Source organism: Mya arenaria, chromosome 17 (genome assembly GCF_026914265.1).
Source record: "Mya arenaria isolate MELC-2E11 chromosome 17, ASM2691426v1".
Taxonomy (NCBI): domain Eukaryota; kingdom Metazoa; phylum Mollusca; class Bivalvia; order Myida; family Myidae; genus Mya; species Mya arenaria.
This window is the reverse complement of record NC_069138.1, coordinates 15738651-15810739: the sequence shown is the minus strand read 5'-3', so window position 1 is coordinate 15810739 and position 72089 is coordinate 15738651. Positions and strand designations below refer to the sequence as shown.

The following is a 72089-nucleotide window of genomic DNA, read 5'->3' as shown; positions in this document are numbered from 1 at the left end:
ACTGTGTGTGGAGTGTACTACGCGATATCATGCACAACGGTGTGTGGAGTGTACTACGCGATATCATGTCGAGTAATACGCGATATCATGCACAACTGTGTGTTGAGTGTACTACGCGATATCATGCACAACTGTGTGTTGAGTGTACTACGCGATATCATGCACAACTGTGTGTTGAGTGTACTACGCGATATCATGCACAACTGTGTGTGGAGTGTACTACGCGATATCATGCACAACTGTGTGTTGAGTGTACTACGCGATATCATGCACAACTGTATATGGAGTGTACTACGCGATATCATGCACAACTGTGTGTGGAGTGTACTACGCGACACCATGCACAACTGTGTGTGGAGTGTACTACGCAACATCATGCACAACTGTGTGGAGTGTACCATGCGACACAACTGTGTGTGGAGTGTACCATGCAACATCATGCACAACTGTGTAGAGTGTACCATGCGACACAACTGTGTGTTGAGTGTACTACGCGACATCATGCACAACTGTGTGTGGAGTGTACTACGCGATATCATGCACAACTGTGTGCGGGGTGTACTACGCGATATCATGCACAACTGTGTCTGGAGTGTACTACGCGATATCATGCTCAACTGTGTGTGGAGTGTAATACACGACACCATGCATAACTGTGTGGAGTGTACTATGCGACAAAAAGCACAACTGTGTGTTGAGTGTACTACGCGATATCATGCACAACTGTGTGTGGAGTGTACTACGCGATATCATGCACAACTGTGTGTTGAGTGTACTACGCGATATCATGCACAACTGTGTGTGGAGTGTACTACGCGATATCATGCACAACTGTGTGTGGAGTGTACTACGCGACACCATGCACAACTGTGTGTGGAGTGTACTACGCAACATCATGCACAACTGTGTGGAGTGTACCATGCGACACAACTGTGTGCGGAGTGTACCATGCAACATCATGCACAACTGTGTGGAGTGTACCATGCGACACAACTGTGTGTTGAGTGTACTACGCAACATCATGCACAACTGTGTGTTGAGTGTACTACGCGATATCATGCACAACTGTGTGTGGAGTGTACTACGCGATATCATGCACAACTGTGTGTGGAGTGTACTACGCGATATCATGTCGTATAATACGCGATATCATGCACAACTGTGTGTGGAGTGTACTACGCGATATCATGCACAACTGTGTGTGGGGTGTACTACGCGATATCATGCACAACTGTGTGTGGAGTATACTAAGCGATATCATGCACAACTGTGTGTGGGGTGTACTACGCGATATCATGCACAACTGTGTGTGGAGTGTACTACGCGATATCATGCACAACTGTGTGTGGGGTGTACTACGCGATATCATGCACAACTGTTTGTGGAGTGTACTACGCGATTTCATGCTCAACTGTGTGTGGAGTGTAATACACGACACCATGCATAACTGTGTGGAGTGTACTATGCGACACAAAGCACAACTGTGTGGAGTGTAGTACGCGATATCATGCACAACTGTGTGTGGAGAGTAATACGCGACACGATGCACAACTGTGTGTGGAGTGTACTAGGTGACACCATGCACAACTGTGTGTGGAGTGTAATACGCGATATCATGCTCAACTGTGTGTGGAGTGTACTATGCGACACCATGCACAACTGTGTGTGGAGTGTACTACGCGACACAATGCACAACAGTATGTGGAGTGTACTAAGCGACACAATGCACAACTGTGTGTGGAGTGTACAACGCGACACAATGCACAACTGTGTGTGGAGTGTACTTCGCGACCCCATGCACAATTGTGCGGAGTGTACTACGCGATAACATGCACAACTGTGTGTGGAGTGTACTATGCGACACAATGCACAACTGTGTGTGGAGTGTACTATGCGACACAATGCACAACTGTGTGTGGAGTGTACAACGCGACACAATGCACAACTGTGTGTGGAGTGTACTTCGCGACACCATGCACAACTGTGCAGAGTGTACTACGCGATAACATGCACAACTGTGTGTGGAGTGTACTACGCGAAACAATGACAACCGTGTGTGGAGTGTACCATGCGACACAACTGTGTGTGGAGTGTACTATGCGACACAACTGTGTATTGAGTGTACTATGCGACACCGTGCACAACTGTGTGTGGAGTGTATTATGCGACACCATGCACAACTGTGTGTGGAGTGTACTTCGCGACACCATGCACAACTGTGCGGAGTGTACTACGCGATAACATGCACAACTGTGTGTGGAGTGTACTACGCGACACAATGACAACTGTGTGTGGAGTGTACCATGCGACATAACTGTGTGTGGAGTGTACTATGCGACACAACTGTGTATGGAGTGTACTATGCGACACCGTGCACAACTGTGTGTGGAGTGTATTATGCGACACCATGCACAACTGTGTGTGGAGTGTACTACGCGATAACATGCACAACTGTGTGTGGAGTGTACTACGCGACACCATGCACAACTGTGTGTGGAGTGTACTACGCGATAACATGCACAACTGTGTGTGGCGTGTAGTACGCGATATCATGCACAACTGTGTGTGGAGTGTACTATGCGACACCATGCACAACTGTGTGTGGAGTGTACTACGCGACACAATGCACAACAGTGTGTGGAGTGTACTACGCGACACAATGCACAACTGTGTGTGGAGTGTACAACGCGACACAATGCACAACTGTGTGTGGAGTGTACTTCGCGACACCATGCACAATTGTGCGGAGTGTACTACGCGACAACATGCACAACTGTGTGTGGAGTGTACTATGCGACACAATGCACAACTGTGTTTGGAGTGTACTATGCGACACAATGCACAACTGTGTGTGGAGTGTACAACGCGACACAATGCACAACTGTGTGTGGAGTGTACTTCGCGACACCATGCACAACTGTGCGGAGTGTACTACGCGATAACATGCACAACTGTGTGTGGAGTGTACTACGCGACACAATGACAACCGTGTGTGGAGTGTACCATGCGACACAACTGTGTGTGGAGTGTACTATGCGACACAACTGTGTATGGAGTGTACTATGCGACACCGTGCACAACTGTGTGTGGAGTGTATTATGCGACACCATGCACAACTGTGTGTGGAGTGTACTTCGCGACACCATGCACAACTGTGAGGAGTGTACTACGCGATAACATGCACAACTGTGTGTGGAGTGTACTACGCGACACAATGACAACTGTGTGTGGAATGTACCATGCGACACAACTGTGTGTGGAGTGTACTATGCGACACAACTGTGTATGGAGTGTACTATGCGACACCGTGCACAACTGTGTGTGGAGTGTATTATGCGACACCATGCACAACTGTGTGTGGAGTGTACTACGCGATAACATGCACAACTGTGTGTGGAGTGTACTACGCGATATCATGCACAACTGTGTGTGGAGTGTACTACGCGACACCATGCACAACTGTGTGTGGAGTGTACTACGCGATAACATGCACAACTGTGTGTGGCGTGTAGTACGCGATATCATGCACAACTGTGTGTGAAGTGTACAACGCGACACAATGCACAACTGTGTGTGAGTGTACCATGCGACACAACTGTGTGTGGAGTGTACTATGCGACACAACTGTGTGTGGAGTGTACTATGCGACACCATGCAGAACTGCGTGTGGAGTGTACTATGCGACACAACTGTGTGTGGAGTGTACTATGCGACACCGTGCAGAACTGTGTGTGGAGTGTACTATGAGACACCATACACAACTGTGTGCGGAGTGTACTATGCGATACAATGCAAAACTGTGTGTGAAGTGTACAACGCGACACAATACACAACTGTGTGTGGAGTGTATTACGCGACACAATACACAACTGTGTGTGAAGTGTACAACGCGATACAATACACAACTCTGTGTTGAGTGTACTACACAACATCATGCACAACTGTGTGTTGAGTGTACTACGCGATATCATGCACAACTGAGTGTGGAGTGTACTACGCGATATCATGCACAACTGTGTCTGGAGTGTACTATGCGATATCATGCACAACTGTGTGTTGAGTGTACTACGCAACATCATACACAACTGTGCGGAGTGTACCATGCGACACAACTGTGTGTGGAGTGTACCATGCAACATCATGCACAACTGTGTGGAGTGTACCATGCGATACAACTGTGTGTTGAGTGTACTACGCAACATCATGCACAACTGTGTGTGGAATGTACTACGCGATATCATGCACAACTGTGTGTGGAGTATACTACGCGACACCATGCACAACTGTGTGTGGAGTGCTTTACGCGATATCATGCACAACTGTGTGTGGAGTGTACTACGCGACACCATGCACAACTGTGTGTGGATTGTTTTACGCGACACCATGCATAACTGTGTGGAGTGTACTATGCGACACAAGGTACAAAAGTGTGTGGAGTGTACTACGCGATATCATGCACAACTGTGTGTGGAGTGTAATACGCGACAGCGTGCATAACTGTGTTTGGAGTGTAACCATGCACAACTGTGTGTGGAGTGTACTATGCGACACCATGTATAACTGTGTGTGGAGTGTTTTACACGATATCATGCACAACTATGTGTGGAGTGTAATACGCGACACAGTGTATAACTGTGTGTGGAGTGTAACCATGCACGACTGTGTGTGGAGTGTACTATGCGACACATGCACAACTGTGTGTGGAGTGTACTATGCGAAACCCTGCACAACTGTGTGTGGAGTGTACTGCTCGACACCATGCACATATGTTTGTGGAGTGTACTGCGCGTTACCGTGCACAACTGTGTGTGGAGTGTACTGCGTGACACCGTGCACAACTGTGTGTGGAGTGTACTACGCGACACAATGCACAACTGTGTGTGGAGTATACTACGCGACATCATGCACAACTGTGTGTGGAGTGTAGCACGCGACATCGTGCACAAGTGTATGTGGAGTGTTTTACGCGACACCATGCACAACTGTGTGTGGAGTGTACTATGCGACACCATGCACAACTGTGTGTGGAATGTTTTACGCGATACCATGCACAACTGTGTGTGGAGTGTACTACGCGATATCATGCACAACTGTGTGTGGAGTGTACTACGCGACACCATGCACAACTGTGTGTGGAGTGTAACCATGCACAACTGTGTGTTGAGTGTACTACGCGATATCATGCACAACTGTGTGTGGAGTGTTTCACGCGATATCATGCACAACTGTGTGTGGAGTGTACTACGCGACACCATGCACAACTGTGTGTGGCGTGTTACTACGCGACACCATGCACAACTGTGTGTGGAGTGTACTACGCGACACCATGCACAACTGTGTGTGGAGTGTACTACGCGACACCATGCACAACTGTGTGTGGAGTGTTTTATGCGATATCATGCACAACTGTGTGTGGAGTGTACTAGGTGACACCGTGCACAACTGTGTATGGAGTGTACTATGCGACACCATGCACAACTGTGTGTGGAGTGTTTTACGCGACACCATGCACAACTGTGTGTGGAGTGTTTTACGCGACACCGTGCACAACTGTGTGTGGAGTGTTTTACGCGACACCATGCACAACTGTGTGTGGAGTGTTTTACGCGACACCATGCACAACTGTGTGTGGAGTGTTTTACGCGACACCATGGACAACTGTGTGTTGAGTGTTTTACGCGACACCATGCACAACTGTGTGTGGATTGTTTTACGCGACACCATGCACAACTGGGTGTGGAGTGTTTTACGCGACACCATGCACAACTGTGTGTGGAGTGTACTATGCGAAACCCTGCACAACTGTGTGTGGAGTGTACTGCGCGACACCATGCACATATGTTTGTGGAGTGTACTGCGCGACACCGTGCACAACTGTGTGTGGAGTGTACTGCGTGACACCGTGCACAACTGTGTGTGGAGTGTACTACGCGACACAATGCACAACTGTGTGTGGAGTATTCTACGCGACATCATGCACAACTATGTGTGGAGTGTAGCACGCGACATCGTGCACAAGTGTATGTGGAGTTTTTTACGCGACACCATGCAAAACTGTGTGTGGAGTGTACTATGCGACACCATGCACAACTGTGTGTGGAGTGTTTTACGCGATACCATGCACAACTGTGTGTGGAGTGACCTACGCGATATCATGCACAACTGTGTGTGGAGTGTACTACGCGACACCATGCACAACTGTGTGTGGAGTGTAACCATGCACAACTGTGTGTGGAGTGTACTACGCGATATCATGCACAACTGTGTGTGGAGTGTTTCACGCGATATCATGCACAACTGTGTGTGGAGTGTACTACGCGACACCATGCACAACTGTGTGTGGAGTGTTACTACGCGACACCATGCACAACTGTGTGTGGAGTGTACTACGCGACACCATGCACAACTGTGTGTGGAGTGTACTACGCGACACCATGCACAACTGTGTGTGGAGTGTTTTACGCGATATCATGCACAACTGTGTGTAGAGTGTACTAGGTGACACCGTGCACAACAGTGTATAGAGTGTACTATGCGACACCATGCACAACTGTGTGTGGAGTGTTTTACGCGACACCATGCATAACTGTGTGTGGAGTGTTTTACGCGACACCGTGCACAACTGTGTGTGGAGTGTTTTACGCGACACCATGCACAACTTTGTGTGGAGTGTTTTACGCGACACCATGCACAACTGTGTGTGGAGTGTACTACGCGATAACATGCACAACTGTGTGTGGCGTGTAGTACGCGATATCATGGACAACTGTGTGTGAAGTGTACAACGCGACACAATGCACAACTGTGTGTGGAGTGTACCATGCGACACAACTGTGTGTGGAGTGTACTATGCGACTCAACTGTGTGTGGAGTGTACTATGCGACACCGTGCAGAACTGCGTGTGGAGTGTACTATGCGACACAACTGTGTGTGGAGTGTACTATGCGACACCGTGCAGAACTGTGTGTGGAGTGTACTATGAGACACCATACACAACTGTGTGCGGAGTGTACTATGCGATACAATGCAAAACTGTGTGTGAAGTGTACAACGCGACACAATACACAACTGTGTGTGGAGTGTATTACACGACACAATACACAACTGTGTGTGAAGTGTACAACGCGACACAATACACAACTCTGTGTTGAGTGTACTACACAACATCATGCACAACTGTGTGTTGAGTGTACTACGCGATATCATGCACAACTGTGTCTGGAGTGTACTACGCGATATCATGCACAACTGTGTCTGGAGTGTACTATGCGATATCATGCACAACTGTGTGTTGAGTGTACTACGCAACATCATACACAACTGTGCAGGGTGTAGCATGCGACACAACTGTGTGTGGAGTGTACCATGCAACATCATGCACAACTGTGTGGAGTGTACCATGCGATACAACTGTGTGTTGAGTGTACTACGCAACATCATGCACAACTGTGTGTGGAGTGTACTACGCGATATCATGCACAACTGTGTGTGGAGTATACTACGCGACACCATGCACAACTGTGTGTGGAGTGCTTTACGCGATATCATGCACAACTGTGTGTGTAGTGTACTACGCGACACCATGCACAACTGTGTGTGGATTGTTTTACGCGACACCATGCATAACTGTGTGGAGTGTACTATGCGACACAAGGTACAAAAGTGTGTGGAGTGTACTACGCGATATCATGCACAACTGTGTGTGGAGTGTAATACGCGACAGCGTGCATAACTGTGTGTGGAGTGTAACCATGCACAACTGTGTGTGGAGTGTACTATGCGACACCATGTATAACTGTGTGTGGAGTGTACTACGCGATATCATGCACAACTATGTGTGGAGTGTAATACGCGACACAGTGTATAACTGTGTGTGGAGTGTAACCATGCACGACTGTGTGTGGAGTGTACTATGCGACACATGCACAACTGTGTGTGGAGTGTACTATGCGAAACCCTGCACAACTGTGTGTGGAGTGTACTGCGCGACACCATGCACATATGTTTGTGGAGTGTACTGCGCGACACCGTGCACAACTGTGTGTGGAGTGTACTGCGTGACACCGTGCACAACTGTGTGTGGAGTGTACTACGCGACACAATGCACAACTGTGTGTGGAGTATACTACGCGACATCATGCACAACTGTGTGTGGAGTGTAGCACGCGACATCGTGCACAAGTGTATGTGGAGTGTTTTACGCGACACCATGCACAACTGTGTGTGGAGTGTACTATGCGACACCATGCACAACTGTGTGTGGAGTGTTTTACGCGATACCATGCACAACTGTGTGTGGAGTGTACTACGCGATATCATGCACAACTGTGTGTGGAGTGTACTACGCGACACCATGCACAACTGTGTGTGGAGTGTAACCATGCACAACTGTGTGTTGAGTGTACTACGCGATATCATGCACAACTGTGTGTGGAGTGTTTCACGCGATATCATGCACAACTGTGTGTGGAGTGTACTACGCGACACCATGCACAACTGTGTGTGGAGTGTTACTACGCGACACCATGCACAACTGTGTGTGGAGTGTACTACGCGACACCATGCACAACTGTGTGTGGAGTGTACTACGCGACACCATGCACAACTGTGTGTGGAGTGTTTTACGCGATATCATGCACAACTGTGTGTGGAGTGTACTAGGTGACACCGTGCACAACTGTGTGTGGAGTGTACTATGCGACACCATGCACAACTGTGTGTGGAGTGTTTTACGCGACACCATGCACAACTGTGTGTGGAGTGTTTTACGCGACACCGTGCACAACTGTGTGTGGAGTGTTTTACGCGACACCATGCACAACTGTGTGTGGAGTGTTTTACGCGACACCATGCACAACTGTGTGTGGAGTGTTTTACGCGACACCATGCACAACTGTGTGTTGAGTGTTTTACGCGACACCATGCACAACTGTGTGTGGAGTGTTTTACGCGACACCATGCACAACTGTGTGTGGAGTGTTTTACGCGACACCATGCACAACTGTGTGTGGAGTGTTTTACGCGACATCATGCATATCGCGACACCACACACACCGGTGTGAGGAGTTTGTAATCAATTCATGTATGTTTATCCAGTTTCTGTTATCAATGTTTGCCGTTTTGCATCTTTGCTGTACAGTTATGTATTTAACTACACTCGACTGAAAACAAGACTGAAATGTTTTAAAAGATTATTTATGCTTTCGAGTTGTCTTAATCAAATAAATGAACAGATAAATAATATCACAGAATGCAGGTTTGCAAATAAAAAGCACCGTAAAAAATGTGGACCGTAACAGCACGCTACCATAGTAACTATATGAATGTATGTGGGTGATAAATTCTGAACACCAGTTACATAATCTATGTCTTATACATATACAGCAGTACCATTCTACATCATTGTTTATATTTTATAGCGTTGATAAGTTCTTGCACTTATACAAGCAAATCGAAAGAACTTGGAAAATATTGCACGGGTTCTTGAAAAACGGCTATACCGAGCATCGAGTTCTTTATTTATAATATTTATACGATGTTCCGCCATGGCAACAGCGGCGATGTCGTCGTTTGCAATGTTAGTTTCACATTTGGTAAGGTTTATCCCACTTGAACCTTCTACGTAAATAGACTCGGTGTTCCCGATTTTACCATTTTCCGAGTTTTCGAAACTTTCCGAGGCATTGATTTCGCTACATTCAGACTGTGTGTTTCCTTGCTGGTCGTGATTCGCTTCAAATTTGACAGTCCCTTTTTCTACATAAGTGTTAATAATATTATCAAAATGTTCTTGAAATGTATTGCATGCTAATACCGTTTCGCCATCTATACACATTACTGTAAATTCAACTTCACCCTCTTCTTCGTCTTTTTCATTTTCGTTTGTATCGCAATTTTTGAACTCGCCACTAGTTTCTCTATCCACCGAGTCAGAGTTATTAGACTGCTGTGTTTGATTTCCATTGTCATTTGACTCTGATTTAGTGTGATTGTCTACAGTGTTCGTTATTTCACGATTGTTTTCATCGGTTACATCGCTATCAGTTTCATGTGAATCCTCATCTTCTGGAGAAGTTGTCAAAATGGTGATACCTTGCGCAACAAAAAAATTCTTTCCAAATGGGATTCCATCGACGTCATCGCCTTTCATATAAGCTTTGACGTTTTCTTCAAATGTTTCCGCATCGTCCACACCACTTTCAAAATATGGTGACAACGGGTCTTCTATATTAGGGTTTTTCAGCAGAAATATCAATCCGTGCACAATGCCCTCAAAGCCGCAAGACACTTCGGCAAGATCAAAGAAATTCAGACAGACATTGGTGCAGGTAGGGTCGTTACAGTCTGATGTGTCGATATTTGGATGGTAGATATTAGTTAAGCAATACACAACCGGGGACTCATTTGGGTACCCGTCCGGTACGCTGACCTGAAAACAGAATTACACAACATCTAACTTGAAATAAAATGTTCTAGTTGCAAAATAAAAATATTTAATCTTGTCTCATGAAAACACGTTTATTTAACGATCAGATAATAACATGAAATTTAAAAATTATAAAGAGCAAATACGGACGACAATACCGACCAGAAATCGTATTTCCGTAATAACTTAGTAAATATCTTCACGAAATACAAATGTAGCAGTCTGAAAGCTGAATATTTAGCAATCGAACCCATTTAAACTGATAAACAAAGAGTTTCAGTTGCTGAAGCTGCACTAATGCTATTTTAACAAATGAGCATGTATATACTAAAATACAATGAACTATACAACAATTGCAGGTACCTGAAAGTCGAAGAATCCACCTTTATAGTACCCTGAACTCGGCTGAATGGTGATTATGAACACGCTTGTATCTTCGTCCCAATTGACTTTACCAAGTTTTGCCTGCCCAATCGATATTCTTTCGATCCTTTTCATCAAGCGATGAAAGTCCTTCATTAACCTAGTACCCATATTCACTGTTGGTTCATTCTTTCTCTAAATGAAGTAATCAAACTAGTATTTATTTTGCAAACCAATGTCAGTAATAGTTGTGCAATGTGTTCTCTGTGTTTATATACAGTACATAGTCAAGCGCTTTGACTGGATCTACCTGTAAGTACGAAAGGTGATTCATATAACCATAGCCTTGTAACGCAGTCTGAATTACGCTCGTCTATTTATAAGTTTCCAATAATAGCTTTTGTGGAAAGACGAAATATCTAAACATAGATATTGCGAATATGTTTCATCATGACGATATCTCGCAAAATCTAGTCTGACCATTGTATTATATTCTAATGTATTGATACGTTTAATATTTGTTATAAATCATTAATGAAATCCGTTAGTTTTGTTATGCACTTTGAGGCTTGCAGTTTAAGAACAATGTGTACATGTACACACCGGTCTCAAAAATAGATCAGTAAGACCGGTGTGTACACAACGGTTTAAGAAGGGGGCTGTCATCTGCACGTTCGCCGGTCCCCGCTTAGAACTGCCCACAGAGGTCAATAGATTAGATTGTTCCAAATTGTCGGATATGGGCAACGTAGGGTGGGTGCGGTAGGGGTATCCCCTCCCGACGTCGAAAATTTGCGAATAACTTGGCTAAATGGTCCAACTGCAAGGGTATCTGAATACATTAAATGCACAGTCGAACCTCATTATGTCGACTTTTTCGGGACCTATTGAAAAAAGTCGAGATAACGAAAAGTCGACTCATCCGAATTACAAAAAAAATATCACAAATCCCAACACGTTTGATTGGATTGTCCGATGTTTACATCCACAATTGAACGGTCTTGTTAAATATATTCGTAGTGATATAGTGTATAATTATATAATTACATGTATGTCGTAGGAATAGTGCAAGATACGTCGACCTGTACAGTAGATAGTGAACTTTTTTATACTGTATAGATTTATTTCAGTAAGGAATGCACATACATGGACATTTAAAATAAACAACATGTATAGTAAATAACATTATACATACATGATATTTTCAATCCATGACAGGCACACCGAACCAAGGATGACACAAAAAAAAGAGAAAACTCTTATTTCCATTGTGGTCCTTTGTTTTGGTGGCTTGGCATAGGGAGGCATTGCATATTTAAGTAATAATATAGCTGTAATCGAAATTGCACAAATATATTAAAAGTTAGTCTTTATGCATTAAAATAAATATTGCCTTAGTTGTATCACAGTGACTTTACATAATTTAGTAACATAAAGTTATAAGTTGAGAAAGTTAAATATAATTATCACAATATAGTACGAATATGACAGTACGTAGTACTTATAAAATTCGAGGTTAAGTTAAAATAGTTCCTTTACTGAAAATCTTTGAATAAATAAATGAAAACAAACAACAACAAAACCTTTTAATAGCATAACTAATTATGCCTAATTATCTAAAAAAAAAAGATTCTTTATAAAGGGTTATAGGTGGGTGCTGCCCACTGCCCGTTTTTGGTAGTACCCCTATGCCCATATGGAGACACGCATGTGTACTATTCCGCCTTCTTAAAATTGAATGCTTTAGATAATCAAATAATGTCTTTGTTTTAATATTAATATAAATACATATACGCTTAATACATCTGACAGTTGGATGCTTAATCTACTTTAATTAAACTCATTCCAACATTTGTTTTTAATTCTATAAAATATTAGTTCTTCACGAAATATGCCCTTTCACCTTTAAGCATATTGTCACCTTTTCTGCATCACCCTACCCCTCTTTAAACCTGGCTAAAACCCTATGTATCTATAGTACATATAATTAAGAAAAGCAACACTCATTCAGTTTATAGTATATATATATATATATACACACACACACATATAAACATGTATGTACATGTATCCTTAAAGGTGGTACTAGTCATTAGGAAAGTATTTATATACAATATCGTGGACATTTAAACCAGGTCCGTGAAAATATACAAGATAGAAGAAAACTTGCATTTAAAGGAAACTGTTGTCTGCTTCTTCAAGCATTCGGAACTCCTCGGCCATTTTTATCGAAAACAACCTCGGATGTATGCCGGTACATCAGTTGAAGTAGTTCGTAAATTTTTGAATTATCTCATTAATAAAATGTAGTGTTTTGGAGTTGTATTCATTGATCTAAGTTTAAATTGATTGCCAGTGAAGTGTTTAATTGCAAACATAATTAAGATTCCCAAGAGTTAAGTCATAAAGTTTAACTACTAAATAAAATTATTACGCGATCTACTTGCAGCGGACTTAAACGTACCACTTTTTGAACAGGGTTGTTTTCAACCCTGTTCAGTGTAGCCACAAACTCGACACTCACAACAGAAAATTCCTATTAATAGTAACAAATGTCGCCATCCGATTTACCACCAAAAATATAGTTTGAAAAAGTGCAGACTATATAAATTGCAAGCTAGGTTTCCAATAACCGAGGTAGATTTGACAAAGCAAGAAGCAATCATAACGCAATATCTATTTAAATAATTTAATCTGTTGAACTTAGATAAAGATTACATTAAAATAGTATCCCTGCGCCAAAAATGAATGAACATCGAAACGTAAACAAAGAATTACTATCCACACAAAGCGCATCATTCAATCACGTGACACAATGATGAAGCCAAGCGAATTTACACTCGAAGAGAGATAATCATGTAATGAGATAATGCAGTTAGTCAATCAGATTTCTCTCCCTTACCTTTGTAAAGAAGAAGCGGGAAATCCCAAGCTTGATTGATTGTCGTGCACAGTTGAAGAGATGTTTGTTTTACTTTGTTTTAGAAAACTTGATTGTTTTACTTGGAATCTGATGTTCTGCTGGTTAGTATTGATATGCATTTGTAGTTTTTTGTGTTTGTCTTTGGTTAGCAATGGATTGGAATGATCATTATTTCATTTAGCTGCATTTATTTAGTTTTATCATGTATTTTTACGCCATCAGCAGATTTTGTATTTAAAACGAGAATGGCAGTTCCGTGATATTCTTTTAGCCTCTTTCCCTATACTACAAATGTATTCTCATCTTAAAACCTGGAATTACCTAGAAAGCAACAATGGTCTCATTGATCTTAATGATCGCACAGTTTCCCTGCTTAAAACATCATGCGATAGGCCACTTGGGAATATATACATTAGAAATATAAATTCATATAGTGGGCGAAAAGTCCTGTTCTCACAACACTTTCTTGTCAATGAACTGATCGCGAGTCTTGCCCATCCTCGAAAAAATACCATTCTTACACGTAAATGTGTTTTAAGATACAACGCAATATCTAAATTACAACTGTAGTTAAGACTAGAGAAATGAAACCATATCCAATATTCAGAGCTGTGGGGCCACTCTAGATGTCATTCATCGCAGGTTTCGCGGCATTTTGGGTTCAAAATTTCTCCTTTGGCGAATATCCCATCAATCGATGGGGGTAAAACTCCCCCTTTGGATTCAAAATTCTGTTTAAGTCACACTTGGGGATGTGACGGGGTCAAGCCATAATGCAGCCATTATAGGGCGCGGGCAGACCTTTATAAACTCAACAACAACAACAACTTGGGAATAACAAACGTGCTGAAGTGCTGACGAGTTACTTGACGATATTGAAAAAGTGGGTAATACACACATTATCGTGAATCATAATGGTGAAAACCCGTATAAAACCCTGTTCATGCAGCGCTATCAGCGCTTTGATTGAGTATGTAAACCGTCCAAATACATCCGAGGTTGTTTTCGATAAAAATGGCCGAGGTGTTCCGAATGCTTCTTCAAGGTAACTATTCGGAGCACCTCGGATATTTTCCATCGAAACAGGCAAACTTAGACTGGTACCCTTCGTTACTTTTTGATAAAAATCTAAATTTTTGTAGAAAAGAGAATAAGGGTACCAGTCTAGGCAAACTACCATTCGGAACTCCTCGGCCATTTTTTTTATCGAAAACAACCTCGGATGTATGCAGGTACATCAGTCTGGAGTTCCTTCCCCTAACACTATCGTTATCGGGTCAGGCAACGACTAACAATGGCGGCGCCCAGTGGACGCTATAAGGTTACCATTTATTTTACTTTTGTTGATCAAGTTAATATAACAACGGCATTTGAACACTATTTATATGTAGAATATAATGGTACACTCGAGTTTCGGTGATCACTTGTCTGGAAAGAAAAATTTTGACTTGAGTGAGTGTACGTAATTCGGACGTTGTGTATTTTCGGATGATTGTCAAGTGGAAATGAATGTCTTATATGACTTCACCTTCTCTTATTATAACTGATGGTTAAAATGGGAAATTCAAATGAATAGTTGAACAAGTAAATAGGACTATTACACTGTATTTATTGCATGATTTGATTGTTTGCTTAAAAATAAATGGGGTCTTTATGTTTTAGATTTTCCAAGTTTCTAGTTCTGATGTCGGAAGACGTTTGCTGCTCACCGACAAACATCAGGCCTAAAATGGCTATGCCCAACGGCCATTAAAGTTGCCATTTATTTTATTTTTGTTGATTCCATTAATGAAACAACGGTATTTGAACACTTGATCTGTAGAAAATAATTACACAATTGATATCAGTTATTTCTTGACTAGACAGAAACTTGAGGCATAAAGGTACAATTCCTATTATTTAGGACAAGTAACAATTCCCCAATCTTAATATATCAGCCTTGGAATAATTCTAACTTTTTGGTAATTGTGAAGGAGGACCATAGGGGTATGGCATTATGATTACAACACACCCTGCCCCTGTGATCAGTTTTTACTACTATTATTTCATTGACCTGGTTTGGGTTTATGTCTTGTCTGAAGCAATGTCACTGCAAAACATTTATTTGTTAAGTGTATTGGTTGCAATGGCCGAGAGGTCAGCTTATCAGACGCCGATTCAGAGGGTCCGGAATTTGATCTCTACCTGAAGTTTTGATGAAAATAGTTCTGGTTATAATCAATAAATGGTTCTTTATTACATACTTAAATCAGATTTTAAAACTACACATCAGTTCATTGCTAAAAACCTAGTATACCTAGTATACAGTTTTGGCCATTTAAGCTATCTAAACAATCTGATTTGAGCAATTGCAATCATAAGGATTGAATGAAATATAAAAAAAAAAATGTAATGCATAGGAATAAAATACTTGTTTATTTTGTGCATCATTAAAATCTTAACACATGTCTTTTATAATTATCAGACCAAGAGATCACCCTAGGGACCAAATCGCTGGAATTGGATAGTTGGGATAGCTCGTCTGGCCAAATCCAGATATGAGGTAACTATGCTTCAAAGGCTCTTACATAGCTTACCGGTAATGCTGTTACACATTTCTGACCATCGTGACATACATAAATCTGTATGTCTTGTGTGAGAGTTCATCTAGATACAGAAGAAATCATTAATATAGAACTATCTAATGTCATAATGCACCTTTTACTGATTTCAGAGACTAGATACCACAGGATGATTTAGTGTACTTTTCTTGTTTTATTTTTAGGATAATTAAAAAAATTCTGCTACATTTAGTGAATTTAACCTCCTTATGAACCAGATCTTCAAAGAATTGAAAGCATTACAGATAATACAATTACTTTCCTTTCTCGATGTTTTAACAAGTTTGGTGTTTGCGGAAATATTTTCACTTGAGGAGAAAACTTTTATGTCACACCCACCTGCTCAGCAAATCGTATTATGATGAGTTGTCAGTAAAGGTAATTATGTGAAAAACTATGTTTTTACAGTTCAGATTGTTATGAGGATGAATTAATATTAAATATATGTTTAAGATTTGAAGCTATTTTGGTTTCAGTTTACTCTTGTCAAGTTCTGAGAGCTCAGTCAGTTAGGTTAGACAACCTTCACATCCCATCCAGAAGAACCAAGGGGCAACTGATGCGGCCGAGCTTGCACAAAGACACAGATTTAATCTATTTATCTTACAATGTAAAAATTGTTGTCAATTACAAGCCTTAATCCTTGTTAAGTCTTGTTGTTTGGTGAAGGTAGTCATATCTTCAGTCATCCTTACGTCTGTATGGCCTAGTGGTAAACAATCCGCCTGCGGAGCGGGGGATAGTGGGTTCGATCCCTGGCCGCATCATACCAAAACTTTAAAATTTGATACAAGTAGCTTTCTTGCCTGGCGCTCGGCATTTAAGCGTAGTGCTTGGTAAAGTGGTGTACTCAATACTGGTTTAACCCAGGAAAGTTGTACCCCCTGTATCTGTGCTTTACACGTAAAAGAACCAAGGGGTCTCTTTGAAAAAGAATCTCTTCAGCATGCTGTCCCTTCAGCAAAAACAAAGGACCCTGTTGGAAATAAGTGCTTGCACTTTCACGGATTATCCTTGACCGAAAGGTCAAAAGAAAATTTTAATACATACATACATCCTTACAATATAGTAAGCCAAAGCATTCTGTTGTTTGTCAAGCTCTGTGTTCAACTTACCTTACTCTTCCTTTGACCTCAAGATCTCAAATAAGGAGTCATCTTGTGTCCTTCACCAATCTCTATACCAAGTGTTAGGACCAATCTAGTCTTGAGCATTTCTAGTTTGAAGCATTGGTCTACTGACAGAATTACCAGCATATATATGCAAAGTAATGCACACCCACTTGTTCAAAGTGGGACAGAACTATCACAATAAATAGATGCTAACTGTCACTGTCACAAAACACTCCTGTCCTAATTTTATGACATCAGGTTTGGTGATAAGTGGTTGTATGTTAAGCAAAATTTAGAGACCGGACACTGTGAAGAAATAGTTTGCCACTTAAATGGTCATATCTCTTAAGAGTGATAGTCTGATACAATAAATGGATATGGATGGTTAAATGAACTTTTCCAAGATATAATGACAAAACACATTTTGACCTAACCTGTAGATAAGACCTAAATAAATTTGTTTGGTTAGGGCTACATCCTTTTCTGAAATAGATAGGGTAGGTTTTCTTTTTATTAGGCTTTATTTTTGTCATTTTTATCATAAGATAATGGTGTTAAAAGTTATCTTCCCTGTATAAGCATTAAGGTTTTAACTACAAAGTCAAAAGCGATTAAACTTTTTTGGTTTTTCATTTTATTTTTTTTCAAACTGACTATTAAGCAGTAGTGTTGGCGCCTATTCCTTAGGTAGGGTCGGGTAACCAAAGCATATGTATTTTTATAGGCCTTAAAATTGGAAAATGGGCTTCTAATTTAATTGAGCTGAGAACTTATGCACCAGTCAATTGTAACCACGGGGATTTTACCATCAGTTTGTCCCCCCCCCAGGGCAGGCATTTTACCTGGGATTGGCTGGACCGAAAGTCAAAGTCCCCGCTATTCCCGACCGGGGGGGGGGGGCATAATTAGTCACAATTTCATCTTTTTAATACTTTCTGTACTGTGACATTCATATTCCACTTTATGTAGGTTGAAAGTTCAAACATGTTTGGCGAGCTTTATATTCTGTATCTATGGTGAAAGCTTACACACCCAGAAAGAAAACTCTTACGACAAATGGAAATAAACTGACACACTTGTCAATAAGAATGTTTAAATCAGGTGATGTAAGTCATTGAACAGCAAACTCAACTTCTTCCAACACCAGAACCGGGACATCTGAAACATAAACCATTTAATCTTTATGCAACCAAACAAATCATGCACAAATCATGCAATAAAATAAAATACAGTGTTTAAATTATATTTTCTTGTTCCACTATTCATTTAAATTTCTCATTTTAATCATCAGTCATAATAACAAAAGGTGAAGTCATATAAGGCATTCATTTCCACTTGACAATCATCCGAAAATACACAACGTCCGAATTAAGTAAACTTCACTCAAGTCAAAATATTTCTTTCCAGACAAGTGATCACCGAAACTCGAGTGTGCCATTATAATCTACATATAAATAGTGTTCAAATGCCGTTGTTATATTAACTTGATCAACAAAAGTAAAATAAATGGTAACCTTATAGCGTCCACTGGGCGCCACCATTGTTAGTCGTTGCCTGACCCGATAACGATAGTGTTAGGGGAAGGAACTCCAGACTGATGTACCTGCATAAAGACTTTCGATAAAAAATGGCCGAGGAGTTCCGAATGGTAGTTTGCCTAGACTGGTACCCTTATTCTCTTTTCTACAAAAATTTATATTTTATCAAAAAGTAACGAAGGGTACCAGTCTAAGTTTGCCTGTTTCGATGGAAAATATCCGAGCCGCTCCGTTGCCTGACGTACTGTATGAAATATCAGTAAGCAGGGAACCAGACTAGTACATCAGTTGAAGTAGTTCGTAAAATTTTTAATTATATCATTAATTAAATGTAGTGTTTTTGAGTTGTATATATTGATCTAAGTTTAAATTGATTGCCATTGAATTGTATTATTGCAAACATAATAAAGAATCCCAAGAGTTAAGTCACAAATTTCAACTGCTAAATAAAATTACTACGCGATCTACTTGCAGCGGACTTAAACGTACCACTTTTTGAGTATGTAAACCGTCCAAATACATCCGAGGTTGTTTTCGATAAAATGGCCGAGGAGCTCCGAATGGCATACTACAGGAAATGGCCGAGATGTTCCGATTGAATGGACAGGTGCGCTGTCAGTGTCATAAAGTTTGTTGACATGTTGCGAAGAATGGCGGAGACGAACAGGGATTTTATGATGTTTTTAGGTAAAAGAGTGTTTTAATTGGATTGTTGCACTGGCCCCAATTTCTCGAAACTTCTTAAGCTTAACAGGCTTAAGTTGCTTATTTCAATTAGCCAAAATATATATTTATAGTGAATTTGTATAAATGAAAAATGATTTATTGTTATAATCGTAACGATAAGTCCTATATTAAGTATTAAACCAGTTAAAGGAGTATACAAAACGCAAAATATTGAAAGACAAAAATAATTGGTTTAGCTTAATCCTGTTATAAGAGACTTAAGAAGTTTCGAGAAATTGGGGCCTGGTTAGATGAACTGTTTGTTTAGTTACGTCGCTTTTATCTAAATCTGATGACACAGTGATTTAAATTGTTTATGAACAGAACAGACTTGTACAAAGTACGTATCATCTTCTTAATACATGTTTGTATTTATACATATTAACACATGTTAAAAACACAGGTATCATACAATAGTAAGTCAATTAGAATACATAATATTTATAGTCTAAAATATTGGAAATAAGTTAAATAACTTTAATGGGTTATCCTGTGTTATATATTTGTCACATTGAATTAAATCTTTGTTAACGCACGTATGTATCCAAAGCATTCTAATGATGTTGTGCTTTAGTATAGATATCATCACTAGTACTTTGTTAATCAGTCTGTGTTATAACTTTATGAGATATTTGGTTTGTTACTATGACATATATATGCACAGACTATCTATCTAATAGACGTGTGTATAAATACGGGATTTTACCATAAAGCATTTGTCATATCAAAAATCGTATAAAAGAGCTGTCAACGTACAATTATTTGGACTAATAATATTTACAGACATATTCAAATTGGGTGACAATAAACAAAAAACAAATCACAATTAAAATAATTCAATGTTTAGAGTTGTTCCTCTTGTATGGGGCCGATAATACATTATTTTACTTGCTACAACAATGAGCCATCAGGGATACTTTTTTATTATTTTGATATTTCTTTTGTATCCCTGTAATGCTACAACTCTCTACTATTTAACACTGGGCGAAAGAATATATAGTAATATTATGCATCGATGTTGAATAATAATGACAAAAATTGTTCAATATATACCCGACATAGTCCAAATAATTGTACGTTGACGGATTTTTTTTAGATTTTTGATATGGCAAATCCTTCACGTAGTTAGGGATTGGAAGAATCCCGTATAACACGTCTATTATTTTAGAGTAATACCCGACAGTGATCCCGACAGTGATCTAAACTGAATTGAACTTGTCAATAGAGTCGTTATATTCACATAAATATATTCTTGCCATGGTCACAAAAACAGTTCAATACATGTACACAACCTGTCAGATTTGTAAGATTTGTCCCAAATTTACAGATATCGGGAAACTTGATCAACAATCACATATTACTGTTTTATGATACCTGAACGTGTTTTTTTTGGCATAATGACATCAATAAACATGTGTTTAATAGTAGCCAACAATATTTTCATAGAATTTTGAATTTATAACAGAGATAATTTCAAAATTGTGGCCGCGAGGATTCTCTGCTCAAGGACCGTTCGCTACTTTTTGCTGGAATGGTGGACTTCTCAATTCTGCCAGACTTAGAAAAAAATGCAAAAGACTCGTTGATGGCCATTTAGGTGGACTAATTATATTACATGATTTAAAGAAAAAACGTGACAATTTTGTCAGCCATTAGGCATTACACAGTATCAGCTTAGTTTCCCTGTTTAGAAATAGGGATGAATGGTTTCCCAATTTAAAAAAGCACGGAAAGCTTTTTCCGAACACCTTGCAAGTCACATGATCATTTCAAACATTAAACCGTCAATCATTGATGTTTAAGCAAATTCGCTGTCCTTTTTATCTCTTTCGATCAATAGTTTCAATCAATCAATTTCATCACTGCATAGTGTGTACATGTATGTCCTTTGGGAAGCTTTGAAGTGTGTTTATTTAGCATGTGAAAGTCATGTTTCATGATAAATATTCAGACTTTATTTCTAAACTTACTGGGATTTACGGGTTAGACATACCTAGTAGATTTTGATTGACAAAATGTGCATAAACTGCGAAAAATACATGTGTCATAAGTGATGTGGTACACCAGTAAGTAGGATTCAATGCGTTGTCAATAAACACAACAATATCAATTTATGTAAGTTTTGACATTTTTTTTTTCTTGCAATTGTATCATCTGGTGTCTACTCCCTTTAAAGTAATAAGTAGAGTAATTTTTGGTTGATATTGAGGATTTTGTGGATAATGATCATGTTCATATCATTTTGGTCTTGAAAATACTAATTTTATTTTTTTTAAAGGGAAGGGGGTCAAAAAGAGTGGTTTCTATCAATGTATTTCACTTTTTTTTCAACTGCCTATATTTTGAACCATGTTGTATTATAAGTGAATTAATGTTGTAATTTATCCGCTCCGAAGTCATAGAATGGTAGCACACCTACATGTGTATATGATCTCATATTCTTGTTTGTCAGCCAAATATTGCACAGTAGTTGTGATGTTATACTGTTAACCACTTGTGCTGACAGTGAACTTACTGAAAACAATTGTGCCAAAGTAGGGATGGAACTAAGTGTGAAATGTCAACACAGTTCATGGATTGTTATTATTTTCAATCAGAACCTACTAACTCCATTTTTTGTCAGTTTAATCGGAAACAAATTACTTTTGGTCTTACAAATGTTGTAAATCTGCATTTCTGTTAATAAATGTTTCAATAAATGTTAAGTTTATATTACATCTGTTGAGAAAAATGGACAAGCATTAAAATACGTTCAATACCGGTTTCTTCATGTATCATAGTTATTTCGTGTTTTTTATTTCAGATGATCCATAACCATCTTCGACAATGAGTGCGTCTCGTGTAAAAAAGACACCAGATATGCGTGTAGCAGACTTAAGACGTGAATTAACATTCCGGGAAAAGAAAGTGGCAGAAATAAAACGTGAAAAAATAAGGTCCCTCGCTGATACTAAACCAGTTCCGAAATTAATGATAACTGTGGATTTGTCACATGCAAGAGGAAACCTTGATGCACTCAAAATGTGTCTAAAGGAGTTAGAATGGAAAGAAGTAAGATGATAATTAAACACTCCCTAAATCAACCCTTTTGACCAAAGTATTATAAAATTTGTCAAGGAAATACAACTGTACTTACTTAAGTAATACCTATATGAGTAATAGGTCATGTATACCAAATTAGACTTATTCATTTAAAAGGGATCGACAGCAACCGTAGAAATAAGTTTGTTTAGTTTGTAATACGTGAACTCGAACGAACTTATAAGTTATCAATGAAACTTGGGTAAGTCATCATTTTAAAGTATGATGTCACTGCCAAATATGAATTGTCTCATGCAGTACACCAATATTGAAATGAGCTCCAGACTTTCATGGGCCATCCTAGTTTATTACACACTTAAATTAAATAAACCCCTATTTTTGACTAGCTTGTTGTGATATTATATTTTCATTTGATTGAATGTGTTTTCAACCTTAATTATTATCAACAATTAAACAATCAATCATCAATCAATTAACCGAAATAGATTGCACAACATACTTGGATAAAAGTGTTGGCCTGTTTGAAGCAATGATCTATATTATAATGTTTAGTGAGAATTAAACCAAATTTATTAAACAAACTCCAGTTTTCACTTTGATGCCAGTTTTATGAATTTCTATGTAGTTGAATGTTGAGTGTTATTGAGTGTTAATCTTCCACCACTTAGCTATTGACATGATCGTTACACAATCAATATGATCAATGAAGTCTGGCATTAACTTACCCACTTTTGAATATCTCGGCATTAATTTGTTTTAACATTCCTTCTTGCAGATATATTAAGTTTCAATGTTTTGTTTAACTAAGGTTACATGTTTCAATGCCATGAGCTTTCTCTTGACTTCATTGACACAGTCTTCAAATTTCAGTTAAATATTCACTTTTTATTGCTTTTATTTACTTGTACAAAGTTGAATATCAGTGTGTGTTTTACATTTTCATTTAAACGTCTCATTTTGAAATGAAATTGGTTTATAAGTACATGTAATTAATAAACAGTTAATAAAAAACATTATGAATATATTTTATTCTTAAAGTCATTGTAAAAATGAATGAATCTTTCAATAACTATGCCTTTATTATTTGATTTAAAAAAATATGTGAATGGTATCATTTATTCTATTCACAGATTTTTTTAAAAAATCATCAAATTTCAAATGTTTGAAATATGGCTTAGATAATTATTGATTTAGTTTAAACATTTATTTTACAAGGATTGTAAAGGAAGTTGTGCCTCTCGTTGTCATGATGTTGTGAAAGAGTGTGGTCTTGTAGTGTGGGGGTACCGGAACAAACCTACTTGTCCGGCTTGGTGACCACCAACCAAACTCACATGTTCCCAGGCTGGGAATTGAACCCGAGTCGCCTTAATGAGAAGCAAGTGTGCTAACTGGACAGCCAAAATATAAATTTATTAAATGTGCTTCTTGAAACTTACTGTCTCCTCATCAAGGCTAACTGTTTTCAGACTTAATGTCAACCTAATAAGGCTGACTGTTTTCAGACTTAATGTCAACCTAATAAGACTAACTGTTTTCAGACTTAATGTCAACCTAATAAGGCTAACTGTTTTCAGACATAATGTCAACCTAATAAGGCTAATTGTTTTCAGACTTAATGTCAACCTAATAAGGCTAATTGTTTTCAGACTTAATGTCAACCTAATAAGGCTAATTGTTTTCAGACTTAATGTCAACCTAATAAGGCTAACTGTTTTCAGACTTATAATGTCAACCTAATAAGGCTAACTGTTTTCAGACTTAATGTCAACCTAATAAGGCTGACTATTTTCAGACTTAATGTCAACCTAATAAGGCTGACTGTTTTCAGACTTAATGTCAACCTAATAAGGCTGACTGTTTTCAGACTTAATGTCAACCTAATAAGGCTAATTGTTTTCAGACTTAATGTCAACCTAATAAGGCTAATTGTTTTCAGACTTAATGTCAACCTAATAAGGCTAATTGTTTTCAGACTTAATGTCAAACTAATAAGGCTAATTGTTTTCAGACTTAATGTCAAACTAATAAGGCTAATTGTTTTCAGACATAATGTCAACCTAATAAGGCTAATTGTTTTCAGACTTAATGTCAACCTAATAAGGCCAGTTGTAGTAGTGTATTTAAAAGTGCATTTTAAATTATTAATAAAAAAAATTCATTCCTGAGCTCCCTACCAAATAGGGCACCCAACTAATATAGTAGTACCATTTTATATGTTTGGTGAGTTTGGGTGTTTTAAATGTCAGCCTGCATCACCTACTGCTTGTTGAAGTGAATGAATATGGTGGTTTTAAAATCTCCATGTAAGTGAGTGTTTCGTAGATGACATTCCTCTTTTCATATGACAAACTATAAAAATCTTCGAAACTGCACTTGTCTTAATGTTTCAGATGGCATGGTTACTGTTATCTGGTGTGTGAATCAATGTACTAGAGGAGTTTGTGGACTGTTCTCAATGTTCTCCTGAAGCTCTATATATATAACGAAAATAATAATTTATTATACTCGTACAAAATTTAATATCTCTTTGCTTTTTTTCTTGAAAACTATCAAATACAAAACAAGATTTTTTTTACATTGATTGAAACAAACGCACTGTTGACGACCTCAGGTGCCCATTTAGACTTTATTTAATCTTGCATAATTTTTTTCCATACAATCAACCGGCAAGTTTTACACAATTTTTGTGGCACGAGATCCACTTACTTTAAGTGCAGTGTGCGAATTTAATGGTCGCCCAATGCCAATGGCGATGAAAAAATTAAATCCAATAACCCGATTGGCTATGAAAATCTGACCTTTGTAAATATTAAGTAGTCATTTCAATCATATCCCCAAAGAATGCTATGTTCAGTAAATCATTAGGTAAGGAGCATGAAACTCGTTTGAGTAAGTATTTACACTAACACCGTCTAGAAAATGTGTAATACGGCTCCTTACCCAGGTCTTTCAATCGAGCTCTCGGGTTTAAATGACAGTGTGTGAGAGTCTGTATCATCTGAAAGGAGCCTCAATGCATGATCTGAATGTTTGTTTAGCAATTAACACCCGTATACAAGTGATTATCAATCTGGAATCTGATCACTAGTAGCGCTCAAACTCAATGACGTAATATTAACTCCGCCCATTATGCAAATTAACGGATACCTTCCGCTTTTTCACTAAGTACGATGGTTTTGAAAAACAACAATGCTAAGATATGTTTTATTCATTTATTTTAAGTTGTTTTGTTATATTTCGGGTTAGTTTAAAATATTTCTTATAAGTTGTTAATTTGTAAGAGTAAAAAAAACATTTTTCGTAGCATGTCTCTGATCTTTCACACCATCATTGATCTCACGTTTGGGTAATGTCCACAACGTTCATCGTCTGTGATAGACTGACACCCGTCCACTAAAATGCCACTATGCCACTTAAACACCAGAGATCTGCGACAATTCTTGCCCGACTAAGACTCTTTCATCATATTAAACGTTTTTATAGGCGTTTTCCTGTTTCACTGCCCTTAGTTCCATGTCATTACTTGCATGGTGTCATGATTGTTTCAAGTCTCTCTCTCAAGGTAGGAGGTTGTTGTTTTTATGATATTTCTGTACATGAAATTGTTACAAACATTAAAATAACAGGAAATGATATTGTGACATTGCATTAAAGGCAGACCAAATAATACGTAAAACTCATGGCAAGAAATTGTTATTTTGTGTATTTAGGAGCAGACATTGCTTAGTATTTAAGTAACGTTAAACTAGTGTATGCTGGGTGGACTTGTCTAGGCCTAAAAAAAAAATTGTTTGGTTAGGGTTACATCCTTAAAAAAAATAGGTAGGGTAGGTAGGCTTTTTTTATTTTTTTATTTTTTTTTTATTAGGTTTTATATAAGAAAATAATTTTCATCATTGGAGAATGGTGTTAAAGCTATCTTCTGTATAAGCATTTAAGGTTTAAACTTAATATTAAAAAGCAATTTAAAAAATTTTTTTTTTTTTTTTTTAATTTTTCAATTTTTTTTTCAAACTGACTATAAAAACGGTAGGGTCGGCGCCTATTCCGTAGGTAGGGTCGGGTAACCCGAACCAAATGTATTTTTTTTTAGGCCCTAGGGTTCCATAGAAACGTATTGTAGGTATAGTATATGAATGCCTCCCCTGCGAAAACTTCCAGAACAGTTCAAGAATAATTCTTGAACTGTTCGGGAATTTAAGTTCAAGAACGTTCTTAATTAGTTCAAGAACATATCAAGAACAGTTCTTGAACGTTATATGGCCCATAAGATCTTAACATGATTATTTCAAGAACTGTTCTTAAACACAGTCAGTTCTTGAACTAACATTTGTCAAGAACAGTTCTTGAATTATGCTGTTTAAGAACAATTCTTGAACTGTTCTTGACAAACATTAGTTCAAGAACAGTTCTTGAAATCATAATGTCAAGAACTTATGGGCCATTTAACGTTCAAGAATTGTTCTGGAACAGTTCTTGACATGTTTAAGAACAATTCTGGAACATTTCTTAAAATAATATTCCATTAGTTCAAGAACAATTCTTGAACTGTTATCGACCATGGTAGTTCAAGAACTGTTCTTGAAATAATTATGTCAAGAACTTGTTGGCATTTTATTGTTCAAGAACTGTTCTTGAACTAATGAAATATTATTTTAAGAACTGTTCCAGAATTGTTCTTGAACACAAACGCACGCACGGACAGACACACTCGACAGACATTAGGACGGGTATTTCTCGCTACCCTCGCAGAGGACTCGACAAAAAAACATCAAGAATAAATATTAACTGGTATTTTTTTTAAATTGCAAGTCCATCTTAAAATACAGCTTCAAAAGGGTTAAAATACATCACGTTTGACAAAAAACTCAAAATTATCTTATTACAGGATCTTCATATTATTCTTTCTGACAAGTGGCCAATCTAGATAACAAGATTCGAAATGATTAGTTGAAAAGTGCAATGGTCTTAATCCTTTACCCCATGTGCTATTTTTAGACTATAATTCACAAGGAAAGAATCTCATGAAAAAGATGAATACCTATAAGAGCAAGGACACATAATTTTGAAAATATTGTGAACAATTAAGCATACATGCTTATAAGACTAGTTATTACATGTTAAGATGTTTGGTCTAAAATATGTTTTCGGGTATAAGCTTTGTTTAAAAACACCGAATACCTTCTGGGAATCTTACTAAACCAGCATACTCCGGAGAAATGTTCCTCGTAAAACAACTAATGGTTGCCAAATAAACAACAAATCACTTAAAGCAAACCGCTTAACCATAAGCTAGACCAACAGATCAAAATAAGTCTTCCACATTACTATTCACTAAATGTATATAAAAACTAGTTACATTGTAATTAGAATGTAAATCTTAACTTAAATTGCAAAAATGTAACAACCTTAAAATAACCAAGAGTACGAGTACGAAGCTATTGGTTACGAATAACATAATCGCGAAAATATATGACATTCGTTAAAATACTACTTAAAGTTTGTAAACAAGACAAAAACTAGAAGATATCAATCTATACAAGTACCATGCTTATGGCAATATAAGAAACTTACACTATGAGGGGCTCAAGGACTAGATATTTTAGGTTCAGATGTGCGGAGCGCACACAGCATACGTTGGAACAACGACACAATCCCGTCAAAACGTGAAAAAATACCAAATTCAAATTAACAACTAAACACATAAAAAATACATAACAATTTCAAAAACCATGGAACTATATCAAAGTTCCAAAGCACTCCCCGTCTGGTATGCCTATGCCACTTTAATTACATTTAAAAACAAGAGGCACATCAGTGCCTGTGCTCCACTGGCCAAAAGGTTCAAGCAAAGACCACCTAACGAACATTTTCGTCAAGTTTCATAGAAATACAATCATCAATTTTTGAGGAGAAGTTATTTAAAAAAAATTTTTACTTTAATAGCTCTGGCTGCCATGTTGTGCAGTGGACCGAAATGATTTGGGCAATTTGAGTAAAGGAGCACCAAACAAACATTTCTGTCAAGTTTTATCGAAAAAAAGGTCATCGGTTTCGACGACAAGTCGTATAAAGTTTTTTTTATTTTTTAGCTCTGGCAGCCATGGTGTGCAGTGGACTGGAACCATTTAACAAATTTTGGTTAATGACCACCCAAGGAACATTTCTGTCAAGTTTCATCAAAATCTGATCATCGGTTAACATTTAATCTGAATAGATTATGAAGCAAATATCTAACCTGAACAAGAACTGACGAGATAGAATCGACTTGGTGTTTCACTTACACTTTTCGGCCATTTAAGTTACTAAAAATAGCTGTTTCATAAACTTTCAGAATGTCACTTAAACGAAAATTAATGTTCAGTCTATATATATACTTTCCTATGTATAAATGTAAGGTTTTTAAATTGATCTTTTTGTGAGAACTTTATGCTTATATGTTTACTCATAAATTATTATTGTTTAAAAATTATTTAAAGATGCTATACATGAAAAATTAAGACATTATTTTTTTTTCTACTAAAGGGAGGTAATTCAGTAGTAAAATGTAATCAAAGCTATTAAAGCATGGCATTTCTTTTCTAACCAGGTTGATATTATTACAGTCTATTCAAGCAAGATGCCTTTTGTTTTTACATAGTACCCATAGGTTCTGAAAAACAAGGAGCACTATTCCCAACAGAAGGATGTCACTCCCTATCACTGCATGAGCATCATAATAAAGAAATGTTTACTCAAACTGCAAGCTGCTCAATTGAAATAGGTATTTACCTCAAGCATACAGTTTTATAATGTGGCAAAATAGTCGGACTACTAGATTGTCATTCAGACTAGTAAAATATGCCATTATGCTAGTCCAACTGGCTAGTAGGTTAAAATGTTTTTCGTGAAGACTGCGGACGAGAAGTCCTTAAAGGTTTTTCTATTTTTAACTCTCGCAGCCATGTTGTGCAGCGGACCGGAACCATTTGGGCAATTTTGGTTAAAGGGCATCCCGATGAACATTTATGTAAAGTTTCATCAAAATCTGATAATCGGTTTCTGAGAAGATGTAGTTTAACGTTTTTTTCTATTCTTAGCTCTGGTGCCCATGTTGTGCAGCAGACCAGAACTGTTTGGGCTATTTTGGTTAAGGACTACCCAAGTAACATTTCTGTCAAGTTTCATTGCAATACGATCATCGGTTTCTAAGGAGAAGTCGTTTAAAGGTTTTTCTATTTTTACCTCTGGGGGCCATCTTGTGCAGTGGACCGAAACCATTGAAGCAAATTTGATAAAGGACCATCCAAGGAACATTTCTGTTAAGTTTCATCAAAATCTGATCATCGGTTTCTGAGAAGATGTTCTTTAAAGGTTTTTCTATTTTTTTTGCCCTGGCAGCCATGTTGTGCAGCGGACCGGAACCATTTGAGCAATTTTGGTTAAGGACCACCCAAGGAACAATTCTGTAAAGTTTCATCAAAATCTGCCTATCCGTTTCAGAGGAGATGTCGTTTAAAGATTTTGCTATTTTTAGCTGTGGCGGCCATATTGTGCAATGGACCAGAACCATTTGAGCAATTTTAATAAAGGACCACCCAAGGAACATTACTGTCAAGTTTCATCAAAATCTGCCGAACCGTTTCAGAGGAGATGTCGTTTAAAGATTTTGCTATTTTTAGCTCTGGCGGCCATATTGTGCAATGGACCGGAACCATTTGAGCAATTTTGGTAAAGGACCACCAAAGGAACATTCCTGTGAAGTTTTGTCAAAATCCGCTTATCAGTTTCAGAGGAGATGTCGTTTAAAGTAAAAGTTTACGCACGCACGCACGCACTCACGACGGACAATCTGTGACGACATAAGCTCCATGGCCTTCGGCCAGTGGAGCTAAAAATCATCAAAAGAAAAATGGTCTCAAGTCGCTTTAATTAACCAAGTTCCACAAAATTGTATTATTGAATGTTTAGAAATTATCAGTACATGTTACAAAATAACTTCTACACTTATAAACGGTACACAATGAACTTTAAATAAAACTGTAATTTGCATACAAGTATTACAGAAAAGAATACTTGATATTAAAGGAATAAATTCACATGTTCAAAAATGTTCTGTACAAAGCAAAAGAATTCAAGACATTCTGGTTACTTAAAGTGTACACACAAATGTATCAAAAATAAAAAATAAAAAAATGAAATATCATGGTATTTAAGAACATATTAATATCAATGAATCACAAACATATTATGCATAATTTTTCATAATTATGAAACAATCAAGTTTTGAGAAAGCACACAAAATGAGTTTCAATGTTTCTTATAAAATCAATGAAATAAGTCTATACATAAATCATGTTCAAAATAAGATTCACTTGTTATAATACTTTAGTAATATGTATTACTGCTCATCACTACATATATTTTATAAGCTCAAGCCAAAGTCATAGGTAGATGTAGATAAATGGAACACATTTAAGTGAAACCTCAGTTTGTTCATGTATTATTCACATCTGGAACTGATGAGTTTTGTGTATGACCCCTTCCGCTGTCGGTGCTGGGAGGCCGATGGTGGGGGTCATACTTCACTGATAAGAAACTTCACTTTCTTTTCTTAGAAACATTATTATCTAAACAGAACACTCTAGCAATCTCTAGAAATATAGCAAATATTTACACTGATGTTAATAACAAATTACGCTTTATCACTAATAATCTCACTCTACAAGAAGAACCAGCTCAGTAACTGGTCGCATATACTTCACACACTTTCCGTTCTTCACAATACGCACTTCACTGTGAGGTACATTGTAAATAGACTATTATACTGCCAATTAGGTTTGTACATGTTACGTTTAAGGTATTTATACAATAGACATGGATACATCATACTTACATGTCTAATTTTAAAGCTTCTTGACATTTATGACAAACTGTTTTTTGTAACTTGGCTTTTAAGTTTAACAAGAGGATCTCACAAAATCATTAGGTCTCTCAACAATTAATATGATGACTTTCAAGACATTCTGTGGTTGCTGAAGTACATCACATAAAGACATTGAAGGTTCTCACGTTTTTTTTTTAAAATGTTCAGTATTTCAAGAACAAAGTTCATAAGAACGCATCAAGAGCTGGTGAAGTACTGAACATTAAAACTGATAAAAAAATAATCTTGAACAGCTCTTCCTTATATAACAAAACTTTTTAAAACATTTCAGAGCAGCTGGTGCATTTGTTTAGTTCTTGAACTGTTCTTAAAATGTTCCATATATAAAACAATAAATACTAAAGAACATTTCAAGGCACTATCAATTCTTGAACTGTGAGTATCCACTAACAAGTTCTTGAAATGTTCTTAATCCATTCATTATTGTTTGTTAAATAAATAATAAAGGAACCTTTCAAATTCTTGAAATGTTCTTAATGTGTTCACAGAACATTATAAGAACAATTCAAGAACATATCAAGTTCTTGACATGTTCTTAATGTGTTCATGGAACATTTTAAGAACAATTCAAGAACTTATTATGTTCTTGACTTGTTCTTAAATTGTTCATAAAATAGTTCAAGAACTGTTCAAGAACTTAAGTTCTTGAATTTCTATTAAGATCTGTTTAAGCACAGTTCAAGAACTGTTCCCATCTGTTCAAGAACTGTCAAGAACTGTTCTTGAAAACAGGAACTGCTTTTCGCAGGGGAACCAATTTTACATTTAAATTGTTTCATGAAGACTAATGATCGTTTAACATGAATAAGAAGTAATTCTAACCAATTAAACAAAACTGATGAGAAAAGTCCACAAGCTTCTGAGACAGTACCCTTGTATATATGGGGTACAAAGGTACCAATTGGTTATTGATGATGCCATACCCAGGTCTAACATTTCTGCTATGTCCATCCCTTAATATGGCCATGCCATGCTCTACTATGTCCATGCCATGCCCTACTATGCCCATGCCCTATTATGTCCATGCCCTACTATGTCCATGCCCTACTATGTCCATGCCCTACTATGTCCATGCCATGCTCTATTATGTCCATGCCATGCCCTACTATGTCCATGCCATGCCCTACTATGTCCATGCCCTACTATGTCCATGCCCTACTATGTCCATGCCATGCCCTACTATGTCCATGCCCTACTATGTCCATGCCCTACTATGTCCATGCCATGCCCTACTATGTCCATGCCATGCCCTACTATGTCCATGTCATGCCCTACTATGTCCATACCCTACTATGTCCATGCCCTACTATGTCCATGCCATGCCCTACTATGTCCATGCCATGCCCTACTATGTCCATGCCATGCCCTACTATGTCCATACCATGCCCTACTATGTCCATACCATGCCCTACTATGTCCATGCCATGCCCTACTATGTCCATGCCATGCCCTACTATGTCCATGCCCTACTATGTCCATGCCATGCCCTACTATGTCCATGCCATGCCCTACTATGTCCATGCCCTACTATGTCCATGCCATGCCCTACTATGTCCATGCCATGCCCTACTTATAATGTCCATGCCCTACTCTGTCCATGCCCTACTATGTCCATACCCTACTGTGTCCATGCTCTACTATTTCCATACCATGCCCTACTATGTCCATGCCCTACTACGTCCATGCCCTACTACGTCCATGCCCTACTTTGTCCTTGCCCTATTCCGAAATATTTCAAAAATGAGCCTGAGTTAAACTAAAAAGAATATTCCTTGGCCAAAAGTTGATCTTACTTGACCCTTGGATCTAAAAATCTATTTTAACCCTGTGTTTTTTGTTTTGCTGTAAAAATCTATACTTGATAAAATCTTATAAATATTTACATTCAGTAGTTTGTAACATTGCCAGTTGCTTATTGAATGCTTTACCAAATTTAGTTCAAACAGTAATAAGCAAATGATTTTATCATCTAGTTCAAACTGGAATATCTGTCTTATTAAATGTGAGAAATCCTACCAGAGGAAACCCACGTGTCAGGCTTGGTGACCAAGAACCCAACTCACAAAAATTGCACGATTTTCCTGCTGCATTTAGTTGACAACATAACCACTGGATTGTGACTGCTGAATGATCTAAGCTACTTTTTGTGCAATGGAGTTCTATCCACATAATTTTAAAGATAATACTCTGTTGTACTAGTGACTTTGTTTTCACATCATTTAAGTAACAGTTATTGTTTATATTTGCTTTACTTAACATTTAATTGGTTGCCAATTAGTGTTTGGCACGAATGACTTAAAAATGCTGACCTGAGCACTCAAGTGTGAACTGCTTAATATTCCACTTAATTATTAAGTTAATCAAACCAATTACAGACTCAATGGAACTTTAGCAGTTGTTTTCATCAGAGCTTTCTAGTTGATTAAATCAGAATCTGTCCCGCGATCCCATTAGCAGAGATGTACATGATCATAAACACAAAATGGTTCATCCACAGATCCCGTTTGCTAGGAAGGATCATGAGCAAAGATGTATTAAAAAATTATTAAAATAACTGTTCAGATGTTCATCACTTATTATTATAGTGTTCATCAATTATACATTTGTTTCTTCTTTGACAGTTCCCATTTGGTAGAAAGGACCAGCACTGTGACATCCATTGGCAGTGCCAGAGCTTTGAACAAAACCCTGACCTCTATGGCGGCAAGGTCAACAAGTTCCCTGGTAGGTTTGGAACAATTGTGGATTTTTAACTTCAAAATATCCTAGCTGTGTCATCCCTCCAGTTGGTTTTATTTGTATTGATGAAATCAAAATATTAAATTTAACTTCCATCTTTCATATAACAATAAAATTGTACTTACTGTACCAATTTGGTTGCAAATATTCACCATGCTTGAGGAAATTGTTTCATGAGTATTTTATTTATAGTAGAACTACATATTAAATGAAATGAGTACCTACTTGTTTCATATTTGTGTACTGCATTAGTTTAACCTTGATTGGTTTGAAAAGAACAGAACATTGTTAATAGTTACCATCCTGACCACAGAGGGCTGGTGTCTACAATCTGGTATGACCAAAAGGTTGGTGTTTTAGTGATGATTATCGGGTATGACCAGAAGGCTGGTGTTTACAATCTGGTAAGACCAGATGGTGGGTGTTTATAATATGGTATGACCAGAAGGCTGGTGTTTATAATATGGTATGACCAGAAGGCTGGTGTTTACAATCTGGTATGACCAGATGGTCGGTGTTTATAATATGGTATGACCAGAAGGCTGGTGTTTATAATATGGTATGACCAGAAGGCTGGTGTTTACAATCTGGTATGACCAGATGGTTGGTGTTTACAATCTGGTATGACTTGATGGTTGGTGGTTACAATCTGGTACAACCAGATGGTTGGTGTTTATAATATGGTATGACCAGATGGTTGGTGTTTATAATATGGTATGACCAGATGGTTGGTGTTTACAATCTGGTATGACCAGATGGTTGGTGTTTATAATATGTTATGACCAGAAGGCTGGTGTTTACAATCTGGTATGACCAGATGGTTTGTGTTCACAATCTGGTATGACCAAATGGTTGGTGTTTATAATCTGGTATGACCAGATGGTTTGTGTTCACAATCTGGTATGACCAGAAGGCTGGTGTTTACAATCTGGTATGACCAGAAGGCTGGTGTTTATATACCAGTATCACTGAGATGGTTGGTTTTATTAATACCTGTGTGATTATAACGTTGGTGTTATTGTTACAAGATTGACCAGCAATTTGTTGTTGTTTTTTCATATCCATAAAATGACCAGAAGGTTGTTGTTTACATTCTGGTAATACCAGAAGGTTAGTGTTTTCATTCTGGAATGATCAGAACTTGTTAGTGTTTACATACTGGTATGATCAGAACTTATTGGAGTCTACATCTGGTTTGACCAGAAGGTTGGTGTTTACATTCTGGAATGATCAGAACTTGTTGGTGTTTACAACAGGTATGACCAGTCTATGGTTGGTGATTACATACCAGGATGACCAGAACTTATTTGAGTCTACAATCAGGTATGACCAGAACTTGTTGGAGTCTACAATCAGGTATGACCAGAACTTGTTGGAGTCTACAATCAGGTATGACCAGAACTTGTTGGAGTTTACAATCAGGTATGACCAGAACTTGTTGGAGTTTACAATCAGGTATGACCAGAACTTGTTGGAGTTTACAATCAGGTATGACCAGAACTTGTTGGAGTCTACAATCAGGTATGACCAGAACTTGTTGGAGTCTACAATCAGGTATGACCAGAACTTGTTGGAGTCTACAATCAGGTATGACCAGAACTTGTTGGAGTCTACAATCAGGTATGACCAGAACTTGCTGAAGTCAACAATCATGTATGACCAGAACTTGTTGGAGTCTACAATCAGGTATGACCAGAACTTGTTGGAGTTTACAATCAGGTATGACCAGAACTTGCTGAAGTCAACTATCATGTATGACCAGAACTTGTTGGAGTCTACAATCAGGTATGACCAGAACTTGTTGGAGTTTACTATCAGGTATGACCAGAACTTGTTGGAGTCTACAATCAGGTATGACCAGAACTTGTTGGAGTCTACAATCAGGTATGACCAGAACTTGTTGGAGTCTACAATCAGGTATGACCAGAACTTGTTGGAGTCTACTATCAGGTATGACCAGAACTTGTTGGAGTCTACAATCAGGTATGACCAGAACTTGTTGGAGTCTACAATCAGGTATGACCAGAACTTGTTGGAGTCTACAATCAGGTATGACCAGAACTTGTTGGAGTCTACAATCAGGTATGACCAGAACTTGTTGGAGTTTACAATCAGGTATGACCAGAACTTGTTGGAGTTTACAATCAGGTATGACCAGAACTTGTTGGAGTTTACAATCAGGTATGACCAGAACTTGTTGGAGTTTACAATCAGGTAAGACCAGATATTGTTGGAGTTTACAATCAGGTATGACCAGAACTTGTTGGAGTTTACAATCAGGTATGACCAGAAGGTTGGTAATTGTAACATACCAGTTTGACCAGAACTTGTTGTTGTTTACTGTTTACAGGTATGTGCTGGATCTGCAGTAAGCAGAATCTGTTTCGTGTTTTGGACCAGATGGCCCTTCTGTATCCTGAGGAGTACAACTTCCATCCCCGAACATGGTATCTTCCTGAACAACTTCATGCCCTTGCCAACGAAATGAAGAAAATGAATGAAAAACGCTCTCGTTCAAAAGCCACATTTATTGTTAAACCAGATTCCGGTTCACAAGGTGAAGGTATATACTTGATTAGAGATGTCCAGGATTACTTAAGTATGAACTCTGGGTACCAAAATGTAGGAAAGTTACATGTATGCCAGGAATATTTAGCTGATGTGTTCCTTATTGACAAATTCAAATTTGACCTTAGGGTGTATGCAGTTTTAAAATCTGCCGATCCCCTTGAGTTATATGTTTGCAAAGAGGGATTAGCAAGGTTTGCTACTGTGCCATACGAATATCCAACGAACAAAAATATACATGAAGTTTTCATGCATTTGACCAACTACTCATTAAACAAAAAAAGTGCAACATTCAATAGGTCTGAAAAAGAAGACGAAGGCAGCAAAAGAACGCTCACCAGTGTGTTCACTAGATTACGTCGCCATGGATACAACATCGATAAGCTATGGAAACGTATTGAACAAATTATCGTGAAGACGATGATCGCAATAATTCCGGACCTGAAGATAGAATTTCAGAATGCACTGCCAGCAAACAAACCAGGGCCCACATGCTTTCAGGTAACTAGATATTAAACACATGTGCAGCATTCTGCTTGGAATGTATCAATCTCGATTTATCATTGAGTTTAAGGTCTATGAATGATTAAAATATCACTTCAGGGATTAAAGTGCTCTGCCTATTACAAGTGTTTCAAAATAGCAAAACTCGTCAAACTGCACACACTCAAGTCATACATGTATTACAACATTGTGAAAATGTTAAGATGTTATGCTTAAAAACTGCATTTTTTCTGTGCCTGTGAATTAATATCTTGATCGTGCAAATGAGATTTTCTTTATCCCAATAATGACAGAATCGTGATAAAACATTTTCTTTGGTTTTAAAGTGTAATGAATGGCCTACTATTGACATTGAAATAAAAGTTATAAATAAACATTTTAAAGCTGATCGAATGTCTATTGATTATGCATGCAAGACTTTGACAGACATCGTTTTCATGCTTTATTTAGTGTATGAAAATAGCTTATTGATAACAACCTTAAGCTTCAATGTTTTGTTGAAACAAAGCCTTTAGAAAATTTTCACAGCCAATAATCTTTCATTTGAAACCATTTTCTTTTAGTACAAGTCTGTGTTTTACATGGAATGGGACTGTTCGTATTTATATACACATGTAGGCTATTGATTGAAATAAAGTATGGGGTTGTCTTAAAACAAAATTAGTGTCAAGTTTCTTGATTCATGTGTCTAAATGTCAATATCTCATTACCTCTGTATTTTTGTTGAATTATATTAAAACTTAAGTATATCATATTTAAAAGTACATTCAGAGTTCAGAATTGTTTTTGTATTCTTTCTGTCATATCAATACCATAATGGTCTGTGTATATACTTGTCACAGTGGCTTGTTGACAAGGCTCATTAAAGTAATAATAAATCAGTTCATCTAGCCAAAATTATATATTACACAATCTTGAACATGTATATCATCAATATATATTTATATATATAATACATTGCCTTAAACATAACATGAGATTTGACAATATTCAAAAGTACCCTATACTGTAATATGAAATTATTACAGTATAGGGTACTTCTGATTTTTGTCAAATCCAGCGCTTATTGGCCTCTTAGAAAATAAGTACCCTGCTAAATTAAGTACCCTGCTAAATCATTTAAAAATTGCATTTTTACAGAGAATTGACGTCACTATTTGCCAGATGAAACATCGTTTAATATAATTGAGTCAGTAAGAACATAAGAGAAAGATTAGTTATGTCCTAGATGTAGATGGATATGGAACTCTTTTGATAAAAAATGTTGTTCATTGGGGGGATTGCCCTTGTCCATCCTTTTTTCTGTTACAAAATGGTGTTTCACACATATTTCTAAAAGTATATTACCCAGAAAGATGAATATTTAAAGGAATATTAACCAGCATTTGAAGATGTGCACCTTGGGTTTTGAATAAGTGTAGAGTTATGGCCCTTGTCTTTGTTAAAATATGGCATATACAGCATGCAATCTTGTGTTGCCAAAAGTCTGCATTTGATACAAGTCTGCATGTGATATATAAGTATGCATGTGATATATAAGTATGCATGTGATATAAGTCTGCATGTGTTATATTAATATGCATGTGATATAAGTCTGCATGTGATATAAGTCTGCATGTGGTATTAGTCTGCATGTGATATAAGTCTGCATGTGCTATAAGTCTGCATGTGCTATAAGTCTGCATGTGCTATAAGTCTGCATGTGATATAAGTCTGCATGTGGTATAAGTCTGCATGTGATATATCAATCTGCATGTGATATAAGTCTGCATTTGATATAAGTATGCATGTGATATTAGTCTGCATGTGCATTTGATATAAGTCTGCATGTGATATATTAATATGCATGTGATATAAGTCTGCATGTGATATAAGTTTGCATGTGGTATAAGTTTGCATGTGATATAAGTCTGCATGTGGTATAAGTCTGCATGTGCTATAAGTCTGCAAGTGATATAAGTCTGCATGTGCTATAAGTCTGCATGTGGTATAAGTCTGCATGTGATATAATTCTGCATGTGATATAAGTCTGCATGATTGTGATATTAGTCTGCATGTGATATAAGTCTGCATGATTGTGATATAAGTCTGCATGTGAAGCTCTGTACACCTGAGATCAATTAAGGTCACTGTTACTGAAAATGTTTCAAGTTAATGAACCAGTTACTGCTAGTCAGAAGCCAAAAAAGATGGCAGCAGCATTTATTGAGAAGTGATAACATGAATCTTATCAAGTTAACAAGTTACTATGTTAATTATTAAGTTGGATTTGCAAACAATACCTTCAAGTTAACCTGTTTAAGTATTGTACAGCTAAAAAAGTAACAGGTAGCAGTTCTGGGCATTTCCAGGCCTATTTTTAGTTGTATGATATTCATCTTGCCTGAAAAGTTTCGCGAATATAAACAATATAGCTTGATAATTATCGTGAAGAAAAAGTATGGGGTTAACACGACACAATCTGTGAATGTTAATAGGTTATTTTATGGCAAGAATAATATGCCACCAATATTACTTGAAAACCACATCATACAAGGGGGAGGACTTATTTTGTTTCTGGCAAACATTAAGTGAGAAAAATGTTTTATGGCAAAGAAAATGGTGTATTTGGATTAATAACTACCGTTTCTGGGACCATTTTTTGCCTGGTTAGTTGACTTTTTTTATAATTTTGAAAAATGAATGCGTCCAGTGAGTGGGGAAAAATATATTCTTCAATCCGATTTTACAGCACATTATGAACAGTTGGACACAATGAAATGATGCAGAAGGTTGTTTGTATTGTCACCAAAATGTGGGTAATGTGCTTGCACTATACAAAATGGGGGGTTAAGGTACAAAAAATCGACCAGGAAACGTGTACAGTCGAGTAATAACTATGACGTTTGGAAGATAGGAATATATACATGAAAGCACGGTTACAACATGCAGAGATATGCCATATTTGCCCAAAAAATATGAAAAAATGAGGATAAATTCAGCACATTTATTTGTAAACATTGCCTCCCGAGCCACAATCTGTTCAATAACTTTTTTATCTTTAAAGTTATGATACCAAACTAAGATGTCGTTTGAAGAATATGTTTTTCCCCCACACACTGGACCCATTCATTTTTCAAAATTATAAAAAAAGTCAACTAAACAGGCAAAAAATGGTCCCAGAATCGGTATTTATCATTCCAAATACGCCATTTTAATTGCCATGAAACATTTTTCTCACTTAATGGTTGCCAAAAACGAAATTACGTCCTCCCCCTTGATCATAGTTATGAAACTTGTTTGCAGATATTTTTATTAAATGATGAAATTTCCCAACAGCTGTTTGAGCATGGATATCCCAAAATCGTTATATATATGCAACCTCCCTTGTCATCATATCAAAAAAAATTGTATTGATTACCAAAGTATATTTAATTGTTGCAGATTTTAGGCTTTGACATCTTGCTCATGCATGATCTGAAGCCAATGCTCCTGGAGATAAATAGTAGCCCAAGTCTACGCATTGACAGTGAGGTGGAAGTAGCGCCTGGAGTGCCAGAGTTTGTCCCAAGCCCAAAGGACGAAGAAGCGAAAATACCACTGATTCGAGACACCCTGCTGTTAGTGGCACCCGACAAGAAGGTGAAATATTTGGAAAGGTGGGTGTATTAATATTCCTTTTTAATAAACATTTGTTTCGTTTGAATGTTTTTGTGGTTTAAGGATGTGTGTTAACAAATGGAGCTTGTCTATATATATGGGTATGCCTGCTGATAATTAAGATTTGTACATGATGTGACATGCCAAAAATGGTACTGTCATATTGAATGTGAAATTTGGTAAATTCACTATTCTTGCATATAAATCTTAATAGTGTTGTTACCATGCTTGTTATGTTTTCATATGTATTTTCAGAGATTTTAGTCTGAACAAATGGTCATGAATATTAATATTTGTATTGAATTGCTCCAAAAATGTTAAGTATTTAAAGTTGAACTTTCAGTTGCAAACTTTGAGTGAGAGATGAAGACTTCATAAATATAGTTTCAATAAATTTTCACTTGGAGGAAATATAGATTGCTCCAATTCATAATACATGTATAGCTACAGTATATAATATCTATGTGATCTTAAGTTTTGATAATTCGATTATTTTATAGTTGGAGGGAGACGTATGGTAAACCATTAACTTTCCGAAATTTGGAATCTGAACGGTATTTAGCTCTTAAATTTTGGTTGACAAGTTGTCTTCCCTTTAGGTGTTTGAAATCTTACCAATTATCTCTAGTTTGACACAGGATTATCTCTAGTTTCACACAGGATTATCTCTAGTTTTACGCAGGATTATCTCTAGTTCGACGCAGGATTATCTCTAGTTTGATGCTGGCTTTATTTCACTTTCAGTTTGAACAGCTGCATGTAGTCCAAGTAGTTGTAATGTTTACTTGGCAGGTATTTCTAAGATATATTTGCGAGCAAATCATTTCAGCAGCTCAAATTTGGTCAAATATTAACATATGTCTTTGAAAATGTACAGTAATTATGTTAATTGAGCCATGCCATTACAAGTAGCTGGACTATGAGTCTTTAAACATCAGTGCACCCATATAGAACAATAATAACAGATAAAAAGTAGATTTATTTGATTAAAACAGCATGTTAAATTAATATATCCCTTAAATTGAGAGTCGGTAAGATATTATAGTATTGTATTACTGTTTCATATTTAAAACGTTGATCAACTAGAAAGCTATGTTTGGTATTTGTTTATATAACTATCTCAATGGTACAACATTTGATAAATTTACTGTTTTCTATATATGGCATAGGACATTTAGATTGACTGAAAGCAACTCTATATATTCCAAACCCCAACTGATTTACTAACTACTTCAAAGGGCTTAGTTCTTTTAAAGTCATGCTGGGTTCTATAAATATAACTTTAAATCTTAATCAAAATATCCGGTAATTTGTTTTATTTTGGCTGAAAGTTTCCTACTTGAGCAATTTATAAAATCAGCCTAGTTTCTTTGTTATAATTTTAGGTTCAAGAAATACCTACCAAACTTTAATGTTTTTTTTTTTATACAGTTATATTTTCCAAACCCAGTATGACAGTATTCTGTTTGAGCACAACCTTAAAGTGCTGCATGGAGGGAAGCAGAGAGTTTGTTTGGTTTTAGAGAGTTTATCTGTTTGGTTTGAGCACTACCTAGTGCTGCATGGAGTGCAGCAGAGAGTTTGTTTGGGTTTAGAGAGTTTATTTGTTTGGTTTGAGCACTTAGTCTAGTGCTGCATGGAGTGCAGCAGAGAGTTTGTTTGGGTTTAGAGAGTTTATTTGTTTGGTTTAATCAATACTTAGTGCTGCATGGAGTGCAGCAGAGAGTTTGTTTGGGTTTAGAGAGTTTATTTGTTTGGTTTAAGCAATACCTAGTGCTGCATGGAGTGCAGCAGAGAGTTTGTTTGGGTTTAGAGAGTTTATTTGTTTGGTTTGAGCACTACCTAGTGCTGCATGGAGTGCAGCAGAGAGTTTGTTTGGGTTTAGAGAGTGTATTTGTTTGGTTTGAGCACTACCTAGTGCTGCATGGAGTGCTGCAGAGAGTTTGTTTGGGTTTAGAGAGTTTATCTGTTTGATTTGAGCACATCCTAGTGCTGCATGGAGTGCAGCAGAGAGTTTATCTGTTTGGTTTGAGCACATCCTAGTGCTGCATGGAGTGCAGCAGAGAGTTTATCTGTTTGGTTTGAGCACTTCCTAGTGCTGCATGGAGTACAGCAGAGAGTTTATCTGTTTGGTTTGAGCACTTCCTAGTGCTGCATGGAGTGCAGCAGAGAGTTTGTTTGGTTTGAGCACTTCCTAGTGCTGCATGCTGTGCAGCAGAGAGTTTATCTGTTTGTTTTGAGCACTTCCTAGTGCTGCACGGAGTGCAGCAGAGAGTTTATCTGTTTGGTTTGAGCACTTCCTAGTGCTGCATGGAGTGCAACAGAGAGTTTGTTTGGTTTGAGCACTTCCTAGGTACAGCTGCATAGTGTGCAGCAGAGAGTTTATCTGTTTGTTTTGAGCACTACCTAGTGCTGTATGGTGTGCAGCAGAGAGTTTATCTGTTTGGTTTGAGCACTACCTAGTGCTGCATCGAGTGCAACAGAGAGTTTATCTGTTTGGTTTGAGCACTACCTAGTGCTGCATGGAGTGCAGCAGATAGTTTGTTTGGTTTGAGCACTTCCTAGTGCTGCATGGAGTGCAGCAGAGAGTTTATCTGTTTGGTTTGAGCATTTTCGAGTGCTGCATGGAGAGCAGCAGAGAGTTTGTTTGGTTTTAGAGAGTTTATCTGTTTGGTTTGAGCACTTCCTTATGCTGTATGGAGTGCAGCAGGAAGTTTGTTTGGTTTGAGCACTTCCTAGGGCTGCATGGAGTGCAGCAGAGGGTTTATCTGTTTGGTTTGAGCACTTCCTAGTGCTGTATGGAGTGCAGCAGAGAGTAAATATGCTTGGTTTGAGCACTTCCTAGTGCTGCATGGAGTGCAGCAGAGAGTTTAATTGTTTGGTTTGAGCACTACCTAGTTCTGCATGGAGTGCAGCAGAGAGTTTAATTGTTTGGTTTGAGCACTTCCTTAAGTGCTGTATGGAGTGCAGCAGAGAGTTTATCTGTTTGGTTTGAGGACTTCCTAATGCTGTATGGAGTGCAGCAGAGAGTTTGTTTGGTTTCAGAGAGTTTGTCTGTTTGGTTCGAGCACTTCCTAGTGCTGTATGGAGTGCAGCAGAGATATATTTGTTTGGTTAGAGCAAGAAGTATTCTTTTATGACTGAATGTTGCGTCTTGTGTAATGTTAAATAATGGGGTTCCATAGGCTATATCTAGCACACTGTGCTAGCAATTCTGTTCAAAGACATTAAAAGGCTTCTACATTGTAGCTGTTAAAAACAGTACTCTTTTGGAGGGTTCTACTTTTCCTTTTTACATTATGTTTAAAACCTATATTAAACAATGTTGATGACGCTTTAGTCTGCTTTTTAGGGTAAATTTTGGGGTAAAATATATTACTGGGAAATTTAGAGGCTGTATGACACAAGCTTAATGGGAGCTGTGACTTGTAAACAACAAGACTAATAACACCTAGATCAAGATTCGTAGTACACAGACAAATACAAAGATTTGCATTCTTTATTTAGTATCATTTTACTATACTTTTTTTTGCTTAAATTTCAGGATTATATACTAGCAATGAAAACATAAGAAACTGAAAATAAGCTAAATATTGGTTACACCAAAGTGTTGTATTTTTACGCAGGCGAAAGATAGTAAGGTAATATAACATACTAGTAAAAAACAGCTTAGATTTAGTGGAGATACTAGCAGCTATTAGCACCCAAGAAACATCATTGTTCTGCTTTATAAGCGTCACACTAGTGACATGCATACCCTGCAAACCTTAAATACCCTTCACACATACATACCCTACAAACATACATACCTTACAAACATACATATACCCTACAAACATGCATACCCTATATACATGCATACTTGTATACCATACATATCTACATACACTGCCTACATGCATACCCTACATACATGCATACCCAACATATCTACATACCCTACATACATGCATACCCTACATACATGCGTATACCCTACATACATGTGTATACCCTACATACATGCATACCCTACATACATGCATACCCTACATACATGCATACCCTACATACCTACATACCCTACATACATGTGTATACCCTACATACATGCATACCCTACATACATGCGTATACCCTACATACATGCATACCCTACATACATGCATACCCTACATACATGCGTATACCCTACATACATGCATACCCTACATACCTACATACCCTACATACATGTGTATACCCTACATACATGCACACCCTACATACATACGTATACCCTACATACATGCTTACCCTACATACATGCATACCCTACATACCTGCATACCCTACATACATGCGTATACCATACATACATGCATACCCTACATACCCTACATACCTGCATACCCTACATCATGCGTATACCCTACATACCTACATACCCTACATACCTACATACCCTACATACATGCGTATAACCTACATACCTACATACCCTACATACCTGCATACCCTACATACATGCGTATTCCCTACATACCTACATACCCTACATACCTGCATACCCTACATACATGCATACCCTACATACCTACATACCCTACATACCTTCATACCCTACATACATGTGTATACCCTACATACCCTACATTCCCTACATACATGCGTATACCCTACATACCCTACATACATGCGTATACCCTACATACCCTACATACATGCGTATACCCTACATACCCTACATACATGCGTATACCCTACATACCCTACATACATGCGTATACCCTACATACCTACATACCCTACATACCCTACATACATGCGTATACCCTACATACCTACATACCCTGTATATATGCATACCCTACATACATGCATATACCCTACTTACATGCATACCCTTCATACCTACATGCCCTACATACATGTGTATACCCTACATACATGCATACCCTACATACATGCATACCCTACATACCTACATACCCTACATACCTGCATACCCTGTATATATGCATACCCTACATACATGCATACCCTACAAACCTGCATACCCTACATGCCTGCATACCCTAGGTACTGATCATCTATATTGGACAATATAGCTATGAGAGTTCTCCAGGGGGATACACCTAAAGTGAGTCTGTAGCAGTTTGAGTGTTTTTTTTAGTCTAATTTTAAAGATGGCGGTGAAAATATAGAAATAATATTTTTGGCAATATTTTGTCCTGTTATTAGTACTAAATCTAAGGTACAAACTACGAAAGACTCTTTTTATATGTGTACCCTCATCACAGTTTTCAGTGTTATCAAAAATCTGTACAAGTCACACATATATATATATATATAACAACATGATTTTATAATCGTAAAGAGATTTAAGATAAAGAAGCCATTATCTTATCAGTGAGCGATTTAATAATGGTAATATTGGTATAACATGTATGTAGTTATTATTATAGTTATATTTTAATTGTAACTTAGGTTTCATCAGTTGCAATTTCAAATTATATCAACATGTATTTAATCGTAATAATCAAACGTCATAGTATTTCAAACCTTATTTTACAGAATATGCTCATTGGTAAGATGGGTGAATTATGCACTGCTTCTGTGCACATGTACATTAAAGATGAAGGAAAATAGTTTGAGCTATTGTCTTCAACTACAGTACACTAACTTATGACTTTTTTAACACATTTTGCTAGTATCCCCACTTCAAACAATTGAAATATGCACGCTTCTCAAATAGTGAGTTTATACCATGTGTATTAATTTAAACAAATATCATCTGTAGTCAGATATGGACATACTGGTCAATACATGTAATGGCTCTGTATATAGACGTGGAGCCCAAACCAAGCAAACCAGCAGGCCCCATCACACACAGCCTTCACAAAACCAAACCAATAATGGGTACCCAAAAGTTAATGTTAAAAAAAAGAAGGTTCTTAATATTTTAACTGTATTAATTAAGCTGCAAGTTTATTTTTTCTGTTAATATAAAGTTCTTCTAATTATTTATATATCATTCATTACTATCATATCAATATTCAAAATATGTCTATACATATTATAAACCTTAATTTTTTACTTAAAAGAAGATATTACCATGTTCCATTACAGACAAAAGCGGCGAAGAAAGCGTCGAGAGAAGCGACGTAAGAAACACGAAGAGGATCAACGTCATCAGGCACAGGAGGAGTCCCAAAAACCACCTACTCAGATAGAACGGGACGGGATCATCCATGTTGAAACCAGCCATCCTCGCAGCAGCATCGTCATTATACGGTCCAGCGAAGATGACGAGCCAAGGAAACCAAGGCATGAAAGTTCGTTTGTTTTACCGAACATCTATACTGATGGGATGTCAGCAAAGAAGCACCCTGATGAAAATGAAAATGACATAACTGATCCTTGTGTGGAACATTTCAACCAAGAATATGTAGAAAGACACGAGTTTGTTGACTGTGTTGAAAAAATGCAAAATGATAGTGATGAAGAAAATGATTCTTGTGGTGTTGGCAAAATAACGTCCAAGCCAGAAGACAACAAAAAATTAATAGTCAGTAGAAACCAAAATGGTAATAATTTGATTGATGTGCAGTCGGTCACGAGAATTCAAAGCTCAAGTAGGATTTATAACAACAGTAGTAGCAGTTACTATAGTAACTTAGATTATGAAAATAAGATGGAGGAAAGCAGCGGTAGTGAAGATGAAGGTCATGTGACTGATGACCTTGATGGGTACTGTAGTAGCTTGAAGCAAGTTTACCCTGACACATATGCAGACAAATATGACAAGTTGGTTTTTCTGCTTTTTACTTTTTGGCTTCATTACAATTTTGCAATTACTTTTTATTTACGAAAGCAACGCTCAAGAACACCTTTGATTATTTTTTAGAATGTCTGTATTATTAGAATGTCTGTATCATTAGAATGTCTCATTAGAATGTCTGTATCATTAGAATGTCTGTATCATTAGAATGTCTGTATCATTTAAGTTTAAATGCTAATCAATTCTTTGATTTTCTACTTATTATGGCTAACTCCTTTTCACAACATTTTTTTTACTAATATTAAACAAAATGTATGTATGTTGCAGATTTCGAATTTATGAGAAACTAGCGATTGTGTTCACAGTTTGTCTGGGTGTTAGAGCCACACAGCGTCTAGGTCCCACTGGCTTCAGAACTTTTGCAAGGTATATATAGTAATACCACAGATTTTATATGAGAATGATTATGTTATATTTAGCTGAGAGGAAGGGTAAGGGTTTGACTTGAAAGTATTAGTTATGGTTTATTTTTTGCTTTACCAAAATTGGTGTATTAAAGCAGACCAATTGCTGATTTATTTATTTAGTAAAGTGTTGGCACGAATTATTTCAAAATTTCATGCCTAAACCACATAAAACTAAATAATTAAATGGAATTTGATCAGTTGTTTAGCTGTTCATTGTAATGCCTATAGTGCCTGTCTCATTTCCACTTGGATGTTTTTATATGTGTTTCTATGAATTCTACTGTAAGAGTTGTCTTTGTTTTAGCCCTCATAAAAATATCATGTTACTTACAACAATAATTTATGGATTTATGTAACTTTGAATAGGGTATGCTCAGGTATACTTGGCTGAATTACAGCTTATGCTTAAATCAGTGTCAGGTTTGAAAGTGTATGGTTATTTAAAATCAATGCTTATTTATTTAAAATTTATTGTATGATAAGTAATTTATAGGTGTCTGTCTGATAACAAAATTATTTTTATCTGCCTTTATGTCTGAGATGTGAAGACAGTCTAAAACAGAAGACACGTTTAATTCATGCAAGTAATCAAGTTAATGGCCCAGTGAGTATTGCAATTTAGAAATGGTCAATTTTCATAAAATGAAATATATATGAATTCTTCATTGAAAATTAAGTTTTCCTTTTGCACCAATATTCAAGTTGAGACGTATAGTTTTGATATTCAAAGCTGAATCAAGTTCTACAAATCAAGGAATCACACTTTCGATTAAATGATTTTGGAATATAAAAAAAAGATGAAGGAATTTTATTGTTAGCCTTGGCCCAAATATTTCGCATGTTCATGATGATATATTTTTTGATTACTACTGGGGAATGGGGGGGGGGGGGGAGGCTTTTATGCTTTTATTTCATATCATTATTAATTTAACTTTATGATGTATATGAAGTAAGATTTATTTTGTGTTATTGTTTGTCGGAGTGAGCAAATATATTGTCATATTACTTGTAGAAAATGTCGCTTGAACAAAAAAGGACTTACAAACGCAACCATCGACATATTGTTCATTGACATGCAACGGAAATGGGAGCATGTGAACCCAGAAAGAACGACAGGTAGGTGACATTTACTCCACTTAAGCACCTTTTAAAATCTGGTTACCATATCTTAGCTAGGCTGGGGAATAAATTCAATGAGTCTCGCGCGTAATTCATGTTGTTGTCTTCAAATTTTGAAAAACATAAATAAAAATATTCTGTATTCTTCAACTCTGTCTTTTATTCATCTTTGTTTGTGGTCACATATAGCCTATCATGTGAGTATCCTCCAGTTACTCTGGTTTTCTCCAGTACAGTCAAGACTACAGTTAGTGAGTGATAATATAATGTTGTCACAACTGTAAATTTGTTATAAATTAATTAAAAGTTTAAAGTAAAGCTTTTGTTTTACTTATTACTCAACAGGACTGGGTTTCCGAGGGTTTCTTGATGCTTGCCATGAAATTGCTAGACGCAAATTTTTACATGGTGACATCCTCCAAACCATGGAAGAGTTTATTGATTACTGCCTAGAAAACCTTCAGGAAGATCAGCTATTTCAAGCCCGCAACAACCCACGCCTTCTCACTCGCCGTACAGCTCGACCTCATGGCTATCCCATATTGGAGCCCATGGTTGAACCCTTGCGAACCCACGCTATAGTTGACGAACAAACTGGAATATTCTTAGACAGCCGTTTGCATCCAGGGAGATATTTGAAACCTAGTTCGACAGACGATGTTGACTTTTTCCTACGCAAGCATGGGAGGCTACAGTCGATAAAAACAAAACGTTCAAAGTCAAGGACAAAAAATCTGGATGAAAGATAGCAACTACTAAGCCTTGCTTATGTTTCACATAAATTACCAAGTTTCACATTTTAGAGAAGAAATGTACAAGTGTAATGCATTTTAAGGAATTTTAATTTCAAATACATGTAGCTCTTATTTCTTGTCATATACTATATTTAGGGACTAACTTATCATGTTTTAAATTCATGTTGTTGGAAGTTGATGGATAATTTACTCTTTGTTTTTGTCTGTATTTGTATACTACTATTCTACCTCATCTATAAGCTGTTTCTTTGAAGATAATGTTGGATTGTTAAGGCATCCATTTAATACATTTGAACTTCTCGGTTATGTTCATGGATATACATACTCACAATTGTGTGATCAGTATAATTAATTAGTGTGTATTGTCTCATTTTGTTTTTGCTAGTAGGACACTTTCACAAAGATAAATATACAGGAAGAAGTTTCAGTCAGATTCTGCAAAAGATTGTATCAAATTCTGGTTTAACCTGTGGCCAGATGTCCAGATATTGAATGTACATCTTCTGTGACTTAATAGCCCTGTTTTCTTAACTGTTATTTTGAAAAAGGAAGTAATCACATTGTGACTCTCGTTAAGCATGTAGTTCAGCATTGCTCTCCCTTTGACCGAGATTGTGCTCCTCATTCAGATCATAGTCATATGAGTATATTTTTAGTTACATTGTTTTCGGTGAGCAGTGTTTAAAAAGGATGATTACATATTATGGACTGGCACAAGTTTAGTGACAATTTAAAAAAGAAAACTAATGCATGTATTATTATTCATGTAATTAAGATAAATGGAATATACGTTACAGTAGTTAATTAGCTTTTTGTAACATAAATTCAGGTGTCATATTCCTCAGTGGCTGTCATTGTCATGCCAAAAACAATCAAATAAAATATGTTAAATATATTCAAATGACAATTACCTGTGACAATTTCTATATGTAATTATGTAATTATACATGAGGCCTACAACTTCTTCAAGTCATTTCCCTCGATTATCATATAAAATACAATATAAATTATTGACAGAAAAAATTAGTATATTTTGTACCCCCTTGAAAAAGTGTGTACCCCCTTGAAGAAGTGCTAATCCCTTTGAAAAATTGTGTACGCCCTAGAAGAAGTGCATACCCCTTGAAGAAGTGTGTATACCCTTGAAAAGTTTTGTATCCTCTCGAAGAAGTGTGTATCCCCTTGAAATATTGTGTACGCCCTAGAAGAAGTGCGTACCCCCTTGAAGAAGTGCATACTGAAATATTGCTCAATCCACTGGAAATGACGACAGAATGGGAATTCCAGGCTAAATATAGATATTCTAGTATTGTATATAGTAAACACCAAAAGATTTCTGGGATTATTTGCCTCTGTGCTGAATTCTATTTTGTTGTTGTTGTCTGTTATGCAATTTTGTTACTCTTATCTGTATAGCTTGTCTGTATTTTGAATATAAAAGTTGAGTTATTGCCATTGTGGTGTCATCGTCGTCATAGTGTCTTGCCATTGTGGTGTCATCGTCGTCATAGTGTCATTGCCATTGTGGCGTCATGATCGTCATAGTGTCATTGCCATTGTGGTGTCATCGTCGTCATAGTGTCATTGTCATTGTGGCGTCATGGTCGTCATAGTGTCATTGCCATTGTGGCGTCATCGTCGTCATAGTGTCTTGCCATTGTGGTGTCATGGTCGTCATAGTGTGATTGCCATTGTGGTGTCATGTCGTCATAGTGTCATTGCCATTGTGGTGTCATGGTCGTCATAGTGTCATTGGCATTGTGGTGTCATGGTCGTCATAGTGTCATTGCCATTGTGGGGTCATGGTCGTCGTAGTGTCATTGGCATTGTGGTGTCATGGTCGTCATAGTGTCATTGCCATTGTGGTGTCATGTCGTCATAGTGTCATTGCCATTGTGGTGTCATGTCGTCATAGTGTCATTGCCATTGTGGCGTCATGGTCGTCATAGTGTCGTTGGCATTGTGGTGTCATGGTGGTCATAGTGTCATTGGCATTGTGGTGTCATGGTCGTCATAGTGTCATTGCCATTGTGGTGTCATGGTCGTCATAGTGTCGTTGCCATTGTGGCGTCATGGTCGTCATAGTGTCATGCCATTGTGGTCGTCATGTTCGTCAAAGTGTCATTGCCATTGTGGCGTCATAAGGTCATTGCCATTGTGGTGTCATGGTCGTCATAGTGTCATTGCCATTGTGGGGTCATGGTCGTCATAGTGTCATTGCCATTGTGGTGTCATGGTCGTCATAGTGTCATTGCCATTGTGGTGTCATGGTCGTCATAGTGTTATTGCCATTGTGGTGTCATGGTCGTCATAATGTCATTGCCATTGTGGTGTCATGGTCGTCATAATGTCATTGCCACTGTGGTGTCATGGTCGTCATAGTGTTATTGCCATTGTGGTGTCATGGTCGTCATAGTGTCATTGCCATTGTGGTGTCATGGTCGTCATAGTGTCATTGCCATTGTGGTGTCATGGCGGTCATAGTGTCATTGCCATTGTGGTGTCATGGTCGTCATAGTGTCATTGCCATTGTGGTGTCATGGTCGTCATAATGTCATTGCCATTGTGGTGTCATGGTGGTCATAGTGTCATTGCCATTGTGATGTTATGGTCGTCATAGTGTCATTGCCATTGTGGTGTCATGGCGGTCATAGTGTCATTGCCATTGTGGTGTCATGGTCGTCATAGTGTCATTGCCATTGTGGTGTCATGGTCGTCATAGTGTCATTGCCATTGTGGGGTCATAGTCGTCATAGTGTCATTGCCATTGTGGGGTCATGTCGTCATAGTGTCATTGTCATTGTGGTGTCATGGTCGTCATAGTGTCGTTGCCATTGTGGTGTCATGTCATCATAGTGTCATTGCCATTGTGGTGTCATGGTCGTCATAGTGTCATTGCCATTGTGGTGTCATGGTCGTCATAGTGTCATTGCCATTGTGGCGTCATGTCATCATAGTGTCATTGCCATTGTGGTGTCATGGTCGTCGTAGTGTCATTGCCATTGTGGTGTCATGGTCGTCATAGTGTCATTGCCATTGTGGCGTCATGGTCGTCATAGTGTCATTGCCATTGTGGCTTCATGGTCGTCATAGTGTCATTGGCATTGTGGCGCATGGTCGTCATAGTGTCATTGCCATTGTGGTGTCATGGTCGTCATAATGTCATTGTCATTGTGGTGTCATGTCGTCATAGTGTCATTGCCATTGTGGCGTCATGGTCGTCATAGTGTCATTGCCATTGTGGCGTCATGGTCGTCATACTGTCATTGCCATTGTGGTGTCATGGTCGTCATAGTGTCGTTGCCATTGTGGCGTCATGGTCGTCATACTGTCATTGCCATTGTGGTATCATGGTCGTCATAGTGTCGTTGCCATTGTGGTGTCATGGTCGTCATAGTGTCGTTGCCATTGTGGGGTCATGGTCGTCATAGTGTCGTTGCCATTGTGGTGTCATGGTCGTCATAGTGTCGTTGCAATTGTGGTGTCATGGCCGTCATAGTGTCATTGCCATTGTGGTGTCATGGTCGTCATAGTATCATTGCCATTGTGGTGTCATGGTCGTCATAGTGTCATTGCCATTGTGGTGTCATAATGTCATTGCCATTGTGGTGTCATGGTGGTCATAGTGTCATTGCCATTGTGGCGTCATGGTGGTCATAGTGTAATTGCCATTGTGGTGTCATGGTCGTCATAGTGTCGTTGCCATTGTGGTGTCATGGTCGTCATAGTGTCTTTGCCATTGTGGTGTCATGGTCGTCATAGTGTCGTTGCCATTGTGGTGTCATGGTCGTCATAGTGTCGTTGCCATTGTGGTGTCATGGTCGTCATAGTGTCGTTGCCATTGTGGTGTCATGGTCGTCATAGTGTCATTGCCATTGTGGTGTCATGGTCGTCATAGTGTCATTGCCATTGTGGTGTCATGGTCGTCATAGTGTCATTGCCATTGTGGTGTCATGGTCGTCATAGTGTCATGGTGTACAGAATCGTTAGCCTTACCAGTGACTTAAAAACTGTGTTTCCTATGTTTCGAATATGGGTCATCTCAGGAAAAACAGATAATAGGTTATCAGGTCATATCTATGAAAAACCTTATATTTTTGGAACATAATCAGAATGAATGGTTGAAGTTTGAATACTGGTCAACTTGGGTTAAAAACTTAACGCAACTGCTTTTTCGTCCCACCTTTGTAAAATTTAATCAGAATGATTTTAGTGAAATCGAGGTAAAATTAAAATAGGGGTTATTTTGGGTTGAACCTTCCTTAATGCTCATACACTTATCCATGCAAATCTGATCAGAGTGATTGTCTTTGTATTCTCTATGAAGTTTGAATATGGGTCATATTGGATCGAAAACAGGGTCACTAGGTAAAATCTTAGAGAGTTGTTATAACATGGTGCTTATGAATTTTCAATTGATTTCTCACTAAAGTCAGGAAAAAAACAAAAATACCTCAAAAAAGGTCATTAGGTAAAATTGTAGAATAACCTTTTCAGCAATAAAAACTGCTTCTTCCATCACATCTTTGCGTAAACTTAACAGAAAGGTCTGTCTTTATAGAGTTCCAGTTCAGTTGGAATATTGGTCATACACTGTCTAAACTATTTCAATAATTTCAAATCCTGTCTAAACTATGTCACTTAGGTCAAATACTGTCTAAACTTTGTTACTTATGTCCAATACTGTCTAAACTATGTCACTAAGGTCCAGTACTGTCTAAACTATGTCACTAAGGTCCAGTACTGTCTAAACTATGTCACTAAGCAGTTGTAATACTGTCTAAACTATGTCATTAAGGTCCAGTACTGTCTAAACTATGTCACTAAGCAGTTGTAATACTGTCTAAACTATGTCACTTAGGTCCAATATTGTCTAAGCTTTGTCACTAAGCAGTTGGAAAAGTGGTGATATACTGTCTAAACTATCTCACTTAGGTCCAATACTGTCTAAACTATGTCACTAAGGTCCAGTACTGTCTAAACTATGTCACTAAGCAGTTGTAATACTGTCTAAACTATGTCACTTAGGTCCAATATTGTCAAAGCTTTGTCACTAAGCAGTTAGAATAGTGGTGATATACTGTCTAAACTATGTCACTTAGGTCCAATACTGTCTAAACTATGTCACTAAGGTCCAGTACTGTCTAAACTATGTCACTAAGCAGTTAGAATAGTGGTGATATACTGTCTAAACTATCTCACTTAGGTCCAATACTGTCTAAACTATGTCACTAAGCAGTTGGAATAGTGGTAATATACTGTCTAAACTATCTCACTTAGGTCCAATACTGTCTAAACTATGTCACTAAGCAGTTGGAATAGTGGTAATATACTGTCTTAACTATGTCACTTAGGTCAAATATTGTCTAAACTATGTCACTTAGCAGTTGGAATAGTGGTAATATACTGTCTTAACTATGTCACTTAGGTCCAATACTGTCTTAACTATGTCACTAAGCAGTTAGAATAGTTATAATATACTGTCTTAACTATGTTACTTAGGTCAAATATTGTCTAAACTATGTCACTAAGCAGTTGGAATAGTGGTAATATACTGTCTAAGCTATATCACTTGGGTCAAATATTGTCTAAACTATGTCACTAAGCAGTTGGAAGAGTGGTAATATACTGTCTTAACTATGTCACTTAGGTCAAATATTGTCTTAACTATGTCACTAAGCAGTTGGAATAGTGGCTATATACTGTCTTACTATGTCACTTAGGTCCAATACTGTCTAAACTATGTCACTAAGCAGTTGGAACAGAGGTCATAATCTGTCTTAACTATGTCACTTAGGTCCAATACTGTCTAAACTATGTCACTAAGCAGTTGGAATAGTGGTAATATACTGTCTTAACTATGTCACTTAGGTCAAATATTGTCTTAACTATGTCACTAAGCAGTTGGAATAGTGGTAATATACTGTCTTAACTATGTCACTTAGGTCCAATACTGTCTAAACTATGTCACTAAGCAGTTAGAATAGTGGTAATATACTGTCTAAACTATCTCACTTAGGTCCAATACTGTCTAACTATCTCACTAAGCAGTTGGAATAGTGGTAATATACGGTCTAAACTATCTCACTTAGGTCCAATACTGTCTAAACTATGTCACTAAGCAGTTAGAATAGTGGTAATATACTGTCTAAACTATCTCACTTAGGTCCAATACTGTCTAACTATCTCACTAAGCAGTTGGAATAGTGGTAATATACTGTCTAAACTATCTCACTTAGGTCCAATACTGTCTAAACTATGTCACTATGCAGTTAGAATAGTGGTTATATACTGTCTTAACTATGTCACTTGGGTCCAATACTGTCTAAACTATGTCACTAAGCAGTTAGAATAGTGGTAATATACTGTCTAAACTATGTCACTAAGCAGTTAGAATAGTGGTAATATACTGTCTAAACTATCTCACTTGGGTCCAATACTATCTAAACTATGTCACTAAGCAGTTAGAATAGTGGTAATATACTGTCTAAACTATCTCACTTAGGTCCAATACTGTCTAAACTATGTCACTAAGCAGTTAGAATGGTGATAATATACTGTCTAAACTATGTCACTAAGCAGTTAGAATAGTGGTAATATACTGTCTAAACTATCTCACTTGGGTCCAATACTGTTTAAACTATGTCACTAAAGTCAAATACTGTCTAAACTATCTCACTAAGGTCAAATATTGTCCAAACTATGTCACTAAAGTCAAATACTGTCTAAACAATATAACGAAGCAGTTGGAATATAGGTCATATTCTGTCTAAACTATGTCACTAAGGTCAAATATTGTCTAAAATATGTCACTAAGCAGTTGGAATATTGGTCATATACTGTCCAAACTATGTCACTAAGGTCAAATATTGTCTAAACTATGTCACTAAGCAGTTGGAATAGTGGTCATATACTGTCTAAACTATGTCACTAAGCAGTTGGAATAGTGGTCATGTACTGTCTAAACTATTTCACTAAGGTCAAATATTGTCTAAACTATGTCACTAAGCAGTTGGAATATTGGTCGTATACTGTCTAAACTATGTTATTAATCAGTTTGAATAGTGGTCATATTCTGTCTAAACTATCGCACTAAGGTCAAATATTGTCCAAACTGCGTCACTTAGCAGTTGGAATATTGTTCATGTACTGTCTAAACTATGTCACTAAGCACTTAGAACTGGTATATGTTGGCCTGGACAGTTTCATTATTCCGCTTCTATTGTTTATGTCTTCAAGTGCATGTATGCTTATGAACAAATATTATGAATTCAGATTTATGTATGGAAATGTTTTGAGTAAAAAAACTGTGGGGCTGTGGGCAATTCGCAGACTGTTACAGAAAAGCACATAGATTTTCTTGTATTTCAATGAACCTTATTTGAACCAAAGCCTGTATCTCGAGGTGGTCTCGTGTTGACCCAAATAAAGGCCTGTATATCCAGGATGTCTTGCGTATGACCCAAGCTAAGCCCTGTATCTCGAGGGGGTCTCATGTTTGACCCTAGCTAAGCTCTGTATCTCCAGGTGGTCTCGTTTCTGACCCTAGCTAAGCCCTGTATCTCGAGGTTGTCTCATGTTTGACCCTAGCTAAGCCCTGTATCTCGAGGTTGTCTCATGTTTGACCCTAGCTAAGCCCTGTATCTCCAGGGTGTCTCATGTTTGACCCTAGCTAAGCCCTGTATCTCGAGGTAGTCTCATGTTTGACCCTAGCTAAGCCCTGTATCTCCAGGTGTCTCATGTTTGACCCTAGCTAAGCCCTGTATCTCGAGGTTGTATTATGTTTGACCCTAGCTAAGCCCTGTATCTCGAGGGGATATCATGTTTGATCCTAGCTAAGCCCTGTATCTCGAGGTTGTCTCATGTTTGACCCTAGCTAAGCCCTGTATCTCGAGGGGATATCGTGTTTGATCCTAGCTAAGCCCTGTATCTCGAGGTTGTCTCGTGTTTGACCCTAGCTAAGCCCTGTATCTCGAGGGGATCTCATGTTTGACCCTAGCTAAGCCCTGTATCTCCAGGGTGTCTCATGTTTGATCCTAGCTAAGCCCTGTATCTTGAGGAAGTCTCATGTTTGACCCTAGCTAAGCCCTGTATCTCGAGGGGATATCATGTTTGATCCTAGCTAAGCCCTGTATCTCGAGGTTGTCTCATGTTTGACCCTAGCTAAGCCCTGTATCTCGAGGTTGTCTCATGTTTGACCCTAGCTAAGCCCTGTATCTCGAGGTTGTCTCATGTTTGACCCTAGCTAAGCCCTGTATCTCGAGGTTGTCTCATGTTTGACCCTAGCTAAGGCCTGTATCTCGAGGTTGTCTCATCTTTGACCCTAGCTAAGCCCTGTATCTCGAGGTTGTCTCATGTTTGACCCTAGCTAAGCCCTGTTTTTTCAGGGTGTCTCATGTTTGACCCTAGCTAAGGCCTGTATCTCGCGGTGGTATTTTGTTTGACCCTAGCTTAGCCCTGTATCTCCAGGGTGCCTCATGTTTGACCCTGGCTAAGGCCTGGATGCACAGAAGGTCGTTTTCGACCTCAATAAGAGCCTTTATATCCAGAGAGTCGCATGTTTGACCCTAAAAAACCTGTATATTCAACAGTTCTCGTGATTGACCCCAATAAAAGCCTTTGTATCCAGGAGGTATCGGGACATCCTAAGGACATACACACCTCGCCTTATTAAGGCCAGCCTAAGGACATCCACATCTCACCTAATAAAGGCCAGCCTAAGGACATCCACATCTCACCTAATAAAGGCCAGCCTAAGGACATCAACACATCACCTAATAAAGGCCAGCCTAAGGACATCGACACATCACCTAATAAAGGCCAGCCTAAGGACATCAACACATCACCTAATAAAGGCCAGCATAAGGACATCCACATCTCACCTAATAAAGGCCAGCCTAAGGACATCAACACATCACCTAATAAAGGCCAGCCTTAGGACATCCACATCCCGCCTAGCAAAAGGGAGCCTTAGGACACACATACCTAACAAAGGCCAGCCTAAGGACATCCACACCTCACCTAACAAAGGTGAGCCTTATGATACACAGACCTCACAAAGGCCAGCTTTAAGACATCCATACCTTGCCTTATACAGGCCAGCCTAAGGACATCCACACATCACCTTATAAAGGCCAGCCTAAGGACATCCACATCTCACCTAACAAAGGCCAGCCTTAGGACATACACACCTCACCTATTAAAGGCCAGCCTAAGGCAATCCACACCCCGCCTTACAGAGGCCAGCCTAAGGACATCCGCATCTTACCTAACAAAGTCCGTCTAAGGACACCTAGACCTCATTTTTAAGACACCCAGACCTAACAAAGGCCAGCCTTAAGACACCCAAACCAAACACTTGTGAGCCTTAGGACACCCAGACTTAACAAAGGCCAGCCTTAAGACACCCAAACCAAACACATGTCAGCCTTAGGACACACAGACCTAACAAAGGCCAGCCTTAAGACACCCAAACCAAACACTTGTCAGCCTCAGGACACCCAGACCCAACAAAGGCCAGTCTTAAGACACCCAAACCAAACACTTGTCAGCCTTAGGACACCCACACCTAGGTAAGGCCAGCCTTAAGACACCCAAACCAAACACTTGTCAGCCTTATGACACCAAGACCTAACAAAGGCCAGCCTTAAGACACCCAAACCAAACACTTGTCAGCATTAGTACATCCAGACCTAACAAAGGCCAGTCTTAAGACACCCAAACCAAACACTTGTCAGCCTTAGGACACCCAGACCCAACAAAGGCCAGCCTTAAGTCACCCAAACCAAACACTTGTTAGCCTTGGGACACCCAGACCTAAAAAGGCAAGCGTAAGGACATACACATATATATATAAGCCTTACACCCAAACATAGCACATTTCGGTCTTAGGACATCCCTAACACAGGTTAGCATAAGGACACCAATATCTAACTCATGTCAGCCTAAGGACACCCAGACCTTACAAAGGCAAGCCTTAGGACACACAGACCTAACCAAGGCCAGCCTTATGACACCCCGACCGAACAAAAGCTAGCCTTAGGACACCAAGACCTAACAAATGCCATCCTAAGGACATCCAAACCTAACAAAGGCCAGCCTTAAGACACCCAAACCAAACACTTGTCAGCCTTAGGACACCCAGACCTAACACAGGCCAGCCTTAGGACACACAGACCGAACAAAGGCCAGCATTAGGACACCAATACCTTACAAAAGTCATCCTAAGGACACCCAGACCGAACAAAGACCAGCCTTAGGACACTCAGACCGAAAACAAAGGCCAGCCTTAGGACACTCAGACCCAACACTAGCCAGCCTTAGGTTATTCAGACCTAATATATGCCAGCCTTAGGAACCCAGACATAAAGCCGTCCATACATATGACACCCAGATCCAACACATGTCAGCCTTAGCACACCCAGCTCTAACACATGTGAGCCTTAGGACACCCAGCTCTCACACATGTCAGCATTAGAACACCCAGCTCTAACACATGTCAGCCTTAGAACACCCAGACCTTATGCAGGTCAACATTAGGGAACACAGACTTAATACATGCCATCCTTAAGACAACCAGATACAATTTTGCTGATATCCGTTTCTATACGTATGGATCTGTTGCTAAATAAGAATAATTCATAAAATGAATAGTGAACGCCTTAATCCGAGTTTCAACATAATATTTTCGGGCGCGGAACGCGGAATCACTCAACTTAAGTTTAGGAATCCGAATAGAGCGAGCATACCAATTACTCGTCTGTGGTTATATTGCGATTACATGACCAGCAAAGCACGGATTCTGCAAACAGTTAAACAGCTAAAACAGCTATTTCTAATAAGCGCGCTTAAGTCATCCGGAATGAATTGCGGGATTGATGTCATTATCGTGGTATGAACGCAATTGGGCAACGCGTACTTTGACCAACCCAACTGCGTTAACTGCGTTCATATCCCCATATTCATATAATGACATCAATCCCGCAATTCATTACTTATATTTATTACAATAGTGCCGTATACATGTATTGAGTATATGCCGTTTTTGTTATTAATTATTAAAGAAAATATCAATTCGATCTTTGCTCTTTTTCCACTTTCCTCAAAATCAATAGGCTTTAGTTCATCTTATGGTCATGCTCAAGTATCTAAGGTTGAGAAACGTAGGATCCAGCGTCTTAGGTATATCTATCGTTTTTGAAAAAGTTCACCACAACCTTGACAATTGATCAACTGACCACAAACTCAAAAGGATGATCAACTGGTCATGGCTGTAGGTTCTCGAGTTATTGTATAGAAAATGTCGTTCATCTGCTGATTTCCATTTACAGATCAAGGGCAACCTATTGGTGGAGTTTCATGGTTCTACGTTTAACTGTGCTCGAGTAATTGTGTGGACATTTTTACCCCCAAAACGTTGACTCTGGCCCTTTTTTTTATATCTCAAAACCTCTATCTACAATGTGCATTCTAAATTTGTCCTTGTATTAACGTGTACATGTGACAGTAATGTCAGGTGCGTCCAGGTTCCCTGGTTCATTGTTTGGGGTGTAAAACATCCTCGGTTCGATGAATATAAACATTGTTTTCAATATGGTAAAACGATCATATTTGAAAAGACTTTGTGCGCCGAATGAAGAGCGATTGGCTGTTTACGATGACGCTTCTTTTAGATGAAAATTATGTCTGTATTAAAATATCTCGTGAAAACAATGCATGTTCTTACTAGGCTTACCGACTAACTCAATGCACTTACTCTTCAAAACTAAGAGTTACACCGTTCTCTTAGTGTAAATCTCATCCGATACTTTGCTTTTGTTAACGAAGGGTATTATCATCGTTTTCCGAGTGCAGATCGCCAGTTTTGGAGAAAGGTCGGCACATTTAAGAAAATGCTAACTGGTTCATTCTGTACATGTTTAGAACCCAAGTTCATCCCAAACCTATCTGGCATGCTTGATTTTGGCCATATTCAAAGTGTCTTTTACACCATATATTTCCATTTGTCTGGAATTCATTAGTTATGCGAGTATTAAAGCTCCCTTTACAAAATGTATGAATTACCTATCTTCTATATGATTAAAGATAAATTGCAATATATATTTATATCAGGAAAAGGGATTAGAAAGAGAGGGAAGAAAGAGAAGGTAGAGAAAGGGGATGGAAGAATAGGGGATAGAGGGGGAGAAAGAGGAGGGGAGAAAGATGGTGATAAAGAAGAAAAGAAGGGGGAAGAGGAGGGGAGAAAGATAGGGGAGGGAGATTTGAGTGGAGAGAGAATTTAGAGAAAGGTGAAAGAGAAGGGGGAGAGAATGTGGTAAAGTATGAGGTATGGGAGAGACACAGGAAGTGACAGGGGAAAAAAGAGTGAGGACGGAGATAAAATGCGGAAGTTTGGAGATTGAAAGCACAGAAAAAAGTTCTTGAGATTTAAGAGGAAAAGAGGGGAAGGTATGTAAAGGGAAGAGGAAGTGTTGGGACGGGAGGCAAAGATAAGAAAGTAATCAAGATTTGATAGATCTCGAAACATGTGCGACCGCATACGCATGTCTGATGGTGGCTCAAAGAGCCACAAGGAAAGACAGAAGAGAGGAGACAGATCTCGTACCATGCACGACCACACGTACGAGCGGCGGCTCTGAGAGCCAGGCGCGAGATCCAGCACCGCTAGTTCCGTACAAATTCATCCAAGATTTGAAACCCTGGTTTTTTGTCATAAAAACCCCTTGAAGGTTTAAATGGTATATTTATATTACATTTCCGTGGAAATGTTATTCGTGTAAATTCATGAAGTGGTACGAGAAAAAACTACATGTTATTATATTATATTTTAAGAGTTCTATTTTGGAATGACAATTCTTCAAAAATGAGTTTATTGCCTTATTTTAGCGATTTAGTATTATTTTATGCCTTCCGTTTATTGCTTCTTCAGTCTATTTATATCATTATTAAATATTCTATAAATAAGTGTATTATTATAATAACAATGATAAACAGTAACGCTTTTGGTCATCACAATGAAAGGTGCGAAAATATGGCCATGAATGGAGTATGGCTGTAAGTTGTATACCGGCAGAAAATGATAGATTAACTCTTGAAATATGAAGAACTCTGAAACAGTGCCGTATACAGTTCGATATGGAAGCAACTCACCGCTGCATTCAGTATGCGGCAGATATATCACTGCATTAACACATTAAAGTCGCGTAGCGGTGACCCGCATAAAGCACCATTTAAAATACTTAAACACCTTATGAAGATGTTCGTTTATTTATTATTGACTGTTATATATAATGCATGGCATGGCGTAATGCAGAAAATGCATCATTAAAGGAAAACGGAAATGTCATTGTGAAGAAATTTCCTAAGTCCATTATGATTCGAAATTGGAAGCCAAAATTGTGAATTTTATTTTACTTGAAGTTCCTATTTAGCAGGTTTAATAACATAGACTACTTGTGTAAAACTCCGGCCATTCCTGTATACAATCCTATGCAAATGGTTATCAACCTCGCTGAGCCTGAATCGGAAGCTTTTCGTGGTGATCTAGCCGTGCAATACTTTGGTGGCAACCCTGGAGAAGCATGGCTTCCTCGTTATCGTTGTTGAATCACGGCTTCCTCGTTTCAGAGGCGAATCACGGCTTCTGTGTTATCGTAGGTGATTAACGGCTGCCTCGTAATCGTTGGTTAATCACGGCTTCCTCGTTAGCGTTGGTTAATCACGGCTTCCTCGTTAGCGTTGGTGAATCACGGCTTTCTCGTTTCAGAGGTGAATCATGGCTTCTGTGTTATCGTCGGTGAATCACGGCTGCTTCGTTATCTTTGGTGAATCACGGCTTCTGTGTTATCGTTGGTGAATCACGGTTTCTGTGTTATCGTTGGTTAATCACGGCTTCCTCGTTATCGTTGGTGAATCACGGCTTCCTCGTTTCAGAGGTGATACACGGCTTCTGTGTTATCGTTGGTGAATCACGGCTGCCTCGTTATCGTAGGCGAATCACGTCTTCTGCGTTATCTAAGTGAATAACGTCCACCTTGTTATAGTATGTGAATCACGGCTACCTCATTATAGTTGGTGAATCACGGCTATCTCATTATAGTAGGTGAATCACGGCTACCTCATTATAGTAGATGAATCACGGCTACCTCATTATAGTAGATGAATCACGGCTACCTCATTATAGTAGGTGAATCACGGCTACCTCATTATAGTAGGTGAATCACGGCTACCTCATTATAGTAGGTGAATCACGGCTACCTCATTATAGTAGGTGAATCACGGCTACCTCATTATAGTAGGTGAATCACGGCTACCTCATTATAGTAGGTGAATCGTCCTCGCTAAAGAAGGACCCTCCCTCAAGAGTTATAGTACACATACATGTACATGGATAAGGAAAAACAATCGACGCCTTTTCATCGCTTTTAAAGTGTATCATAGATTAACCAAATTTGGGATGATCCTGGGTTCTTAAAATTACCAGAATGAACCAGTAAGCATTTTCTTAAATGTGCTGATCCATCTCCAAAACTGGCAAGCTGCACTCGAAAACAATTACAGTACCTTTGATTGACCAAATCACAGTATCGGATGAGAAATCGACGAAAGAGAACGGTATAAAACCGTTGTCTTAAGAATAAAGTCGGTAAACCTAGTAAGAACGTGCATTGTTTTACGAGATAGTTTAATACGGAAATGCTTTTCATCTTAAACAAGCGTCATCGAAAATAAGCAACTGTTCTTCTTTCGGTGCACAAGGTCGTTTCTAAAAATATAGTTTTAACATTAAGAAAACAATGATTGTACACACCGAATCGAAGACGTTGTTCTACTCAAACAATGAAGCAGGAAACCTGCACGCCACTGACATTACTGCTCTTGTGTAGACTAACTAAACCGAAAATAAGGTTGTTATTGTGTGAATACATGCAATGAGACTGACATTATCTGAACAGAAATTTATCATTAACACTGAATCAATGGTGACTGCAGTGAAAGGTGATGTAGCACACTATAAACCTGATGGCACTGATACTTTTTTTTAGTAGTTCTGGCTGTAGGAGCCCTAAGGGACAAACAATATCTAACATTGTGCACATTTCTTCAAACAATGACCGTTGCTGTTTTTTGTAAGCACAATTTCAAGAACTAATGATTTTTTTATTCATCAGATACAAAGTAAATGTTTATTTAAAGTCAGTTATATGATAATAAGAAACATTAGCTCATTGAGCTATTTTCCGACATTCAGATTCATCAAAACGCATTGTACTATAATGCCATATATTTGCCAACGATTGCGGGATTGTTGTGTGTGTCCTAAAAGTATTAACGGAAAACATGCTGTAATCTTCTCCAAACGTTGTTTTGTCGGCTTCAAGATTTCTTATTGAAACATCATCGCCCTTGTGTAACTCGAGCACTGCTGTTTGTGATATAAATATGAATGTTTCAAAAGGAGGTTGGAAAATAGCAAGAGCCCAAACTTTATGTCATTTTTATACAGGGAGTAGTGCGAACTGAAGCTAAGATAGCTAAAACAGTCCCTGAAAATACGTAGACACCGTTGACTGGAGAAACGAAAATGTCAAAATGTGGATTGTACTTGCTGCCAATGTTCGTGACGACACGCTCGAATACCAACGGCTGAATTTGACCGGGATACTGGTTGTGACTTCCCAGTGTGGCAAGGAAGGCGACTGGTGTGACGAATCCTCTCAGAGTGATCTAGGAGAAGAGACTAGATATATTATCCACTGAACGCCACAAGTACACCAATTAGTACCAATGTAATATATATATTTCGACTGTACTTCCGCAACACTGAATTGTTCAATAAACAGATAAAAGTTACACATAAATGATCTTATACCGATACCTTGTAGTAATTACACTAATGGACGCGTAGACGTCCTAAAAATCGTCAAAAGAGTCTGAAGTTACTGTTGATATGGACTATTCACAGAGTGTTCGAGAAAATGGCTGCATTGGGTACGACTTAGTAATTCAATACTTCTAGCTTGAGCTTGAATGCTATGGCACAGAGGCAGTGAACAGTCACAATACACACGAGGGTTCTAGTTCATAATACACACGTGGCTTCTAGTTCGCAATAAAAACGAGGCTTCTAGTTCACAATACACACGAGACTACTAGTTCACAATACACACGAGGCTTCTAGTTCACAATAAACACGAGGCTTCTAGTTCACAATACAAACGAGGCTTCTAGTTCACAATACACACGTGACTACTAGTTCACAATACATACGAGACTTCTAGTTCACAATACACACGAGGCTTCTAGTTCACAATACACACGAGACTACTAGTTCACAATAAACATTAGGCTTCTAGTTCACAATACACACGAGGCTTCTAGTTCACAATAAACACGAGGCTTCTAATTCATAATACACACGAGACTACTAGTTCACAATACACACGAGACTACTAGTTCACAATACATACGAGGCTTCTAGTTCACAATACACACGAGACTTCTAGTTCACAATACACACGAGGCTTCTAGTTCACAATACACACGAGGCTTCTAGTTAATTATACACACGAGACTTCCAGTTCACAATACACACGAGACTACTAGTTCACAATAAACACGAGGCTTCTAGTTCACAATAAACACGAGGCTTCTAGTTAATAATACACGCGAGACTTCTATTTCACGATACACACGAGACTACTAGTTCACAATAAACACGAGGCTTCAAGTTCACAAAACACACGAATCTTTTAGTTCACAATAAACACGAGGCTTCTAGTTCACAATTTACACGAGACTTCTAGTTAACAATAAACACGAGGCTTCTAGTTCTCAATACACACGAGGCTTCTAGTTCACAATACACACGAGACTTCTAGTTCATAATACACACGAGACTACAAGATCACAATACACATGACACTACTAGTTGACAATAAACATGAGGCTTCTAGTTCACAAATCACACGAAACTTCTAGTTCACAATACACACGAGACTACTAGTTCGCAGTAAACACGAGGCCTGTAGTTCACAATACAAGCGAGGCTTCTAGTTCATAATACACACGAGATTTCTAGTTCACAATACATACGATTCTACTAGTTCACAATAAACACGAGGCTTCTAGTTCACAATACACACGAAACTTCTAGTTCACAATAAACACGTGGCTTCTAGTTCACAATACACACGAAACTTCTAGTCCACAATAAACACGAGGCTTCTAGTTCACAATAAACACGAGGCTTCTAGTTCATAATACACACGAGACTACTAGTTCACAATAAACACGAGGTTTCTAGTTCACAATACACACGTGGCTTCTAGTTCAAATAAACACGAGTCTTCTAGTTCACTATACACGCGAGGCTTCTAGTTCAAATAAACACGAGGCTTCTAGTTGACAATACGCGTGAGGCTTCTAGTTCATAATACACACGAGACTTCTAGTACACAATACACACGAGACTACTAATTCACAATAAACACGAGGCTTCTAGTTCACAATAAACACGAACCTTCTAGTTCACAATAAACACGAGTCTTCTAGTTCACAATAAACACGAGGCTTCCAGTTCAAATAAACAAGAGGCTTCTAGTTAACAATGAACACGAGGCTTCTAGTTCACAAATCACACGAGACTTCTTGTTCACAATACACACGAGACTACTAGTTCACAATAAACACGAGGCTTCTAGTTCACAAATCGCACGAGACTTCTAGTTCACAATACACATGGGACTACTAGGTCGCATTAAACACGAGGCTTCTCATTGTCGGACATCAGTCTGTTTCATGGTATATCAGTCACTCTCGTTGTCGGACATCAGTCTGTTTCATGGTTTATCAGTCACTCTTATTTTCGGAAATCAGTCTGTTTCATGGTATATCAATCACTCTCGTTGTCGGACATCAGTCTGTTTCTTGGAATATCAATCACTCTCGTTGTCGGACATCAGTCTGTTTCATGGTATATCAATCACTCTCGTTGTCGTACATCAGTCTGTTTCTTGGTATATCAATCACTCTCGTTGTCGAACATCAGTCTGTTTCATCGTTTATCAGTCACTCTCTCGTTGTCGGACATCAGTCTGTTTCATGGTATATCATTCACTCTCGTTGTCGGTCATCAGTTTGTTTCTTGGTATATCAATCACTCTCGTTGTCGGACATCAGTCTGTTTCATGGTATATCAATCGCTCTCGTTGTCGGATATCAGTCTGTTTCATGGTATGTCAATCGCTTTCGTTGTCGGACATCAGTCTGTTTCATGGTATATCAGTCACTCTCGTTGTCGGACATCAGTCTGTTTCATGATTTATCAGTCACCCTCGTTGTCGGACATCAGTCTGTTTCTTGGTATATCAATCGCTCTCGTTGTCGGACATCAGTCTATTTCATGGTATATCAGTCACTCTCATTGTCGTACATCTGTCTGTTTCATGGTTTATCAATCACTCTCGTTGTCGGACATCAGTCTGTTTCATGGTATATCAGTCACTCTCGTTGTCGGACATCAGTCTGTTTCATGGTATATCAGTCACTCTAGTTGTCGGACATCAGTCTGTTTCATGGTATATCAGTCACTCTAGTTGTCGGACATCAGTCTGTTTCATGGTATATCAGTCACTCTAGTTGTCGGACATCAGTCTGTTTCATGGTATATCAGTCACTCTAGTTGTCGGACATCAGTCTGTTTCATGGTATATCAGTCACTCTCGTTGTCGGACATCAGTCTGTTTCATGGTATATCAGTCACTCTCGTTGTCGGACATCAGTCTGTTTCATGGTATATCAGTCACTCTCATTGTCGGACATCAGTCTGTTTCATGGTATATCAGTCACTCTAGTTGTCGGACATCTGTCTGTTTCATGGTATATCAGTCACTCTAGTTGTCGGACATCAGTCAATTTCATGGTATATCAGTCACTCTAGTTGTCGGACATCAGTCTGTTTCATGGTATATCAGTCACTCTAGTTGTCGGACATCAGTCTGTTTCTTGGTATATCAGTCACTCTAGTTGTCGGACATCAGTCTGTTTCATGGTATATCAGTCACTCTCATTGTCGTACATCTGTCTGTTTCATGGTGATGCAAACGAATGACAAAACTGATATTCGAATATTAGGTAATTCTTTCGATCGAATATTCGAATATTCGATTACCAAAGTGCATCTTTTAGAAGTTGTAGTAAACTATTATCAGTTATTCTGAAATTCCCCATGTTCAAGAACAAAATACAATACGAACAAACATAATCGAATTATTTCAACTCCGCTGCCTTCGTATTTGTAAAGAATGTGAAATGAAATGGATTCCTGGTCAAGTGGAGTTATTCGTTAATGAAGAGTCTTTCCGAGCAGTCTCGTTCTGGGATTGACATCTACTAAATATAACTACGGAAAAACTAAACAGACTCGGGAACTAGTTAAATAATAAAACAAAAACATATGTGGATTTTGACTCTTCTATTGAACATCAATAGAGGAAATATATACTCAAATGTTGTACAGAATTGAATGATAACCCTTTTACTACTCACTAATTAATACATTTATGGAAAATATTAATTACTGATAACAATAATGTAACCGTGTATTAAATAGCTGAAAGCTCAAAAATATTAAATGATTGGTGAATGGTAAAAGGTTTACTGCGATTTTCTATTGTCCCATATTGTAGAAATACCATGTTTTATGCAAATTTCTTTCAAAATAAACATGGTATCCTTCATAAAACCATTGTTTTCGACATTTATTCATTCTTTTTGGTATATTAAAGCAATTGTATTAATTGTGGCAAAATTTTATTTGGGAGTAAGAGTGCATCTTTAAAATAGTATATATATGTAAGTACATCATTGTAGCACATGTCATTCATGTCAGCAAGGCAAATTGAGCAGTGTTGCACAGCTAAATATGCGGCCAAGACAACACATTGGTGTGGAGGCCGCTTCCTTAAGTGCTTATTTGGCAAAGGCATTTAAATTTACCGAAAATAAATGAAATTGTTGATAACATTTGTAATAGCCTATTGTTGTATAATTACGGGGACTTTTTATAGTACCCTACGATATGTCCCTAAATGTCATATGGCGCGTGTATAGTGCATTGTCATCACATTCACACCTCTGGCATTAAGGGCCAATCGTTAAAAAACAAGACAAACGAACTGTATACACGACAACAGAGTTGTAGGCCAAAGGATTTTTATTCTATTTATTAGGGATGCAAACAAATGGCAAAATTGATATTCGAATATTCGGTAATTCTTTCGATCGAATATTCGATAGCCAAATGACATATTTTAGAAGTTGTATTAAACTATTATTATCATTCGCTTAAGTAATAGCCAATGCATTTTAATCCTACTTTGTCGTAGCAACTACGCGCGGCGGACCCTGATTTCCCCATATGGGCCTCTGAAATTCCCCATTTTTACATAGAAAACGGTAATTCATTATGAACAATCAAAAATCAAAATCGAATAATTCCGCTGCCTTCATATTGTGAAACAATGTGAAATTAGATGGATTCCTTTTCAAATGGCGTAATGAGCCAATTGGGGGTGTGGGACAGACCTCTACCTTATATACCACACCAACTCGGGAACTAGTAAAATGATAAAACGAAAACATTTATTAATTTGATTCTTCTACATCAATAGAGGCAATATATCCTAAAACGCTATACTATACAGTTACATTTCAAAGCAAGAACAGTGCATCGAAACATGGAAAACAGTTAACAGCACATACATATAAATACATTATTGTAGCAAATGCCATACATAGTATCACGGCAATTTGAGCAATGTTGCATAGCTTATCCTGCAACCAAGACAGCACATTAGTGTGAACCAAGACAGCAAACTAGTGTGAACCAATACAGCACATTAGTGTGAACCAAGACAGCACATTAGTGTGAACCAAGACAGCACATTAGTGTGAACCAAGACAGCACATTAGTGTGAACCAAGACAGCACACTAGTGTGAACCAAGACAGCACATTAGTGTGAACCAAGGCAGTACATTAGTGCGAACCAAGACAGCACATTAGTGTGAACCAAGACAGCACATTAGTGTGAACCAAGACAGTACATTAGTGTGAACCAAGACAGTACATTAGTGTGAACCAAGACAGCACATTAGTGTGAACCAAGACAGCACATTAGTGTGAACCAAGACAGCACATGAGTGTGAACCAAGACAGCACATTAGTGTGAACCAAGACAGCACATTAGTGTGAACCAAGACAGTACATTAGTGTGAAGGCCGTTTCCTTAAATCCTTAGTTGGCAAAGGCATTGGTGTCACTTGTCCAATAGCAAGTTGTAAAATTACGGGGACTTTTTATAGCACCCGGCGATATGTCCCTAAATGACATATGACATTAGTGTATTGTCATCACATTCACACCTCTGGCACTAGGGGCCAATCATTGTAAAAATCATGACAAACGAACTAAATACACAATAGCAGCCTTGCAGGTCAAAGGGTTTTTTATTTTATTTATTCAACTTTTTTTCCAATATTCGAATACCGATTTTGACATACGAATACCAAACGTTTGATCGAATATTCGTTTGCATCCCTACTATTTATTCAACATTTTTTTGTTTTGTTTTTTTCAAATACCGATTTTGACATTCGAATATCAAATGTTTGATCGAATATTCGTTTGCATCCCTGTTTATTACACATCCAAAAAGCCATACGGCCCATGAGGACAAACACTATTTACAAATATTTACAATGGTACATACACATACATGATAAGGAGAATGCACACAATAATGTATAAAGACCTTTTGTACACAAAATTTGTGATTTTTACATGTTATACAGTGTTGAATTTTGAAATCTCGTGTTTTGTTGCACATGCCGT

The 72089-nt window shown here is 38.1% G+C and overlaps 2 protein-coding genes and 1 long non-coding RNA gene across 7 annotated transcripts; 2 read left to right on the top strand and 1 right to left on the bottom strand.

Annotated features, from left to right (window-relative positions):
* Positions 1–9180: 9180 nt before the first annotated feature.
* LOC128224513 (uncharacterized) lies at positions 9181–11058 on the bottom strand. The gene is made up of 2 exons (XM_052934380.1): positions 10791–11058; positions 9181–10430 (listed from the first exon to the last, which is right to left on the bottom strand). The coding sequence occupies exons 1-2, from the start codon at positions 10959–10961 to the stop codon at positions 9408–9410; spliced, it is 1194 nt and encodes a 397-aa protein (XP_052790340.1). The 5' UTR covers positions 10962–11058; the 3' UTR covers positions 9181–9407.
* Positions 11059–14913: 3855 nt separating this feature from the next.
* Positions 14914–16958, top strand: LOC128224689 (uncharacterized). Of its 2 annotated transcripts, XR_008259520.1 has the most exons (3): positions 14914–15034; positions 15376–16255; positions 16790–16958. It is a non-coding gene; the product is annotated as an uncharacterized LOC128224689 (long non-coding RNA). The 2 variants fall into 2 exon arrangements; XR_008259519.1 differs by having other exon boundaries at positions 14998–16255.
* Positions 16959–19437: 2479 nt separating this feature from the next.
* On the top strand, positions 19438–51643 carry LOC128224208 (tubulin polyglutamylase TTLL11-like). Of its 4 annotated transcripts, none has more exons than XM_052933977.1 (10): positions 19438–19650; positions 22493–22740; positions 34282–34384; positions 36750–37468; positions 40895–41109; positions 44737–44751; positions 47201–47878; positions 48180–48278; positions 49332–49435; positions 49784–51643. In XM_052933977.1, exons 2-10 carry the CDS (start codon positions 22516–22518, stop codon positions 50185–50187), a joined length of 2562 nt encoding a protein of 853 aa, XP_052789937.1. In that variant the 5' UTR covers positions 19438–19650; positions 22493–22515; the 3' UTR covers positions 50188–51643. The 4 variants fall into 4 exon arrangements, with proteins under 4 accessions (XP_052789937.1, XP_052789935.1, XP_052789938.1 ...); XM_052933975.1 differs by lacking the exon at positions 44737–44751 and adding an exon at positions 41611–41664; XM_052933976.1 differs by lacking the exons at positions 19438–19650; positions 44737–44751 and adding exons at positions 19933–20029; positions 41611–41664.
* Positions 51644–72089: the final 20446 nt, after the last annotated feature.

Bases quoted from the DNA above. Each gene is read 5' to 3' on its own strand.
- LOC128224513 (XM_052934380.1), bottom strand. From the start codon at position 10,961: ATGGGTACTAGGTTAATGAAGGACTTTCATCGCTTGATGAAAAGGATC. The intron at 10,431-10,790 runs GTACCTGCAATT...TTCTGTTTTCAG, and splicing joins GTGGATTCTTCGACTTTCAG to GTCAGCGTACCGGACGGGTA.
- LOC128224208 (XM_052933975.1), top strand. From the start codon at position 22,516: ATGAGTGCGTCTCGTGTAAAAAAGACACCAGATATGCGTGTAGCAGAC. The intron at 34,385-36,749 runs GTAGGTTTGGAA...TACTGTTTACAG, and splicing joins CAAGGTCAACAAGTTCCCTG to GTATGTGCTGGATCTGCAGT. The intron at 47,879-48,179 runs GTTGGTTTTTCT...TGTATGTTGCAG, and splicing joins TATGCAGACAAATATGACAA to ATTTCGAATTTATGAGAAAC.